The following is a 72089-nucleotide window of genomic DNA, read 5'->3' on the forward strand; positions in this document are numbered from 1 at the left end:
TTTGAGTGATTGCACATGTTCACTCTACTTCAGGTGTGCGCATGCCCAATGCATCAGAGTCAGAGATTTTTCTCTAAGCAGAGTGGCAAATGTGCCCCTCAGAGTGGTTCCTTAGATGTCTCACCATGAATGAAAAAGCACAACAGGAATGACCTCCTATCCCAAAGAACAAAGATGCAAAGAGACTAGACAGTTTTGGTAGGAAGATTTATTCCATAGCTGGGCTAAAATTTTGTATCTTTAACTAGCAAATCTTATTGGCTGGATAAAACTTCAATTCTCATTCTGGGCTCCCTGATGGATGCTTTCCTACTCTCTCTTGGAGAGACAAGCTTCTGAATGCCTACCCTTCTATTCTTATCCTACCCAAGATGTTATCCAAACTCAAGCAGGATCATGCTAGCACCAGTTTGGCCTCGCTACCATTGGTTATCCGGTCTGCTGAGCCTCTCTGCCTAGGGCTCCTATGACACTACTTCAAGATCACAAGAAGATCTCCCAGGGCCACAGATGTTACACCCCAACCCGTCTATTCCGTCTCATGGCCTGTCTGCTCCATCGTTAATTCCTCAAGAGACAGAGTGTTCTCCAAATGTGCAAAACATTTCTGAACAGCAGGTAGCCATGTACTAGGTATGCTTACCTGATGAAGTGAACACTATTCTTCATAAGGTGAAAGCAGAGAGGTGTTTCACCAGTCCTGGCCTCTATCCAACATGTTTTGGATGTGTTTAACCTGAAACAGCAGGGTCTATTGGTTAGTTCCATCAGAGTTCATCTGGCAGCGACCTCCACTTTCCAATCATCAGTTGTGAACCACTCAGTATTTTCCAACTCTATGTCTATCAGATTCTTAACAGGTCTAGACAGGTTATATCCCCATGTCAAGAATCCCATTCCTCCCTGGAACCTGAATCTGATGCTGGCAGAGTTAACAAGTCCACCCTTTAAACCCATGGCTCCTTACTGCATCTCTCTAGGAAAGTAGCATTTTTGGTACCAATTTTATCTGTAAGAAGGGTAATGGAGTTACGAGTGTTGGTAGATGACCCTCTTTACACTTTTTTTTTGCTTTAATAAGGATAAGGTATATTTATGTCTGCATTTGAAATTCCTGACTAAAGCAGTTTCACAATTCCACCTCAATCAAGCCATATACTTACTGACATTCTTTCCTAACCCTGCTCTCATAGGGTTGAAGAGAGGCTCCATGCCTTGGATGTTCAAAGGACTTTGCCAAATTTGGATCTATAGTCATTGTTCAGATAGATTCCAAAACACGTCTCCAGACTTAACTGCTCGGGGGTGACTTTAAGTGAAATGGATGTGCCATCACTTAAAGAAAAAATGGTTACTAACCTGTTCTGTAACTGTTGTTTGAGATGTGTTGCACATATCCATTCCATTCTTCTTCCCCTTTATGTTGGGATCTGTCCTGTAAGAAGGAACTGAGGGTGATCAAAGGTGGCTCTACCCTTCATAGCATTGTGTAGCAGCACAAGACTGCTGAGGATGTATGTGTTTCCCCTTATGGGCACCACTTAAGAAAAAATATCTCTGACTCTGGTGCACTGGGCATGTACACACCGGAACAAAAATGGACATGGGCAACACGTCTCGAAGGAGAAGTTTTTTATTCCTGCTGGTTTCAAGGCCTCGTAAGAATGTGAAATACTAAATCTGAAGTCAGTGGAAGCTGCTGAGAACTCAGCATTTTTGAAATATCAGGAAACAAACAGGTGTCTAAATATGGACTTAGGAGCTAACTTCGGGCATCCAGTTTTGACAATGCTTGCCTCAAATGCTTACGACCTTTCTAAATCATATTCTAATTTTCATTAGGTTTTATTAGATGCTTAACAAATGCTAGTCAAGTTTTCCTAATTTTTAAGAACCTTTTCCTGAAATGTCCCAAGAAGGGAGGTTGTAAAATAAAACAGATAGCTGCTGAAAAGCAAATATATTTATTATGCACTTTCATATACATAGGGTTTTTCGCTTAATATAATACAAGGAATAAAATAAAAATTTTACAATGTGAAATTCATTCAATGTACATTATAGGCTATATACAACCCAATCCAGGGAGGGGGAAAAAAAAAAAGAGTCTATCTGCAAACAAAGTTAACTGAACAGATCAGATGGAGGATATTAAGCATAACACACATTTGCATAGCTGATTAATGAGGGAAACAGCCTTTTATTTTTAAATCAATGGTAATACTTTCAATACTGATCACAAGGAGGACAAAAGGGCATCACTGTACCTCAATACCTTTTTAGTTCTGACAAATTTAAATACTTTTCTCTTTTGAAGACTTTCTCCACAAGTATATGGTATTGATGTTAATGTTCACAAGACAGTCTTTTCTCTAGCTTTCCCATCATGAATTTGTGATCACTTCTGGAGATGGTTGTTGGAGAGACTGCATGAAATGTGAGGAGGAGGAGACAGGACTAGTCGCATAGTGGCTTATGAAAACAAGATCTGAAACAGAGAAATATTTGACAGGCTAAATTCTGGTCTGAGTTACAAGTGTGCAACCCCACTGACTTTTGTGTGATTGTACAGACAGCAGGACATCACCCAACATTTTAAAAGTCCAAATTGAATTGCTAACATTTGGGGGATATTAGTTTTACTTTCTTAGCATGGTATAGACCACATAAGGTATAATATTAAAATCACACACAAAAGCAATGCGGAATGTCTCACACCCTCATCAAAGTATTTTAACAGTGTAATTCATGCTCTATTCCAAAGCAATACTGAAAAGCTGCAGGAACTGTTATTTTGATTCTGAAAGTAACTTTTCAACAGGTCTTTCAGTTGATTTATATGTGGAGTTTACCCACCAACTGTTTCAAATGTAAATATTATTCATACAAAAACCTGAAGCTGTCTGGAAACTGTAGCCCATTGTGAAATGGGCCCTCTGACCCAATGTGCACTTTGTAACAAAAATAAAACAAAACAATAAAATTAAATAAATATAATCCAAACGACAATCAAGTAGTAGAAAAGGTAAGCCTTCTGGGATATCTTTCTACAGAACAAAACATACACCCAACAGAAAAGAGAAAGTTGTGTTCTTGCACAGTATTGCAAATGCACTATACTTAAGGTTCATAATAAGTCTGCTGAAACTTTCTGGTACTCTCTCTTTACTGAACCATTAACATTCTTAAGGCTATTCTGCAAGAGTTCCATTGTGTTTATTTTATAAATATCCCACAGGGACAAAAAATTAAATACTCAAAACATTCACTTCAGAATTATCAATATTGCTATGGTGTCAACTTCTAACATTACATTTTACTACACATCATATGCCTATGAAAGATTTTCTTTTTACATTTGATAATATGAGTGAGTAAGAAGGCGGTTCATTAATTAAAAAAATCAAATTTAATTATGTTCTGATGACTGTTCACCACAGTAGTAACCTATCGAGATCTTCCGTGTCCCGGAATATACAATGTATATGCATCCAAGGGCCATTTATCTAAATTTATAAATAGATTATCATCATGACTTTGGATCACACTATTCAGGGAATGCACATAATCACAATATAAGAAAAGTTGAATTCAAGTCTTTAAAGGAAATACTTATGTAGAAAATGTTAACTTTTATTATCTAGAGTCAGACTATGTAATAGTGAATGGTGCAATATACTTTATATTTTCAGGTGTTAATCATTTTTATGACTCATGAACGATGGAGTTAGAGTTGTGCATGTTCATCCCTTGTAAATGGAGAAAATTTCATAGTGTACACTGTTACATACAATGGACCTGTTTTTGCTTGCTTGCACAAATATTACACAGGTGTAAATTCACTTACTTTAATGGAGTTATTCCTGAGTTCTTATGGAGGTGTAAGTGAAAGCAGAATCAGGCCTTAAATTTTAGCACATTACACTTAAGCACCTAATATTGAAATTAATCCAGGTTTTTTTTTTTTTTTTTTAACATACTAGACTATTTAGTATGGACTAAGTTTTGCCCTTGGATACACATGCATAGCTCTATCGTTTTCAGTGGTAGCCAGTCTGTACATCCAGATATCAAGCTGTAATTGTAGAAATTAGATTTTATTACAAAAAAATCCCAGAGGTGTGGTGTATGGTTATAATCTTGCAACTCTACCATTGAACAAAGTAATTTTACAGACAGAACATACAAGTACTGTAAGTTCATCAAATACTGTTATCAGATTTGTTTTTCTTGAGAGAACTTTTGAAATACACAGGAAAATGACCATACATTATAGCAATGCAAAAATGGTATAAACTGTATGTTTAGTTTCTTTTGCCACAAGAAAATAAAATAAATACAAAAAGCACTGTCCTCCCATATATAGTTCATTGTGGCACATGCACATTTATCAAGCCTTCTGGAATAGGATATCAAAAATCCTTGCTCTTACAATTTCTCAGGTGTTGTCAGGGAAACAGCATATATTATTCTGCAATTAAGAAAAAAGTGCTTATTCTGTGTATTACGTACAAAGTACACAAAATAAACTTCTGAAGCACAGAGAGTTACACTGAGAAGGCAGCCTTAAAATTTAGGCACATTACAGTAATTAAGGTAATTGTACTGTGGTAATCACATTCTTAGTTTTCTAGGTGGACTACCAAGCATTATATGCTTTCATCCCAGGCAGCTGATTAAACCATTCCAGGCAGAAACTCTTCTGTTCATAGCATCATGGAATTGGCCTAAAAGTGCAAAATTAAAAAGTTAAATTTGGGAATACTACATATACATACATTATATACAGAAAGACAACTATACACATAGTTTCTAACTAAAGATATTTAGAAATATGAGTCTTGACACTAAGATTTTCTTTAAAAACAAAAATACACAATTGCATTCACCATCCATCCTGGCACTCATATGGCTCGAATACCTATGGAAACTTTTGAAAATATTGCCAAAAAAAGGCAACAAGAGGTGACAGCTGGAGTTCCATTCCTGGAAATCCTTGGATATTAGATTGGCAATAAGATTCTACATGATGAAGTAATATTTTCTAACATGATGTTCCATAGGTAATTCACTCAAAATAATCAAGATTAATCTGTGAAATATTTTTTGGGGCAGGCACTGAGCTGAATTTCAAGAAGTATTCCATCTCTGTTTTGCTGGTTAGTGGAATTTTTTTTTTTAATTTGGATGTGGCAAAGAAATAGAGAAGACTTCGTAGTAAAAGACAGTTTTGAGGCTGCACCATGCAGCTGTCTCCACAACTGATATGCAAATTTACATTTAAAAAACATAGTTGTAAAAAAGGATTAAAAATGCAAAAGCTGCTCTTTAGTCATATTTCACTTTAACACTATGCAGGTGGGCAGGTGTTAAATGGAAAAAGAGCTAAATGAACAGAGTCAACATACAGTTATAATATTATACATGGGGTTATTTCACAAACTTTTTTTGTATTTTAAATCTATTTAAGTCACACAATTCTAAAGAGTTAGCAAATTGAATGATTGTATCTACACTCCTGCAGAGTTTTGTTCTGGTGGATTCAGTTTGGTGGAGTCCTTGACACAGCTTCCACAGTTCCATCATGTTGTTTGAATTTCATTTCACTTAGTTATTATTTAAAGACAGTGTTTGGGGTGCTCACATTATAGAAGAGTTATGAAATAAAGGAACTGATTATGCAGCATGTTAACTTTATAAAATATTATATGCATCAGGGGTAAAATTTTCAAACACACAAAAGTGCCTTAGGAACCTAAGTCCCATTTTCAAAAATGACTAGCATACTTTGGAGTCTAAGTCCTGTTGACTTCTAATGAGATTTAGGAACCTAAGTAACGTAGGTGCTTTTGAAAATTTTACCCCAAGACGTCTACTAGAAACAAGGTTGCAGCTATAGTTGCTATATAATTGAAGATAGATAGTAATACTAAAGTTTTATATAGAGGCAAGCTCTGAATGGCCTTTGTCTGAGCCATCAAGTTGTTTTAACTGGTTAGCATTAGAGTTGCATCAAACATTTCGGGAAGCAGCTTAGGATTTTGTATAATACTTTGGCTTTCTTCCCTATACAATAAACCTCAGGAACTAAACTTGTAGCCTAGGAATAGCAGGAAGGGACAGACATGTGGGTGAAAATGACTTCTACATTCCAAGGCAGCCTGGGATAAAAACCCTCTTCTTTCTTTTGCTAGAGCAAGATGTATGAATGTCTCACCATCAGGTAACTGACACAAAATTAATAAGCAACTGTTCACAAAAAAAATCCTTGTTGACTTGCTGCAAGATTAAGCCAGCTAACAAGAACATTTTTGTTTTAAGAAGGAACAAATCTGGTCTGTCAGCATTCTAATATTAATGTAAATGAACAAAAGAAATATTATGGGAAATAAGCAATGTATATGAAGCTTTTCCATTTCAAAAAGATGCTGCTCCTCTGAAACTCAAATGTTTATTGGGATCATTATTAATAAAGTCAAAATACCTTAAAAAACCCTCAAACTTCATCAGGATGTAGCAGGTATAAGGGTTGGAGGAGAGTGAATTAACTATTTAACTAACTCCTGGATAATTTCTGTAGGGAAAAAAAGCGATTGAAAGCTGCAGAATTTCTGGTTGAAAATGTATTACGTAGAGAGTGAGAAACCAAAATTAATTTAATTTGGAGTCTTAGATTATACTTAAGAACTTTTGTATGAATACACAATTCCCACACTCAGAAAACTAGTTCAATAATCTAGAATGAGATGCATGAAGGCCATTTAGAATCCCATCTCCTTTAAAGAGGCACTGTTCTGTATTTCTCTCACTGCAGGATATAGCCACGTTAAATATTTCAATTTAAAGTTGTAGAGAACTTATTCTAGTAACTTGAAAGAATATTTTACAGTTTCTTGAAGAGTGTATATGTAAACAAATGAATTTCAGCGTAGCACTGAAAATATAGCAAGGTATTTTAATGTTACCCTTTAAGTTGAAAATAATGCCGTGAATCAAGTCTGTATGAAACATGCTACTAATTCAGCTACTTATCAAAAGTACTGGAGCAACACCTTGCCTTTAGCTTTATATCAATTTACAAGAAAGTGTACTGATCATCCAATTGTTTTATGCTGATGTTCTGAAAAACATTTGATAATGCAGAAATCCAATGAGCACATGTGAAAAAAATCTGACACTTCACAATTTTTATTGAAAATTTGTGATTCTTTAAAAAATTTACACTAGTTATATTTTATTTATTTAAAATGCACATATTTTGTCTATGGGTTGTCTACATGGTGAATTATTGTGTACCGGCTAAGATGCAAGTTCTAGTGAATACCAGTGTGTCGCAAGCTATGCATGTGGACCCTGCTGGCGTGCATTAAAAGCTCCCCATTGTGCAGCGACATAATACTATTTGGGACTATGTCAACATGCACTAAGCAATTTTTAGTGTACGCCAGCAGGGTCTACGTGGACCGTGCAATACAATGGTGTCCACTAGCACTTACCCCCCAGCTGGTGCACACTAATGCACCATGCAGACAAGTCCTATGTGATAAGTGGTTTACCTATTACAGTGGTGTTTCTTTCTTGTAGTTGAAGCTTGGGTCAGTTCCCTCAAGCTGAAGTTTTAAGGCTTGCTTAAGGCTTAGTTCTGTCTCTGAAGGATAGCCTTCCAAAACTTCCTGAAGTCCTCTCTCCTGTCCTGTTCGTGGGACGGAAACCCTACCAAGAAAAACCTGATTGCTTTGAAGGTGGTAATTTGGGTTTGTCATTATTCCATTTCGCTTCTTCTGTTCCCCACTCTGTTGGTGAATTAGGAACTGTTGCTGAGGTCGACAAACTTCTTGCTGAGATGGAGGGACCAAAATTTTGCACTGTGACTCTGCTGGCGTTGATTTAAGTGGCACACTGGTCCCAGATTTAGCAACAGGTATTCGTTTATCAAACTGAGTCATTTCATATTCTAAAACTTTTGGCTGGGAGGAGCTGCTCTGCTTGATTTTTTTCCCAGCAGATCCAGATTTGCTGGAGTTTTCTGTTTTCCCCCCTTTGTTTGCTTTAGTTGATTTCAAACTGGGTTTTACTTGGCTCCATTCAAATTCACTACTTGGTGAATTATGATTCTGACTTAAGGAATGAGTTGTGGAAGAAGGAGAAACAATTGACTGCCTGCTTCTGCTACGAGGCAGTGAATGCTGCTGTATTTGTTCTGTAAATGACATACTATGGAAACTATCAATAGGCACTGTCTGAGCAGTTGCTGTAGATGATGTAGTACGCAGAGAAGAGTTTTTGGAACTTTTCAGGGAATTATTTGATAAAGACGACTTCTGGCGGTCCACTGTAGAATCTGGAGATTCTGAGGGAGAACTGAAAGCATGAGCAGGCCCATTAGACAAACCACGCACAGTAGGCTGCATATCTCCTCCACCAGTGCTCCCTGAACTATTTGATTTTATTGTTAATGACTGCATTTTTGAAGAGACTGATTGCAAGGGTTTTTGCTCCATTGTGTGGACTGGTGATGGAGTGCAGCCATTTAGACTAGATGCACCATATTTTTCCAGTAATTTAATAATCTGAGAATGTCCATTTTTTGCTGCAACACGCATAGCAGTACGTCCAAATTGATCTGCATGATTCGGATCAGCACCATGCTCCAGTAATATCTGCACAACATCAATGTGTCCTTCTTGTGCTGCAATGCAGAGCGCAGTAGCACCTTGATTACAGGTGTGGTCAACTAAGGCTCCATGCTCAATCAAAAGCCGAACTACTTTCACATGGCCTTGCCAAGCAGCAGATTGCAAAGCAGACCGCTTCTCATTGTCTGCAGCATTCACATCAGCATGGTATGTTATCAGTATCTGCACCATCTCCAAATGGCCCTGCCAGCAGGAAACATGGAGTGCTGTCCTCCCTTCTGCATCGCTTGCTTCTACATTTGCACCATTTTCTAAAAAATACTCAGCCATTGTAAGCTGGTTTTCTAATGCCAAGATGTAAAGTGTTGGCCGGCCATCAGCATCTTTGTAGTTTACATCTGCTCCATGGCTGAAAAGTAGTTCAACTATATCTCTATGACCTTCTAAAGCAGCAACTCGGAGAGAATTTCTCCCATCGTAGCCTCTCTGATCAATGTTAGATTTATTTTCCAGTAATATCTGTACACAATCATAGTGACCTTCTTGTGCAGCCAGTATGAAAGGTATACGTCCATCATTATCAATTTCATTTGTTCTAGCACCTTGTTCTATAAGTGCTTCACATATCAACCTGTGACCTTCAAAAGCTGCCATGTGCAAAGGTGTCCATCCTGCATCATCTCTATGATTTTCATCTAGTCCTCTGTCCAGCAGAGTCCGTACTACTTCAACATTACCTTGGGCAGAGGCTATACTAAGAACTGTTCGCCCTTCACTATCAATGCTATCCACAGCAGCACCCCAAAATAAAAGAGTATTTACAACTGAAGCATGGCCCATAGAAGCTGCTGCCAGAAGGGGTGTACGACCATTATTGTCAGTGTGATCCACATCAGCTCCTCCTTCTAGAAGTAAGTCAACAACATCTACATGTCCTTCGTAGGCAGCTACCAGCAGTGGAGTCATACCATCTTTGTCACAATGATCTACTTCAGCACCACGGTCAATTAAAAGGCTAACCACTGAAGCATGCCCCTTACTAGCAGGTACACAAAGTGCAGCGACAGACAGAGCAGTCCTTCCATCCACATCCTCATGATTTACCTCTGCACCATGGTCAAGGAGGTGCTCCACAATCTCTTTATGTCCCATGTATGCTGCTGCAATCAAAGCTGTTCTGCCTTCATTATCAGCTTTGTTGACTTCAGCTCCATGTTGTAGCAGATTCAGCACTATATCTTCATGTCCTCCCCATGCCGCTGCTCTCAAGGCTGTTCTACTGTCAGCATCTGCACAATCCACTTTGACTCCAGCGTAAAGGAGTGCAGAAACCACCTCGGTGTGTCCACCCCAAGCTGCAGATCGTAGTGCTGTCCAGCCATCATGATCAGTGTGATTTACATTAGCCCCACATCCAATCAAACAATTGACAACCTTGGTATGTCCTTGTCGAGCAGCTAAAGTAAGTGCTGTCTGCCCATGAGTATCTTCTATTTCTAAATCTGCTCCTCTAGAAACAAGTAAGTTAACAACATCAAGATTACCACTATATGCAGCATTAGCTAACAGCGTTCTCCCATTTGAATCACACTGATTTACTGATGCCCCATTATCTAACAGGGTACGAATGGAATCTTCTCTTTCCAGAGCTTGTCGTACAATGCAAGATGTACGGTCATCTTCACTGTTGACATGAGCACCAGCTCTTACTAGCAGCTGTAGTACTTCCTGCTCTTTCGGGATTAAAGTGGACAAAGAGTCTTTGACTGGTGTGCCATTCCATATCATCCACAAAGCCAACTCAGAAGTCTCTAACTGCAAATTTGAATTAATTAGATGCAATGCAAATTCTTGGGCCTCTAATGGTGTCAAATCCTTTGCTCGACAGGTGTAACTCATTGCTAACATTCTGTGTCCCTCTGCTGCATTACATAAATATTTCTGTGTACAGTGCTTTACATCCAGCAGCCATTCTGCAAAACTGTAATGAAACAAAATTTTAGTATTTCCTAGCCCATCAACAAGAACTTTTGACAGAACATCTAGTTTGCGTTGAAAGTCTTCCATAGTCAATGTCATGTTTTTGGTCCACACTGCATGATACAATTCTATTGTAGTCAATGGCCTACAAGCTGCAAGAATTACATTCAGAATTGGCTGGACCTTTGCAAACTGTTTTCTTACAAAAAGCCTCTGACAAAGCCAGAGATATAGGCCATTTAGTGTTCCAGGAATGTCACGGATCTCTCTTAGCATGATAAAATTTTCCACAACTCCATCTAGGACACGTTCTAGATATAAAAAGCAACCACTGCTTTTGATGTGAAGCTGGTTCAGCATTTCTGCAGTTTCTTTTGTGAGATGTTGTCTCAGTGCTTCTTCTTGATCTAAACGATGGAGAATATACTGCTGCACATCTTTCACAATATATGCCTTTCGGAGATCATCTAGACTTATTTTTCGAAAACCTATTAAAAAGAGACAAGAAAGATAAAGGTCAATGAACAATTCTATGGTTTCGTTTTCTACTGGTTTTGGTTGTTCAATATTACAAAAGAAAAAGAAGGCTTTTGGACAGGAAGTTTGGGAAACAGGAGAAATGATGTATGTATTTACACAGTATATCTGAAATTCAATGATAAATATCTAAACTAATAACAGTAGCTGAGAACTGTGCTATAATATATAAAGAAGCATATTTTTTCATATTCCACCAAAAAGAGAAATGTACATTAGTAAACAAAACTGAACTGGACCATGCGACAGGGATTGAGACACTGTCAAACAATGCCAAGCACACTGACAGCACATAAATAAATAATCGGAAATAGTAAAAAAACTGATCTGCACCCTTAACATAAAAACACATTCTATATTAGGAATATGAGAAATTTAGGAACATAGTTGTCTTTGTTTGTTTGTTTGACGGACCATCTAGCCCAACAGCTCAGCCTGTGGTTCATCTTGACTCCACTTCTCGCTTTTTAAGAATACTCTTTAATTCATTTGAAAGTTGAAATCTAATCTTGGCTTCACAATCATCTACTCAATAATTTTAATATACTTATTATCCTTTGTGTGAAAGAGTTCTGCCCAAATTTCCATTTACTCAAACTTTCTTAACTTTCAGATTATGACATTTAATTTTTCAACCTCTTAGAAGTCCATAATTAATCATGATTAATCTGTTGCATAATTTGGGGATTTTCCATTAGGTCACTTGACGCCGCTTTTTGAACAAGAAAGACTTTGTTTAGTTTAGATTCTTTAGATCTGTTCCCCTCACCTCCCACAAACCTACACTGAAACTCTTCAAGGCAAAAAACTGTGATATCACAATGACTTAAGCAAACGAGTAGCCCTACTAAAGTCAAGGGGTACTCGGAGCATACTGAAGTCAACAGATACAATGATGAATTCATATTATATGAGGATGATGAAGTAGTTTCCAGTTCATTAACTGAGGAGGATGTTACACTTCATTTACGAGGCATAATCATTTAAAAATCAGTAGGACTGGATAACTTGCACCCAAGAGTCCTAAGAAGAGTTGGCCGAGGAGATTTCTGGCCCACTAATATTTTTAATAAATCTTGGTGTAACGTGCCAATATTTAAAAAGGTAAGCATGATGACCCACATTATAATAAGCAAGTTAGCCTGACATCAATTCTGGGCAAAATAATGGAATATCTGATATGGGGTTCAATTGATAAAGAATTAAAGGTTAGAAATACAATTAATGCCCATCAACACTGCAAACAAACCTTATTTCATTCTTTGATGAGATTACAAATTTAGCTGATAAAGGTAACTGCGTAGATATAATATACATACATTTTTGATTTAGCACCACACAAAACATTCTGATTAAAAATAAATAAGTACTCTACAGTATTGACAGAGCACACGTGAAATAGATTAAAAACCAGCCATTTGACAGATCTCAAAAAATTGTCAATGAGGAATCATAATCAAATGAAATGTTTCTAGTGCGGTTCTACAGGGATCAATACTAGGCCCAATCCTATTCAACATTTTCATCAATGATCTGAAAGTAAACATAACATCACTGTTGATAAAATTTGCAGATGACAAAGACCGGTGGAGTGTTAAATAATGATGTCAGTCATACAGAGTGATGTGACTCACTTGGTAACTTGGGCACATTCAAAGAAAATACATGTGAAAAAGACACCCCTTGAGCAACACAAGCTACACTGTCCTAAGCACTGTTCACACCAGCACTATGTTGGTGGGAGAGCATCTCCCGCCGACATAGCTTCCGCCTCTCTCAGAGGTGGAGTAATTATGCATCTTCACCACACATACTATAGCTGTGCCGATGTAGCGTTGTAGTATAGACTTGCCCTGAGAAACTTAAATCTGTTTAATTTATCAAAAGAAGAATGAGAGGTGACTCAATTACAGTCCACACATATCAGGGAGAAAGTACCAAGTTCTGAAAGGCTCTTTAATCTAGTGGATGAAAGCACAACAAGAATCAATGGCAATCAACTGAAGCCAACCACATTTCAATTAGAAATCAGGCTTTTTTTTTATAAACAGTGACAGTGATAACCATTGAAACAAACTACTATGGGATTCCCCACCTTTTGATATCTTCAGATCAAGATGGTGTCTTTTTGGAAGACATGGCTTAGTGAAAAACAAATTATTGAGCTCATACAGGAGTAACTGGATGAAATTAAATAGTCTATGATATACAGCACGTCAGACTAGACGACGCCTTAAAAACTCTATGAACCTATGACTATTCCTGTGCTTAAATCTTTGCAGGCCCAGGATATCTGACATGATGACCTTGTGTAAGTGTAAAAGTACAAGTAGGATCTAAAAAAGTACCTAACAGAATAACAGTATTACTACTTATTTATCTTCCTCATTAAAACATAGTAAGCTATTAGCCTTTTTAAAAGTTGCTAAACACTGGGGTGAGGATTTCAGTACTTCCCCACTATTCTGTATTACCTAAATAACCGTGTTCTTTAAAGTGCTGACTGATTTCTGTATCTAGCAAAAATAAATTTCAACATAAGTACTAAAAACCTCTTTAAAATGGACTAATCTGAATCTTAAAAAATGATCCAGGCAGGTAAGAACAATTATAATTACTAGTATTGCCCTCTGAAAATTAAAATTTTAATATACTCTAATGCTGAGAGTTGAATACACTGTACATTTCAGAAAGAATTAAGCATACCATTTTAATATTTTACTCAATTCTTGTTTGAAATTTATGCAGCTATTTTGATTTGGAACAATATTATAGTTATATACTGTAGAAAAGGATAATTCACTCACATTAGAGGAAATTATGGTTAACAACAAATGCATAATGATGGAGAATTTCCAAGTTAAAAATAAACACAATTTACTGCTGATAGCGTGATCAACTTAATCTCCCTTAACAGCCTTCAAAATATTGAAAGCAGACACTATCAGAGAGCTATTTAAATATCCTTTTAATCCTGTAAATTGCACAGTATATGATTCTGCAAATGAAGGTTGTAACGTAGATCAATTTCCAACTTCTTCAGCAGTACAACGAACCAGGTTTCCTCAATGTCACGTGATCCCTTTGTCTTCCTCTCTGTTCTTAAGAGGAAGAAGGGAAATTATTATACATACAAGAATGCTATACTTGGAAATATGTCAAAACTGGACTCTTGGAAGTTTTAGTAGCCTGCCTATTCCCAGAATGTAGCAGATGGATAGAATGTAGTGTATAAAAAAAATCAGTTACATGTAGCACACAATCGATCTCTGTCATTTGAAACATCAGCCTTGAGAGTGCCAAGTTTTGTATTTGCCACAGATCCAGTTTTTTTTCTTAACAATAAAACATAACAATGCTTGCATACCATTTTTCTGGAAGCTACAGAACTCTAAGAAACACTAGAAGTCACAAAAACAGCAATTTAAGTTGCTGAGTAAAAAAAAAAAAAATAATTCTAGGCCACAATTGTACCTCACCATCCCAGAGAGAGACAGTAACCTCATCCATCCACAGTAACAACTTGCAACCATTTTCTTAGAGTCAGCTAATCTGCCTTAAAAACTTTATTTTTGAAACCAAAAGTGGTCCTCAAACCGCAATTTATCTTGGGGGAGAAGCAATCATGTGGTAACCAGTTCAATCCAGTTTTGACCATTATTCCACAGAGCTAATAGTTTGAAGTGATACTATGAAAAACGGCATTGTTTGGATCTATGTTTGTGTTTAACATGACTTCCAGATCTAAATACTCCGTTTACAAATTTTGTTCTAGCTGCAAATTCAACCTGGAATCTAAGACTTAAGACTTTTCAAGCATCCTCACTAAAGGTTCCGAATCCCATATTAGGCCCTCCGTGGTACCTGTGCAACCCCAATTACCTTCATTGGGGTTGCGTAAGTAATACTGACTAGAGTTTAGTGAACAATTCTGTTAATATTGCTGAAGAAAGAATGTAGTATAGCTTAGGGATGCAGTTTCATACCTTTTGGAACTTAGGACTGGATGTAACTACACATACCGACATGAAATGCAGCTATTTCTAGAGTGGAGGGTGGCAGCAAGCCAGCACACAGCCTGCATCATCACAGTTCTATAATGAGGGAGGGATATTTCTGGCCAAAATAATCAGACTAAAACCCTTATTCTCGATAAAGGAACAGGAATATCTTTCACCTCCAAACAAAGCAGAAAGGATCCTCCCGATTCCACCCCCCCCTTTTTTTTTTAGAAGTGTCATCAGGAAGCAGACTGCAAAATACTTAAATTGATGGCCTTGGAAGAATGATGGACTGAGCTGTCTCTGTCAGGATCTTAACCCCATACTTCCATAGAGATTTAGGTATTTTAAATTGAAGCTCAGACTATATCATCCTCTTTATCATATATAAATGCCTTTCTGAAAAATAACTGAAAAAAGTCAGAGTTTAAAGCCAGGAGGAACCATCAAATCATCTAACGTCACAGGACACCAACACCACCCACACACTAAAACCGACAACCAAAATTAGACCAAAGAATTACAGCCAACAGGAAACTAGACTATTATATGTCACAGGCAGAGAACAGGAAGGACAGGGGTGCAATCAGTGCCAGAGTCTCCTGCAATGGCAGCGAAATGATTAAATTAAATATGCCCAGATAATCTCAGCAAGTGACCAGCACTCCATGATGCAGGGGAAGGTGAAAAAACCCTAAGGGTCACAGCCAGTCTGACTTGTGGGAAAATTCCTTCCCAACTCTACATAAAGAAATCAGTTAGACCTCGGTATGTAAGCAAGAACCATCCAGCTGAGAGAACACGCTTGGACCCACCTCAAAGCACTGACCCACCCCATCCAGTGTCCCATCTCCAGCCATGGGCATCTCTGATGCTTCACAGGAAAAAGAAAAACACCCACCAGAATACATCAGGGGCCAGGGGAAATCCCTTCTTGATCCTTACAGGCGACCAACTGAAGCCCTGAAGTATGAGCTTTTTGGAACATAAGATATAAAGCAGAAGGGACCACCAGGGCTGCTGAGCCCTGCCCACATCATCATGAGCCACCCCATCGTACAATCCCATTCATAAATTTGTTCAGCTCTCTCAAAACTAATTATGTTACTTGCCCCACAACTTCTATTGGGAGGCTGTTTCAGAACCTGACCCCTCCTGATGGTCAGACAATTTCTTGTCATTTCCATCATGAATTTGCTCCCAGCCAATTTATATCCATTCATTTCTTGTGCCAACAGTATCCTTCAATTTACGTAGCTCTTTACCCTCCCTGCCCTGGTGTTTACCATTCCCCGTCAAATGCCTTTATAAAGCACAGTCATATCCACTCTCAGCTTTCTTTTTGCTGAGCTCTTCTAGTCTTGTCTCAAACTACATGCTCTCCATTTCCCTTTGTAATAAGCTTTATACACAAAAAGTTAGAATTACAAGAATTGAGGTTCTAAAATTTCCATCGCTAGCTCAGACTGAAGGACTAAATTAGACAAAGCTGTGATATTTTCTAAACATTTATCTAAAAGGAAGGCATTTTACGTGTCTAAACAAAAATCCTGCAAACTTGCTTTCCAACCACATCAGACAAAATAAGCCACTTCCATTAGGCTATCATGGATGAGAAGCATCAAAACATTATGAAAAAGTTAATTTTGTTTCAGATACATTCCCATTACCTTCTTGAGCTCAGCAAAACAGGAGAGCAGCAGACACAACTCACAGTCCCATGACCCCGCTTTTGCATTGTTCAGATTTTTCTTACAACACATCATTTTCTGTCCAATATGGATTTCCCTGATTTATTAAGTTCCCTGGCAGCTCTATAAACAGTTCAGTTACAAATGTAATTCTTGGCATCTCACTGAGGTCTTGGGTCATTCAAAACAAAACAAGAGTATCTTCGCTATACAGATACTTTAAGAGTAAAAGGACCCCTTTCAAAACTCAGTACAACAAATATACATTCTGAACAAACAAATTGTGTTAAATACCATATTTTTTCCTCTCAAATATTTATCTTAATCATTTTATTAAAGAAAAATTTAAACCAAATATTGTGTGTATATATATTACATACACATATCCTTCCTTCACTTAACTCAAAGCATCTTAAATATTTATGATGGAAGAGAACTACAATATTTTAGCTGTGAATAATTTACACTGCTGATCTCAGAAGGATTCAATTAGGTATTTATCTGAACTTTTATGCATAACCTCCTCATAAGGAGCTGTGTGATTCACAGAATATCATCCTCTTGAAAACTGAAACACTGCATTTAACGTTTCTGCCTAAGCATGTGCAGGAGACTCTACATTCCACATTCCATCACACTCACCAGACACACCTGCAATATCAAAATATAACAGAATGAGTCAGAGAAGCCTCAACTTTGAATTTTGTTGCTTTCATCACCCTCTGTCACTGCATAAATATTTATTTATTCCTTAAAACTTTATAAAGAGAACACAGGCTCTTTAGAACATCTTACTCCTCCCAACCTGTAAGAACTATTGATTACTAATTCCTTACGTAAAACAATATTAGGGAGTTTTTACAAATGCATACAGAACTTCATGTTAGTTAATATATTATATTCCATGATATCAACCTGTGCAAAAGTGCAAGAAGAGGAGGCAAACATCAAATAGCTAACTAAAAATCATACCCACTGGCGAACACCTACCCCAATTTTAGCATCCAAGCTTTTAAGTAAAAGTTTAAAAATTTTAGTATAAGAGTACAAAAAGTTCACATCTACATAGATATATGAGACAAAAGATGTTTTATAAACAAACTGTACAATTTCACACAGTGAAATCCACTATTTGTTACCATCCAATTTTTAAGTTCTCACCCATTTTGACTTTATAAATTACACCAGTGAGACAGCAAGGAGATAGCAAGCACCTATGCCCATGACAAGTCCTAGACCATCATGATGTCAGAGATAACTCAACCATTTACCACACTTATTCCACAGCTAATTTTGCATGCAACAGTTTTATTGGTTGTATGAGGAAGACTGCACAGACGGTGAATTACTTGGCTCAACTGCCACAGTTCTTCAAAACAATGCACACAACACAACCAGCATACACAATAACTCAAACACACAGAGCACCTCACCTCACCCCCATCATTTGCTCACCTGCAGAAATTCACACAACTCTCCTACCACAACACAACCCAAGCACCAATCAACACAACCACCCACAGAACACAATCAGCACACGTAATAACTCCAAACATCACTCAGAAGCCTAGAACGGCCATTGAGTCAGTGGCAAGCAATGAAAACCGCTACAAGCATGTCTGAGAGCTCTTTCTGTTCAGAACAGCACCAGGTTCAATCACCACTGAGATTCATGGCCTGTTACCATCTAATTTTTTACTTTTCAGCTTTTTTTTTTTAAAAAACACAGGGATTTAGGAGTTACATCCATGCAATAGCATGGGCTTTCTGCTGCTTTTATCAATTTTCTTTGGATGACTGAAAGAGGAAACCTCAGCTCCACAAGGGACAATCGATTTTATTAGTGGAATTTAGGAGTAGGACAGACGAAGTAGTTAGAGTCAGACAAACAAGCTGAACTTTTGAACTTCAGTAAAACTTGATTATAATTTTTACATAATTCTCCTCAATTGCTAAGCACCTTTTCATCTCCTAATTTTAGCCAGGATCACAACTGGAAGGAATAAAATACTGGAAGTCAGGCTATTCTCAACATCCTACCGAACCAGAATCAGGAAGTAGCAGAAAATGTATTACAAAGCTTATGCTCCCTAGATTTTTAGGCCAGAAGACGTTCAGATAATCTTCAGAACTTTTTAATGATGACCCAAACATCTGAACCAAAATGCTGGATAAATTGAAGAGCGAACAATCTTGCAGTATTCCAGGGGAGGCAGAAACTTTGCATGAACCACAGCGGTGCAGAGGAAGGGATGGATTCAGATATATTTTAGAAAGAGAAGCCTGCAGAGATGTTTTGGCCACTAACTGCACCTTAGATACCAGGGATCTTAGCTCCTCCCTCTGATCTTGTGGAAGGTTCTCAATGCATGGCAACACCTTGCCCCAGTTCATATATCTGTAGTTTAAGAACCTGGTAATTGTAAATATGCATCTGGAGACCAGCTGAGGAATAGATCTTCCTGCCAAACAAATCAAGCTTTTTAGGGTCTTTTTTTCCCTAGGAGTCATCTTGGGAAGCCTCTGTTGCTTCGATCTTTCATGTTACTAACATTACTTGCAAAATTAATTCCATGCAAACGCCATGAAATTTAATACTTTGCCATTTACACTGTTGTGAATTTTCTAAAAAATAAAAATCATGATTCCCAAAGGGCCCTAGCTATAAAACATGCTTTTCAATCTTCTACTCTTTCTTGTATCTCTTCTCTGAAACCTCTCCAATTTATCAGCAACCTTCTTCAATTGTGGACACCAGAACTGGACACATTATTCCAGAAGCAGTTACATCAATGCCACATACAGATGTAAAAAACCCTCTCTAGTCCTACTTGACATTTCCCTGTTTATGCATCCAAGGACTGCATTGGCCTTTTTGGCCACAGTGTTGCACTAAGTGCTCATGTTCAGCTAATTAACCACCATAACCCCCAAATCTTTTTCAGGATCACTGCTTCCCAAGAGAGTCTCTCCCTATTCTATAAATCTGTCTTACATTATTTTTTTCTAGATGTATAACTTTATATTTAGCCGTATTAAAATATATTATTGATTGCTTGTGCTCAGCTTACCAAACGATCCAGATCACTATGTATCAGTGAGACATCCTCATTATTTACCACTCCACCAATTTTTTTCTCATCTGCAAACTTTATCAGTAATGATTTTATGTTCTCTTTTAGGTCATTAATAAAAATGTTAAACAGTATAGGGCCAAGAACCAATCTAAGCAGGACCCAACTAGAAACACCTGCTCAGTGATGATTCCCCATTTACAATTATATTCAGAACTGTCAGCCAATGTTTAATTAATTTACTGTGTGTCATGTCAATGTTGTTTCATTTTCATTCTTTAAGCAAACTATTAAGTGGTACCAAGTCAAATACCATACAGAAATCTATTACATCAACACCATTATCATTATCAACCAAACTTGTAATCTCATCAAAGAAATATCGAGTTAGACACAATCTATTTTCCAAAAGCCCATGTTAATGGGCATTAATTATACTACACTCCTTTAATTCTTTATTAATTGAGTCTCGTACCAGCCATTCCATTATCTCACCCTGGCTCGATGTCAGACTAACAGGCCTATCACTACCTGGGTCACCCCATTTACCTTTTAAAATACTAGCACAACATTAGCTTTCTTCGAGTCTTTTGGAACCTCCTCAGTGTTCCATAAGTTACTGAAAAGCAACATTAATGGTCTAGAGAGCTTCCTGGCTAACTCTTTTGAAACTTCTGAATTCAAGTTATTCGAACCAGCTGATTTAAAAATGTCTAACGTTAGTAGCTGCTGTTTAACATCCTGGGTTGGAAAGTGTTTCATCATCATCAGATCATATGAACACATAATCGGTTCCTTCACCCTCAAATACAGAACAGACACATTTATTAAACACTTCCGCCTCTTATGCATTATTATTAATAATTCTACCATTTCCATCTAGTTATGGGCCAATATCAGGGTTAGGATTCTTTTTGTTCCTAATATATTTAAAATACTCCTTCTTATTGTTCTTAACTCTGCTACCCATAGATTTCTCCTTGTGTCAGTTTTCTAAAATTCCAAGCTTTCTAATAATTTCTAAATGATTTTATGTATTCTAATTTATAAAACACAGAACCTAAATGGGGACGGAGGTTGGGTGTGATGAAGGAGTGGAAATGGAGGACTGTCATTATTTGAGCCATCTCAACATTTTTTATTCAAATATAGCTAGAAATAGGGTCCAAATTGCTTTGAATTCATATAATTGCTCTCTGTGACAATAAGCTATTCTTTCTTTGGCTGCTAACTCAGAAAGGTCTGAAAATCATTACACTACTCTGAATATAATACATGTTTGTTATCTAACAAATAATGTTAACAAAAAGCCAATTTGTATTTGAAAAAACTGTTGATCTCAATACTGGAAAAAATATGTTTCATTTAGTAAAACTTGTTGAATAATTATAGTTATCTTGCGTCTCTTAGTTCTTTTGTCACAACTGTGATCTAAATGTAGGGACAGTTGTTTTCTACCTAAAGTCTAAAAAACAAAAATTAAGTAAATACATACCTAGAAATCTGGCCCTTTGAAACAGTTAGCAACTTATCTGTGAGCAGAAATATTAAATAATTAAATGGCAAAGTAAAAGGTTTTGAAAAGTAACAGTAAGTATTGGCTTCTCAATGCCAAGTATCTTTAAATAAAACTGCCTTGTTTTAAAGTACCTATAGTTATTAAGTCTATTAAGTAACTGAAAGCCTATGCTATTGCATAGGTGTAATTAATAAAGTCACACATGTAAAAAAAGGCCAAAAATGGCTAAGAACTTAAAAATTGGATGGTAACAGACCACAAATCCCAGTGATGATTGAAGCTGGTGATATTCTCAACAAAAAAAGCTTTCAACCATGCGTATACCTGTTTCCATTGCTTCACACTGACTCAGACATTTTAGACGTCAGAGTGACATACAGTGATAGTCCTGGAATCTTATATAGATATCATGGATTAATTACCTGCCAAATGCCACGTTTAACAAAGCAGTTTATTTTTAGAAGGCCAGCCACCATATTTTTACCAGTTAACTTCATTTTAAAGCGAAAAAAAATCCTCTATCACTTATCAGATGAAGTCCTTTTTTTGCTTTGGAAAGTAAATACACAAAAACATTTTTAGCCTATTATGGTCTATGCAAATTTCAGCACCAAGCACATTAGAAAGACCTAAAAACATACTACAGAATCTGTAAAAGAAATGCTAAAAAATCCTAACAACCCCAGTAAGTATAGTGAAAAAACTATGTTTAGTACTGCCATTCACTTGCCCAGTAGTTAGATATTCATAATTAGACTATAGGGGAGGTGCACCTGAGAGCATTGTGAAGAGCAGGGAGAATGCATGGGGACAAGTGGAACGTTGACTACATGAGAAGGGTGAGCAGCCATGTGGGGAAAGCTACTGGTGGCATGCACAAGAGAAGTAGGCAGGGGAACACTGCCTCTTCCCTGACTTTTCCACTCAGTGAACTGACATTGACTCCCCATGGAAGGGAGTCACTGTTCCAAGTGAGGGCAAATCAGTTATGAGGAACTGCTGGTGTTCCCTCTCTTCGAAGGACCCATATTCTTTTTCACTTCTCAAGCCTCTACTTCAGTCCATTTTCCCTCAATTCCCCTTGCCTCATTAGACTCAGCATAGCTATTGCCACACCTTTATGCCCCTCAAAGTTCCACTCATGTCATGTCCACCATCTGTATCCTTATAGCCTCTTGCCCACAAATCTGCTCACTCCTCACTTCCCCAGGCCCACGATCACTTCCTGCGTCCCCAACCCAAACGTATCTTCTCCAGAAATTTTTTGCACCAGCACCCCCCGTATACCAATCTACTGCCTCCCCTTTACTCACCAAACTTTGGTGTCCCCAACCTCCTTGAATTCACCATGTCCACTTATTGATGATGTCCCCACCTACAGCCTCCCCAGCCCATTGCCAATACCACTTAATCTTCTATCACTACTGTGAAGTTCAAGATAGATACCTTTGTTCAAAATTCTGAATTCCATCAATTCTCATTGGTGCTGCTTCCAATTACTCAAGAGGAAACTGAAACCCACCACTCTACCTTGGTAGATCTGAAGGTAGATAAAATGCCCTAAGGCCTAACTCTCCATCACTTGGGGCTACCTCTGAGGTACAGTAGAGCAGAACATGTACATGGGTGGGAGAATTGTGAAACAAAATAAGAACAGACAAATACTAGTAGTTGGAGACTAAGGGCAAAAACTTCAAATGTGCTTGCTCAAGAAACTCTGTATTCCCAATTTAAAATGTAAATACTGCTATGACCATGCACAAGTTGGGGTTTGAGCACACAACCCTGACATATATTCAGCATAAGGGTTTGTATGCACAATGTAGGCACTTTGTGGATAGCCAACTGTGTAAGAGTGTCAGGGGACATTAGACTTCTCCCTACATCACTTCGCTAAAAATTAAAGTGAATGTACTTGTACCACGTTGCAACAAAATTAAAAATGGGCTGATTCCATTGTTTTTTGTTTCACCTTTCTCTGTCCGAATATGCACAAACACACACTCCCAATACACAGACCATGTGGTAGAAGAATGTCCAAGAGAATACTCAGCTTCAAAACTGATTTTTTAATTAACTGAATGACCTACAGGTTGACAACTTCCCTTGAATGTTGAGAAGGCTGCAAGAGGCTAAAGCACACTAAGTAAGACTAAGAAAGATAAACAGTGTCTTCCGCAAAGTTCTAAATCATCATACCATTGGGAAAGAATTAGCATTAGGTAACTGTTTATTTCAAACAACATACTAAGCTGGGCACTGAACAAATTACCAAACAAAATTTAACAGACAAAAGACAGATAGAAGCAAGTGTGGCAACACTGGTTAGGTTATTTCTTTTAGAGACAAAAGATAAATTCAGGCTACAAAGGTAGGCAGGGGGTTCAATCTGTGCTACAACAATTAGAAAAACCACCTCAGAAAATGTTTACCAAGACAGAAAGCCTGTAAGAAAGTGAAAACATCATGTGACATTTCAGTTTCCTAGATACTCAGTGAGAGTGTGCTTAAATAATCTAAGGAGCCAGAGAGACAAGGTGGGTGTGGTAATATATTTTATTGGACCAACTTCGGCTGGTGAGTGAGACAAGCTTTTGAGCCACACAGAGCTCTTTTTCAGATCTGGAAACAAGGTACTCCCAGCTAAACAATCTGTTCCAGCTGGCATTTTGCTGTGATGCTCGGAGTACCCTTCTGAACACCTGAAGAAGAGCCCACTATTAAAATATTTATTCCCCATGTAAGATCTTGAACTTCCTGTTCATGAAGTACAAGTTGGTGGTTGTGCTGGAGAAAAAGTTTCTTGGATTGGATAGGCAAGTAAAGATGTTACTGAGAATGAGAGAAGCTGAGGACTTCCTAAACAGCTAGGGTTGAGAAATATCAGTATACCAGGTTCAAGGAAAAAAGGAACTGGCGAGACAGACACACACACAGAGGAGTCCTGGCAGTTTGTAATCACCAGAGGCAAAAGGTCACGGCAGCATTCTACGTGGCTGGAGATGGACAAAAAAGGGAAGGCAGTGGCCACCAAAGGAGGACCAGGAGGAATTCTACACAGCTAGAAGTTTCCAATCAATAGCATGTTCTCAACATGACAACTGTGGAAGAGACAACCTCTCAAGAGCCAGATGGTCCAAGGGAATGGAGAGATGTACAGGACACAACTGTGGATGGCAGCTTGGCTACACCTGTATGAAAATCAAGCTTGAACACAGATCTCCAACATCCAAGAAAGACAGACTATACTTGTTAGGGATTCAATATTCAGAAGAATTGAAAGAACTTTCTGAAAGGGACAGGTGGACCACAGGAAGGTGTGCTGCCTTCCTGAAACCAAGACACAAGACGTCACTCTAAGACTGACAGTGCTTCTGGAGTTGACGGGCATGGATCCATCGCTGATGTTTCATATCATGTTGCAGGATATCTTAATTTTACTACTCAGAAAGTACTACTCGTGTCGCAGGATATCTTAGTTTTACTACATGTGTTTACTACTTAGTTTTACTACTCATGTCACAGGATATCCTAGTTTTACTACTCAGAATTGCTATATATCTGGGGTTTCAGGGAGCTTCAACCACCCCCTTCTGCCCACACCAGACCCTACATGAACACTGAGTGCTGCAGCAAGTATAATAAATACTCTAGCTAGTGACAAACTGGACAATTTATTAAGAGTTATAATATTCTTCTCTGGTGGAGATACAATCTTCTCCAAATGTACTCACATTCATTTCAAGTTTTGCCATTATGTTGGGTTTCATTCTCTCTGGCTATACGTAATAGCCAGAGATGCCAGAGAAGAAAAGATTTTAATGGTTCCACAGAGTTGCAACATTTCAAGCTAACTTCCTTATTATGTTATTCATCAAACCACCCTCTGAGGAAATGAGAAGCTAATTCATTCAAATGACATTTATTTCAAAGCTTATACATTAGTTCTGCTGATTTTTCTTGTTAGAAACTCCATCTGGAAATATACTTTGAAGACAACAGAACAGCAATTTTTCAGGACTAATCTGCAACACAGTGTGATTCAAAAGAATGGAAATAAAATTGCTCTGAAGGTAGTTTTTCTCTGCTTTTTTGGACAATGGCTAAATATCTAAGCAGCCAAGGTTTGAAAAACTATTCCCACACATACACCCAAAGAAACTCTAAGAAGCCACCCAAAGCTTCTCTTAATTTTAGTTCTCATAGTCTCCCAAATACCATTTTCATATTTGCCACTGATTAATATAGTACCTGATTTCAAAATGCAGTTATCACATTATCCTTTGGCCACTGTGAAAACTAATAAGCTTATCAGAGATTTGGGGCTATATTCCATAATCACATTTTCGTTCCAATTGTTGCCTTAAAACACACAGGCTTTATACACAGGCCTGGAATGCAGTCTTGGTGCTTCCCTTTATTAAACTTCAAGAAACTCCCAGTAACAATAGCATCACACTGATAAAATGATCTTATGACACAGCAAGGACTGGATGAACAAGTTGTAGGAGATTCTTTACTGTATAACCTTTGCCAAGAAATATACTCCCAAGACCTAACTTTGCACTCAGTTACACCCATGCACTTAGCTTGCAAAGTTTAGCCCCTGCTTTCTCAAATAAGATGACATCTTGATGTTAGATGAAAAAAATCTCAGAGACTCTTGCAGTCTGTGTGTATAGGGGAAGGTATATGAGGGGGGAACATATATTCTATACATACCACCGCTACACTTACAAAATCATGACATAGCTTTTTAAGACCAGAAAAAGAAGAAAGACAGCTTTGTGCCAACCTTACCTGGCAGATCTAATTTACCAATGAAGTACTTTGATACTATATATTACCTGCTGACCAGCACTAGAGAAAACCCCCAACATAGGAATATATGTTTAGGATTGTCAAGGTTTTTAACTCTTTGGCAACAAATTTAGAGCAATAAAATGTATATTTTGCACTTTCAACCATCAGTAAGGTTCCTGTAAAATTATGTTTGTTACAGTGCATAGGTAAGCTAACAATTCACAATTGCTTGTACTCACCTGTAAACATTTTTGTCACAGTTTTACTCTGCTTGCGAGCAGAGCAGAGGAGGAGCAACCAAGGAGGGAAGAACTCGTAGTGATCAGCTAAAAGCTCTGCAATAGTTCCAGATATGCCTGTAGAAGTCTGTTCACCTTCTGCAACATTACAACCCTCATCAATCGAATCTACAAGCAGAAAGAGGCTCTGCTGGGGGGGCTTCATCCCCAAAAGTGGAAGCAGAATGCACCTGTAAGAATTATTAAACAAAACAAAATAAAAAATCAATATTCTAAATATATTGCGCAACACACAAGTTACTGTAATAACAACCTTTTAAAAGTACACTACCATTTTTAAAACTATCCGAGGAAAGGATTTTAGACGGTTACTTTTAATTGAGAATATACTGACGTAGACTAAGGTTTTTATTAAATAAAGGTATTCTGAATAAAGGCAATCTGATCAATTAGTGATGTTCATCTTGACTAAGCAGTGCTAGTGTTCTGACAACATCAGTAAATTACAATTTTATGAAAAGCATATACATTCTTCAAGGGCCCTTAGAAGAATTTTAGCTTACAAACTACGTTTCTCTGTTCAAAGTTTAGAAAGTTCACTAACATTGCGTACCAACTAATATTAAGTACTTTTTATCACAAACTACGCGTGAGTGATGATGGTGAAAAGTCTCAAATAAGAAAAAAAGCATACTTGAGCCTTCAAAGTTGTCAGTGTTATATACTTTACAAAAAGTTTAGTTTTATAAAGAACCATGATCCTATATTTGTATTTCATGATGTCAAGACCAAAAATAATTTAACCCAGGTGTGCTATAGTCATTTTGGTGGTGCATTTCCTTGGGATAATGAAATTGTAGTTTTTTCATTCCTACTCAAGAGGCAAAGATCCCAAGGTTGTGGAACTGAATTCGCAACAATGATTCCTGAGCGTGCAAGGGTCCACATTAGTGGATCCAATTGTAGGATTCAGGCCTAAATATATTGTAAATAATAAATACTCTAAAAACATCTACAGCACCCAGATTTAAATGTATTTAACATTGTTCTCATACTGAATGGCATTATTAAAAAACCATGTATACTCCACTTTAAAATACAGTCTACCTTTGCATTTATGTGTATTTGTTTACAATCAATAGTACACAAACTATACTTCATAATTGCTAGAATGTAACTATTTATTCAGCACTTCCATTCTACATCACAAAGACATAGGTTAAAAATTTCCAAGCACCTGAATGATGTAGGAGCTTAAGAGCACTGATTACCAACGGAACTGAAGCACTTAAGTGCCTAAACTGCTTTTGACAATTTTACCCAGGCTTTTTTTAAAAAACAGGCTTTTTTTAAAAACAATTTATTCTGTTTTTCAAGAGGAATGAACTGTGATTCTTCATCCCTTCTTGTTTCAGGTCAATGCAGACACAGTAATATGTCTGGAAGAAAGAGAATGTGTAATTGTACTAAAGTGACCTAAGAAGAATTTTGGCAGGGGAAAAATATGATCCCTAGACATTACACACACTTTCAAAACAGAGATGCAGTAAGATGGTGGCTGAATTTTCAGAGAACATTCATTAATGCAATACTCAGATTTCAGAAACTATTCATTTTTACTTCTATATAACTTATGCACTTGAAAAAAATTAAGTGCATATTAAAAATTCATTAATTCAATGCAGAATTAACACAACTTCTCAAAACCTAGTGTGCAAATATATATAATTACTAGGGCTGTCGATTAATCGCAGTTAACTCACATGATTAACTAAAAAAAATTAATCGCGGTTTTAATCGCACTGTTAAACAATAGAATACCAATTGTAATTTATTAAATATTTTGGATGTTCTTCTACATTTTCATATATATTGTATTCTGTGTTGTAACTGAAATCCAAGTGTATACTATTTTTTATTACAAATATTTGCATTGTAAAAATGATAAACAAAATAGTATTTTTTCAATTCACCTCATACAAGTACTGTAGTGTAATCTCTTTATCCTGAAAGTGCAACTTACAAATGTAGATTTTTTTTTGTTATGTAACTGCACTCAAAAGAAAACAATGTAAAACTTCAAAGCCTACAAGTCCACTCAGTCCTACTCCTTGTTCAGCCAATTGCTAAGACAAAAAAGTTTGTTTACATTTACAGGAGATAATGCTGCCCTTTTCCTATTTACCATGTCACCTGAAAGTGAGAACAGGCATTTGCACGGCTCTTCTGTAGCTAGCATTGCAAGTGCCAAATATGCTAAACATCCGTATGCCCCTTCATGCTTCGGCCTCCATTCCAGAGGACATGCTTCCATGCGGATGATGCTCGTTAAAAAAAAAATGTTAATTAAACTTGTGACTGAACTCCTTGGGGGAGAACTGTATGTCCCCTACTCTGTTTTACCCACATTCTCTCATATATTTCATGTTATAACAGTCCCGGATGATGACCCAGCATGTGTTGTTTATTTTAAGAACACTTTCACTGCAGATTTAACAAAACGCAAAGAAGGTACCAATGTGAGATTTCTATAGATAGCTACAGCACTTGACCCAAGGTTTCGAACCACCAAAAAACTTTTATCCTAGCGGTTAGAGACCTCACCGAGGATGGGAGGTTCGAATCCATTTTTGTCTGTCTTCTACCTCTCAGGAAAGTCCCTAAAGAACTGGGTTATAGGTAAGCTTGGCAGAGTTTCATTTTTTATTTTTTAAAATATTTGATCATATCTGCTTTTAAGTTCCACCCCCCCAATTTTTATTTAACTATTTAAATTTTCTTAGCGGCATAAAATTACAGAGAGTCAGACAATATTATTTAATGACAGTAGATGTTGAGATTCAAAAAGTTAAAACTGTAAAATCGTTTAAACAAATTTTCAACATCCCATGTCAAAATATACAAAGTAAGTAGCCTTAATTCAAACTTTAATAAGTTCTCAAGTAGCATTTTTCTTTCTTTGGTATTTGTAAATTTTGATCATCTCTGGAAATATTTTTCCATCAGTTTGAATGTGTACAATGATATCAACATTTAGATAAAAATCTAATCAACAAATTTAGTTATAGGGTATTCTGTGGTGGGTCTTTCTCAATCCCCCCTGTTGAAACTGTTGCACTTTGTACAAAAAATTAATATTCACTGGAACAGGGACTCGAACTTGGGTCTCCCACATTCTAGGTGAATGACTCTATAGCCAGCAGTTAGGGTATTCTCACTCTCTCTAGCCAATGAGTATTTAATTATTTATATAACATGGAACAGTGAATTTGGGTTAGGTGCCTAAACACAGGAGAGGGTTCACAGCTGGGAATCCTGAGAAGAGTTAGGCACTCAGCAACTTTTGGCTCTCCTCACCATTTCCTACTGGCTCACTTAGATGGCTCCCTGCTCAGCTTGCTGGCTTTTGTGAATCCCACTCTTAGGTGTCTAAAACATTCCATACCTGAAGAAGCTAATTTAGGACTAAGGATTCCACTAGGCAGTAAGGTGCCTAAACTTGGCTACTGTAATGCTAAGCTAAATTCCCTCAGTGGATCTAGCCCCCAAAATCACTAAGCACATACCAGCTAAAGTTACAGAGTAAAACTTTTTCTGTTTGGCCGCTGGTATACAATTCCCTCAACATGCATGCAATATAGCTATAAAACAAAGCCAGGTTTGTAATTTCTTGTGGACTGTAGGCCATTGGGAGGAAATCTCTCTGTGTGCATTTATTTTGGCTATGGTTATAGTTGTGGCTTTAAGGTTTCTCTCAGCAATTATTTTGTTTTTGCACTGGTAAAATCCCATTGCTACATCTGCTGTAGGCAAACACTACAACTAAGTTAAATGATAATATTTTACTTACTTAGAGATATGCCAAATTTCCAGTTAGCCCAAAGGAAAGCACAATACATAAGAACACAAGAATGGTCATACTGGGTCAAATCAATGGGTCATCTAGCCCAGTATCCTGTCTTCCAACAGTGGACAGTGACAGATGCTTCAGAGGGAATGAACAGAACAGGGCAATTTATTAAGTGATCCAACCTGTCATCCAATCCCAGCTTCTGGCAGTCAGAGGTTTAGGGACACTCAAAGCATGATGTTGCATCCCTGACCTTCTTGCCTAATAGCCATTGATGGACCTGTCCTCCGTGAATTTATCTAATTCTTTTTTGAACCCAGTTATACTTTTGGCCTTCACAACATCCCCTGGAAATGAGGTCCACAGTTTCACTGTGTGTGTGTTTGAAGTAATTCCTCATGTTTGTTTTAAACTGCTGCCTATTGCGTTCGGTGACCCCTTGTTGTGTTATGTGAAGGGATAAAAACCACTTCCTAGTTCACTTTCTCCACACCCTTCATGATTTTATAGACCTCAGTTTTATCTCCCCTTTACTCATCTTTTTCTAAGATGAACTGTCCTAATTCTTTTAATTTCTCTTCATAGGGAAGTTGTTCCATACCCCTAATCAATTTTGTTATCCATTTCCCAATATATCTTTTTTGAGATGGGGCAACCAGTACTGCACATAGTATTCAAGGTATGGGCACGCCATGGATTCATAGAGCAGCATTATGATATTTTTGGTCTTATTATCTATCCCTTTCCTAATGGTTCATAACATTTTATTAGCTTTTTTGACTGATGCTGCACATCGAGGAGATGTTTTCAGAGAACTATCCATGATGACTCCAAGATCTCTTTCTTGAGAGGTAACAGCGAATCTAGAATCCACCATTTTGTGTGTATAGTTGGCACATTTTCCAATATGCATTACTTTTCACGTATCAACACTGAATTTCATCTGCCATTTACCTGCCCAGTCACCCAATCTGTGAGATTCCTCTGTAACTCTTCCCAGTCATCTTTGGACTTATCTTGAGTAATTTTGTATCATCTGCAAATTTTGCTACCTCACTGTTTACCCGCTTTTCCAGATCATTTATGAATATGTTGAAGAGCACTGGTCCCATTACAGATCCTTGTAGAACCCCACTGACCACTTATTTCTACCATTTGTTTCCTATCTAGTTACTGATCCATGAAGACCTTCCGTCTTAGCTGACTGCTTACAAGCCTTTGGTGTCAGACACGGTTAAAGGTTTTCTGAAAGTCCAGGTACACTATTTCCACTGGATTATTCTTCCCATGTGCTTGTTAACCCTCTCAAGGAATTCTAATGGATTGGTGAAGCATGATTTTCCTTTTCAAAGCTGTGTTGACTCTTCCCCAACATGCTGTGTTCATCTATCTGTCTGACAATTCTGTTCTTCCTGATGGTTTCACCTAATCTGCCTGATACTGAAGATAGATTTACGGGCCTGTCATTGCCAAGATCGCCTCTGGAGCCTTTCTAAAAAATTGGCATTAAATTAGTATCCTCCACTCATCTAGCACAGAGGCTGATTTACAAACCAGAGTGTGTAGTTCTGCATCATCATATCCGAGTTCCTTCAGAACGCTTGATTGAATACCATTTTGTCCTGGTGGCTTATTACTGTTTAGTTTATCAATTTGTTTCAAACCCTCCTTTACCAACACCTCAATCTGGGACAGTTCCTCAGATCTGTCACCTAAAAGGATGGCTCAGGTGTAGATCTCTGCCCCACATCCTCTGCAGTGAAGACTGATGCAAATAATTCATTTAGCCCCATTCTCAGTTGTCCTAAACACCATTAATGACTGAGAACTTCCAGTGATGATTTCTAGAAGCACAGCATAAAATTTAGTGGAGCTCACAGGAAGTAGAATCTAGGGAAATATATGCTTTCTTGTAGTGGTAGGTCCATAGGGAGTATTTTGCAAGTAACCAGATTACATATTATAAGTAGGAAAAGGAAGAGAAAACAACTAAAATATGACTATAGTAACCACATCGTAGCTGAAAATTCTTTCCTCATGCCCGTTAGAGGTTGGAGTAGGTTGCTTATCTTCTTATATTTACAAGCTTTATGGTGGATGTGTAATATGATCACTTTACATAACCTGTCACTTTGATTTCCAGCCCCTTCTTTCCTGGATCTTCCACATTGGCACTGATTTTGTTGCACAAATTAAGATCTATACCTCAGATGACTAAAATAATTTACACTAAATTATCATTACTTTTTCTTTCATGGTTGTTTTCAACTAGCTTCTAAATATCCCCTTGAATCTCTCATGCTGGCTCAGGGTAATCAGGATTAACTAGATTTTTGAAAAACCTCACAGTTAAAAAATATTTTAATGTTTATTCGAAAGCAATCAAGTAAACATAAATAATAGATTAAGTCCATGGAACAAAAATGCCCTATCAGTTTATTTTTAGAAGATCATATGATTGGAAACCAACCCATAAACTAGTTACAGTCACTGTTCTCGGTGTTCCCCCCAGCTTCCCAATCTGTAAAACTGAAAAAACAACAACCTCCTTTGGAAAAACTTTGAAATTACTGATAAAAGGCACTATAAAAAGAATGAGATTATTAAAAAGAAGTTGTTGACCAATCAGTGCTCTCATTTTGACATACAACAGAATGTATAAAACTGCAGTTAGTTTTACAGCAACTTTGTAACCAAATGCATTCCAAAATTAAACAATTTGGTCTTTTTATTCTCCTCCAGTAAACAGCCAGCTCCCTTAGCCATACAGAATCAATCTTCACTCCCAGTCAATAGAGCTGCTTCAATAACCAATGTTATCTAAACAAATACTTTGCCTCAGTCTTTAATAAGACTAAAGAGGATCTTAGGAATAATGGTAGCATGACAAATGGGAATGAGGGTATGGAGGTAGACATTACCATATTTGAGGTAGAAGCGAAACTCAAACAGCTTAATGGGACTAAATCGGGGGGCCCAGATAATCTTCATCCAAGAATATTAAAGGAATTGGCACAGGAAATTGCAAGCCCATTAGCAAGAATTTTTAATGAATCTGTAAACTCAGGGGTTGTACCGTATGATTGGAGAATTGCTAACATAGTTCCTATTTTTAAGAAAGGGAAAAAAGGTGATCCGGGTAATTATAGGCCTGTTAGTTTGACATCAGTAGTATGCAAGGTCTTGGAAAAAAATTTTGAAGGAGAAGGTAGTTAAGGACATTGAAGTCAATGGTAAATGGGACAAAATACAACACGGTTTTACAAAAGGTAGATCATGCCAAACCAACCTGATCTTTTTTGAGAAAGTAACAGATTTTTTTAGACAAAGGAAACGCAGTGGATCTAATTTATCTAGATTTTAGTAAGGCATTTGATACCGTGCCACATGGGGAATTATTAAATTGGATAAGATGGGGATCAATAGGAAAACTGAAAGGTGGATAAGGAACTGGTTAAAGGGGAGACTACAATGGGTCCTACTGAAAGGTGAACTGTCAGGCTGGAGGCAGGTTACCAGTGGAGTTCCTCAAGGATCGTTTTTGGGACCAATCTTATTTAATCTTTTTATTACTGACCTTGGCACAAAAAGTGGGAGTGTGCTAATAAAGTTTGCGGATGATACAAAGCTGGGAGGTATTGCCAATTTAGAGAGAGACTGGGAAATCACACAGAAAGATTTGGATGACCTTGTAAACTGGAGTAATAGTAATAGGATGAAATTTAATAGTGAGAAGTGTAAGGTCATGCATTTAGGGATTAATAATAAGAATTTTAGTTATAAGCTAGGGATGCATCAATTAGAAGTAACGGAGGAGGAAAAGGACCTTGGAGTATTGGTTGATCATAGGACGACTATGAGCCGCCAATGTGATATGGCTGTGAAAAAAGCTAATGCGGTCTTGGGATGCATCAGGAGAGGTATTTCCAGTAGGGATAAGGAGGTTTTAGTACCGTTATACAAGCACTGATGAGACCTCACCTGGAATACTGTGTGCAGTTCTGGTCTCCCATGTTTAAGAAGGATGAATTCAAACTGGAACAGGTACAGAGAAGGGCTACTAGGATGATCCGAGGAATGGAAAACTTGTCTTATGAAAGGAGACTCAGGGAGCTTGGCTTGTTTAGCCTAACTAAAAGAAGGTTGAGGGGAGATAGGATTGCTCTCTATAAATATATCAGAGGGATAAATACCGGAGAGGGAGAGGAATTATTTAAGCTCAGTACCAATGTGGACACAAGAACAAATGGATATAAACTGGCCACTAGGAAATTAGACTAGAAATTAGACAAAGGTTTTTAACCGTCAGAGGAGTGAAGCTTTGGAATAGCCTTCTGAGGGAAGCAGTGGGGGCAAAAAATCTATCTGGCTTCAAGATTAAACTCGATAAGTTTATGGAGGAGATGGTATGATGGGATAACACGGTTTTGGTAATTAAATATTCATGGTAAATAGGCCCAATGGCCTGGGATGGGCTATTAGATGGGGTGAGATCCGAGTTACCCAGGAAAGAATTTTCTGTAGTATCTGGCTGATTAATCTTGCCCATATGCTCAGGGTTTAGCTGATCGCCAGATTTGGGGTCGGGAAGGAATTTTCCTCCAGGCAGATCGGAAGAGGCCCTGGAGGTTTTTCGCCTTCCTCTGTAGCATGGGGCATGGGTCACTTGCTGGAGGATTCTCTGCTCTTCAAAGTCTTTAAACTACGATTTGAGGACTTCAATAGCACAGATATAGGTGCGAGGTTTTTTTTGTAGGAGTGGTGGGTGAAATTCTGTGTGCAGGAGGTCAGACTAGATGATCATAATGGTCCTTTCTGACCTAAATATCTATGAATCTAGTTGAACATACTAACATTAAACTGAATCCAAGTTCCCACAGCTTTATGCATTCTAGATTGGTCACTTTACAAAACTGTGAAACATAACTAACAAATGACAAATCTGACTAGTCTGGATTTATATATTGCCCAGACAGACACTAAGCAGAGACTGACTTCTATATAGAAGACCATAAATATTGACTTTCAAAGCAAATATTAACCACAGAAAAGGTGGGGAGAGGGGAGGCTGAGGAGCTGGGGCACTGAACTCTATTAGAGGAGAATACACTCTACACTCTGACTCTTGACAGATGTATTTTGAGTTTATATTCTAGGTAATTACACTTCTGATTGTTCTGCAATCACGTAATAAAAGGCACTACCACAAGGCATATGCACGAAGTGACTCAGTAATGGTACAGCAGGTTAACAATCTGGGTTTAATGTTAGATTAGTCTTTTCAATATATTTGATCTCAGGAGGTAGGGAGCTATGGAGACTATTTCTGTGTGACATGGGATTCTTCAGCCACCTTGGTACAGCAGCCTGGATCTAGACCACCATATGCCTAATTACATATCTTCTGGGGTTTTCAGTGTACAGCTGGACAGTAAAATGAAGCTTTTGACATGTCCAATTCCAGAAATACTGGTTAACATGAAAGAGTTCTGCTGGAATTCATCTCGTACCTGGTTGTATACTTGGGGTAGAATATTCCCTTTTTTGTTGCTTTACCATATATATCTTTTCCCCTCATTTACTGAGTCAAAATGATTGCTTTCAATCTTTAATTTCAGTAGCCCTTAGCGGCAGAGAAGTCTTTATATTCCATTCTTTCTTTGCTCTAATACAGTCTATGTGGTTATTTTGTTTATCTTTCTCTCCCTTCTATTTCTAGCAGCTAGTTCCTTACATGAAGGTTTTATTAACTTTCCATACATCCTTGTATAGTATCTACTGTCCACTCTGCACACTTAACTTTGGTATGTATTCTATAGTTTATTTAGTAAGATCCATTTTTAGCATTATCTATAATAGAACAGGGCAATTGATAGCTGTTATTGTACTACCACTTCCCCCCCCCCCCTTTACCATATACAGGAACAAATAGGTTATAAATGGGGTGTCTTATGTCACCAAAGACAGCAGTGTTTTTCCTTTTAAAAAAAAAAAGGAAGAGGAAGTAAACAAATAAGGAAAAATGTCAGCATAAAATATTTGGGAATCAAATTAATGCAGGTGTTAGAATTTTCCTTAATTTGTGTTTTCTGGAAAATAATCACAGTTCCATTTTTGTGGGATGAAGGGTGAGAGCGAAGGCTCAAACAGGAAGCAGCAGCATAGTAGGATACTATAATGGAGTTGATTTTGAAATTGCGGCATACTGCTGGGTATGCAATAGGTTAATGAAATGGCTTGGATAGTCTACCTGATACTAACTATCCCAAGGACAAAGCTAGTATGAAATATACCTGTACCACCATTGCCACTCCTCATGCCCAAGATAACGTCCCCTAAATTTTAAGGCAATTCACTGGAAAAAGTTTCTTGCTTCCCCAGGGTTTAAAATGCCAGTCATTTTAAGTTTATCATTAAAAATTATATAGCAGAGGAGGTGAAAGGAATAGCTAGTATATTCTTGAGTTTGGTGAGAATACAAACTTTCACCAACTGCATCCAACATCTGATATACCCATGAATAGACCCTCTCCTGCTGTCTCCTAGGACACTTCTTTGTGAAGCTACACAGCAGAATGATGTGGTATCTAGGTATTTATACCATGCTCATCATTGATAAAATACCAAAAATGTACATCCCTTCCTCATTGTTTTTATAAAGAACATATCAATAGAACAATCTTTGGACTGTAACCCTTCTTCTGTGGTCCCACTATTTCCTCTCTTGCTCTCCCTCTAGTACATCTACAATGCAACTATCAAAATCTTCTTGCTTGACCCATACATGGACCACAGTTACCCTCCTCCTTTCTGAAAATCCCTAGTAGCCCCCACTGGACCCATCAAATACCTATTAAAGCAAACAGATTCCTGTCCTTGCTTTCAAGGTGTGGCACACCTACATGCCAGCAAGTCTCTCTGATCTTTTGATCACATCCTACCTGCCACACCTTGAAAGCAAAGATAGTATCGTAAGGCTTTCTTCCATTCCACCCACACCATGAATCTTAGTGTAGCGACAGGATCCCATCCTCTTAAAAACCCACTTCCTTTACACCACCTTCAAAGGCCACCTCCCATGCAAACATCCCCACCACTACTCCAACTTTTTATTTAAAAAGACACAAATAATCACCATCCTCTGGGTCTCCTAATCTAAAAGACAAATGGAAAAGAGAATAAATTCTTCAAGCAGGAAATATATCTTTGTGGATGTTACGAAGCATCGTTAATTTAAAATGAATTAATAGCTATTACTACCTCACAGGCAGATTTCTCAGTCTTCCTGATATATGGCCATTCCACACATTAACATCCATTCCAGGACAAGAGCTAGGTCCCCTTCAGAGTATTGCTCCACTTCTGCTTTCAGCAATAAATCAGTGGTTCTCAAACTTGTATTGGTGACCCCTTTTACATAGCAAGGCTCAAAGTGCAACCCCCCCTTATAAATTAAGAACACTTAACACTATTATAAATGCTGGAGGTGAAGCAGGGTTGGGGAGAGGCTGACAGCTTGTGACCCCTCACATAATAACCTCATGACCCCTTGAGGGGTCACAAACCCCAGTTTGAGAACCCTGTTCTAAATGCTAGTTTCTCCCAGAGTTCTAGGAGCTTGTGTTTACATACTCAATTCCTGCTAGCTCACAGAAGCCTGTTCTAAATCTTTCGTGTGGTTTAAAAAAAAAAAAAAAGAAGAAGAAGAATTTGAACACTGAGTCACCTGTCTGACAACTAATTAAAAAAGTAACTCTCAAAACACTGGCACAAGTCCTGGCTGTTGGGAAAAAATAAATCAGGACTAGTTAAGTAGCACCATTTTAAAGCAAGTGGACAGAAATTCATTATAAGAGTACTAGTCTTGTTTTTTATGATTACATGAAAGAGGTTTCAAAACACTAAAATATATACTAGTCTGTTCTAGTCTAGTCTAGTCTGCAGGAGCTATTAGACTTGTGAAATACTTCACAGGAAAAGATGGAAGATTTAAGATTGCACTAGGTGGATGAAAGACGAAACATTAGTGTCTATTAAAATACAAGATGAGAAAGGTCTATAACTTGTCATAATTAAAATTCCCTAAGGGAAACTATCTTAGAGCAAATTCAAACTGAATAGGTTAAAGTCTTAAATGGTATTATGTTCAATGTGTTCACAATGATTCCATACATAAAGAGAAGAATCCAACTTACTCTTATAAACACTATTACATCACCAGAGGTTCTAAAATAGAAAAGCTTCTAGAGAAATGTCACCAAGTACTTAAACTTAATACTTAACTTTCTAATACTCTAGAGCATCAAGCTGGAGAGTGAGAACATGGAAGTACAGTATTCTTTACACAAGACACTGTTTTATTAATTGTGATAAGTAAAAACTTAACAGGCAACCCAGAATAGTCGCGTTTTAGTTTGTACCCTTTCAAAATGGAGTATACCACCTATTGCAAAGTAGGCAGGGTTTCATTACAGTTAAGTGGAGAAATGATGTATACTAAAACAATAAGAATTTTCTTTACGAAACATGCAATTTTACAACAGAAAGTTAAAAAAGGTTCAGTCAGAACTACCACTTGAGTAGTCAATTTCCCTTTAATCTTGTGGGCTGGTTCCTTGCAGTGAAAATTATTTCTTCACCTCTGCGTTGGAGTTATCTTCAGTCTGTGTCCTGATCCTTGCATTATTTTGGGCTTTCAATAACATCTACTTTAGAATAAAGTTACTGCATAATTAAAGCTAGGGGTCAAATGCTATGTTCTTTAGTGCAAAACCCAGGAAGTGAATTACTAGATCATGTAACTACATATTTCTAATTTAGTCCAGTTGGTTAAGCACAGAGAAGAACGGTATTCAGGATAGTCTATGTGAACTGTTGCAGAGAGTAATAAGTTAACAAATTTAAGACAGCTAGTGATTTATAACAACATTTAGCATTTATATACTGTAGCCTTCAAAGTATATATCCACAGAGGATACAATTACAGTTTAGTTTTATGGGCTTATTTTATTTTGCTTTGTTCCTTATTTCTCTCACCGAGGCAGTCTTGGTCAGTTTTGGGTTTTTAGCTAGATCTCAAAAGATCTTTTGATCTTGTAGGTAATAGCACAGTTTACTATAAACAGAGAAGAAGGTCCTGTGTTGTAACAGTAGACAGAGCCTTCAAAAACTATTTAATACGTAGGAAGAGATGAAATATTTGCTATGTTTAAACTTTTTCAAAACAATGCAGATTTTTTTTATCTGAAGGTCTTATTGTAGATAATTTATTTTTAAAATTCAAGTTTATCATATCCACTTGATGAAGGTGGATGTTCTTGGCATAGCATTTCGGAGCCAGGGATCAAGAGTTCATAATTTTTTTTTTTTTTTTTTTTTTTTTTTTTTTTACACGGTTGACTCTTTGGTACTGGAGTTATAGAAAAGAGAATATCTGTTTTAAGTATTGTTACATACAAAACATGCATGCATATGTGGACTTTTATACTTTCTTTTTAAAGAGTGGCCTTTTATATTTGCCTGTTATGTGTTCAGAGCTTTCTTAAACAGCAGCAGAACGAAATTAGTCAGGTCAGTTTCATTGCTGCTATTTAGAACCCAAAGGACTCAGCAAGGCTGAGAAGAACCATGACTATTTCACTCTGCCGCTGCTTGGGAAAGCTATGATCACAGCAGACATTGCCTGGAGCTATTCACAGGGAAAGAGGATAACCCCCCCTCCCGCCCCCAAAAACCCACCCACACAGAAGCCGGGGATGATTGTGGTAGTGTCTTCCAGCAGCCAGGACCTGGAAGGAGGGGGAAGGATGTAGTGGACCTTCACTGCAGCAGCCAGGAGACTCAAGTAAGAGAAGACAGGGTATGAAGAGTCAGGTTACCTGACTTTTCCAGAGGAAAATACAAAAGATGACAGAGCACAGTGCAGACAGCACACTGTTAGAAAAATCAACATCCTCCTACTTCACGGCAGCCTAACTTTAGGCTACTGCAACTATCCACAGACTAGATCTAGCTGGTTACCACAGTCCAGCTGGTTCCATATCGGCCTCTGGCTAATACACATCTAGTAATTTTTTCCAGCCTTGATGGTAGTATGGTCTTTCACTAAACTTAGCTCTACTAAAAAGGAAAAGCTTGAACACCAATATGCCATGCCCTCACCTTTTACTCTCAAAGTTAAGACCTTTCTCACAGCTATCATTTTGAACTTATGAACATCAGTGAAACTCTCAAAGATAGCATCCACTTCATACTGCTGACAGCTGTGAACAGCAGAGCAGGCAAACAGCATGAAGTAGACAGCACTGTAGTTATGCATTAAGGAGGTGGACCCAAAACACTGGGGAGGGGTAAAATAACTAAGGTCCATCCTACTCCCCTTCAAAGCAGCCAGGATCATCTTTAGACAAAACTCTTGCCTCAGCAGCTAGTGATGTGGAGCTTCATAGTTTCAGACACCCACTGGTCAAAGTTCAAGCAGCAAGAACCCGAAATGGCAGCAGTCATTCAAAAGGGAACTGGCTGTTGCCTCAATGGTGAAAATCTACACAATCAGTATTTTAAAAATTGAACAGTAAGCACCATCAATCTAAAGCACAATCTAGTTCATATATTTCCACCATGCTAGCAAGGTGCCTCAAATAAATAAATTTAAGACACTACAGTCCAAACAATGAAACATACTAATTCAAATTCAAAATTACTATTATAAAAAGAACAGCTTCTTCATAGTTCTCATTTGACTAGTTATACTAAAATACTAATACACTTGAGCAATAAAATAAATAAAAAGAATAAAACCAAAGATTTTTCCTCATTTGCTTTTAAATGGGACTATGCTCAGAAAAGCAACAGTAAAAAAAGGGACTGTGGTGGTGGTGTATATTTAGGGTCTCTCAGTGGACTTCTGCTCCACTTTTGCTCAGTAAATAAGTAGATTTTTTTTCCAAACTGCAAGACCTGTAAAACTCAATCTGAAAGCAAAGCATGTTCTCATCACTTAAAAGGGATGTAAAAGCCATCCTGAAATTGGAACTTTGTTGACAATACAGCAGCCAGAAAAAAACCCAGCTCATTCCCTGATAGCACTGCAGAGTCAATATTGCTAACAGGAGGAAAATATATAGTAAACTTTTGTCTCTAAAGAAAGCTGACTGAATACACAGATTGAGTAAGATTTTAAATCAAATTTCTGACCATGAAACACAAAAGCCCTAGTCCTTTACACATTTTTCAAACACATGTCATTCCAGTGAACAACACAGCTACTAATGTAGGTGAAGTTACTTATGTGCATGTAAATGTACAGGATGACAGTTTTTATATGGCAACTTCTGGACGTATGATTTACTGCTGCCCACAGCGATGTACTCCAGTACTACATAAGCTTTCATTTCCAACTCCGACACCCAAAAACAATATATACCCCAACTTCAAACTTGCACCTAACGAAAAATGTTCAGTGACCTCCTATGCTTTTGTATAAAACAGATCAGCATACGTGGTCACACATTTCATGCACTTGAAGTTCTATTGCTTTAACACTGCTGACACTGTTAAGGTTTTGCATTAGAATGCATGTCTGACAAAACAGAAATATATATAGTCTTTATATATCTGTTGGAAATGGAAGTGAAAGCCTTATGGAACCCTAGAATATGGGAAGATGACAAAGAATGTAGATGTCTCTCCCTTTAACATTATTTTCATGCCTATGAATTTTTTGGGTGGATGGTGTATATCTTGCTGCAACCTTAACTGTCACTAAATGTAGTTCTGTTTATTAATTTCCTTGTTTTGCCTTTTAAAAAAAACAACACTTTTTTGCTATACCTCAGTGGATAACTCCCCAGAATCAAGAAGAGCTGCACCTCCATAGGAATCAGAGGGAGAACCTGTGATGCTGAAATTGCTCCTGTGACAACCCTCCTGAAGAGCTGTGACATGCCACACTAGGTTATGCTTCCATGAAATTTTAATCCCTATTTAAAAAGCAAGCATATGAAGAACCACCCTCTATGTTTAGCACAGATGACAACCTATCAGCTACAGGAACTTCCATGAAGAATTCCATGCAACACAGACTTGGAGCAGCTCTTCCCTTACCTTCTCATATCTTGGTATTCATGGCCTTAGTCAATAACAAAGGTAGTTAACTGCCTGGGAATTTAAAAAGTTAGAAGACTTGAATTCTTGTTGTCCTCTTTCCCAGCTCCCGGAAATTTCTGCTGGGCTATAACTGTAGTCGACGAATTTCTCTCCCCCTGCTCACTTTCAATTCCATCCTAAATGAAAATTCAGCAGGCTTGCTTTGATGCAGCTATTTTCCATTATGGCAAAAATATTATAGAATATACTACAGACAAACACTACTTCTGTATAATGGATATTCTAGAAATCAGCATATGAGGAGCAATATGGCCAAAGGACAGATCCCAGAGTATTTGAAATTTCTTTAAAAAGGGGTACAAAGGAAAGTAAGGGGCCAGGAGAATTGCCAAAGGTGGTGATATATGAACTCTCTGTATCAATTACTTTCAAACTACCACGCACAATTCAAATAGCACTCCAAGTTTATATTTTGTTTTGATGTTTGCCATTTCAATGTTTTGTTTTGAAAGAGATAAGCTCCCATTAAACACAACTTTAACTTGTGTTGCAGCTAACCATTGCACTGTAACATTCAATAAATAACCACTCAATTTATGGAAATTAGAAGTGAAAGTATTATTTACTATCCACATAGCATCGTGATAGGTGCATTTTAAATACCTACACAGTAGTGCTTGAGAAAAGTATTATATTAACAGCAGTGGAGTCTGGTCGTATACTGGTGACTGTTGTACCTGCATTACAAGAAGTACAAACTTGCCTACTACCCCACCTTGCCAATGTACGTCACTGCCTGACCTAGAATGACAATATTGAATGGTTAGGGAAACAACTATTCTTCCAACACTGGCTGAGATGGTCAAGTAAATAAGCTAATTTATGCCAGTTAAAGAAGAAGGCTGTATAATGTGGACATGTGAGCACTGAGACCACTGAATCTTTCCCTCTCACAGCCACTGACCATCCAAACAGCCATCATATAGTAAGTAGTAAAAGTATTCTAAACCTCTTTGAATTTTAACATGAGGGGAAACATTTCATTAAGATACACTAGAAGATTCAAGTTCCCACTGACTTTAATTTTTACCCATTGGGCCTTTTTCAATTCCCTATATTATGCACTCTTAATTTTAGTTCCCTCCTTCCCTCCTCCCTTTCATTTTATTAGTTTCTGGTCTCTTTTACTTCAACCTTTATTCTATTTTCTTTTCATTTAACCTGTGCTCTGCACCTTTAAATCCACAAAGAATAAGGGTTTTACCTTGTTTCAGGAGCAAGGGAATCCCACAGAAGATTACATCTGTACCTGAGTTGCTCCTTTGTATAAAACACTTAGTGGTATCAGCAGAGCAGAATCTTGTCACTGTCATAATGCTCCTGCTGGCACCAGTGGAAAAGATGTGTGTGCAGAAAGAGCATAGGCATGTTACTCTGCTGAGATTGGAGGTGTTCTGTGAGGGATAAGGAAATAGGATAAAAAGGAGAGGCAGACTCTTGCTTCTTCCTTCCTGCTTTCCTCCCTCCATTATTGGGTCTATACCCTGAGCCCTCAGCAGCAGAAAGGGGCTACTGCATTTGCTTCACTGTTAGTGCTACAGCAAGCTCACTAGTGAAGCACCATGTACAGAAGTGTGATCTGAGAGGACAGGGAGGCAAAAAGCACAGACCTGGGAGGGAGATAGTAAAAAGACAAAGAGGACTGGGAGAATCCAATACAAGAACTGAAAGTATAACAGCAGGGAATACTGATTTAGGACCATGTTTAGTCTTCATTCCCTTGGCCAACAGGGAATGTTTTCAATCATTTCACATTTAAACTTTGAAAACACAAATGAACGGTCTATATAGTTTTGAAAGTTTATATAGTTTCAAAGTTTAAAAACTCGGGATCAACCTAATATGAAAAACCGCTATTCCAAATTAGGACTTTACAAGTCATTTAAATAACCAATATATTTTTCAAGAAAATGAATAACGTACCAGTAATGTAGTGCTTGAACCATAAGGGTAATTTTTTATTAATACTGCCCATGTTTTTCAACACTGGATGATTAAAGTTAGGCTCAAATCCATACTGAGGCCAGGTCTACAATATAAGCTTCTGCTGGCATATTTAGCTCAGTCAGGGATGTGAAGAGGTGTCATCCCTGACTGACACATCTGTGCCAGCATGTCTCTCCCCTGGGGGTAGGTTTACTATACCAATACAAAGCATAGGTCTGCCAGTATAGCTGCATCAATATTAGAAGCACTTTATAAGTATAACACACTAACTAAACCAGCAGAGTGATCCAAGGTAGACAAACTAAGTTACATAAAGTGGTCCAATTTTGAAGCTTCTATGATTTAGTCATAATGGAGTGTCTAAAAATAACATATGAACCTAACTTCGGGTACTCATTCCAAAAAACTCTTTGCCACTGTTGTAGTCTCTTATTTTAACTTTAGACTTCTAACAAGTACAGATAGCATCACAAATTTGTTTTTTTTAAGTAAAAGCATAGCTTCATCTGACATTTTCTGCAATTAAATTAAATTTAAAGCTTTGATCCTTGCAGAGTCTTTTGAATCTAGAACATCTAAAGGAAACAGCAACAAGGAGTGAAGGTAAGACAGACAATAACCTAAAGCAAAGAACTTCAGCTGCAACTGTGTTCATTCCCGAACTATTTTGTGATAGAAAATGTGCTTATCAAGAGGAGTGCCCAAAAGCAGTACTACCAGCAGCAATTCCTTCTTTTAGTTTTACATCCAGTGACTGACATTTATCAGGAGGCCTGCTCAAGTTTTCCTACACTCTTGATCTCATTTCTCTTTCAATTGTGCATCCACTTTTAGGAACAGTTTCAAAAGATTATAAATGGGTGGGAGAAAGAAGGTAAATATATTAAACTGAATGAATTAGTTTACTTGATTTTACCTTTTTGAAGAAAAGGAATTAAAAAATAATACATTTGAAAAGCCTCATTTTTCTGGGTTACAATTATATTGTTCACTATGCATAAATAGTTTTAAGCATCTGCAGCTCCTAATCTCTCTCGCCTTTTTAACTTTGTTTTTCAGTACCTTTACAATCTCAAATTCTCACATCCACACTTCAGCTTAGTACTCCCAGTGCTAGTAGTATAATTCCATTTCTCTGTTTACAGCTACCAGAAGTGAAAGTGACCAATACCTATCTTTAAAACAGGCACCAGCACTAGCCCCTGATGGGCAGTCAGTGGGTTCCATGCAGACCCTGTTGCAAGTTCATAGCCTAGAATGGAAAATATTTTGTTTATAAATCTAAACAAGCTTATAATAGTAACTATTTTAAACTTTAACTGGGGGGGGGGGGTGAGGAAGGAAAAGAAGGTATGATCAACTTAATGCTTGTGAAAAATGTTGGTTTGAAAGCACTGGAGACTTAAAATCCTATTTATCCACAGGGCAAAAACAGAACAGGTACTGTAATGCAAGCTTCCCTCATTCCACTTTGCCAGTGTGATCAGGTACTGTTCTTCAGTCTCAGTGGCTGTTTAGCTAACTCTTCGGCTGAGACTGAAAGGAAAAATTCTTTTAGTGACTTTCGTAATGTGGACATTAATCCACTTAGACTTCAGAGACCACTAAAACGTTCACACAGGCCACTTGAAAGCCATGACGTAGCTACTGTTAACTTGGGAAAGTTTCATACTAATGACCTAGTGGTAAAAATGCCAGCATTCCAATACAAATACTGTATTGAGTCACTGTCTTTACTGTTTTTTCCCCTTCATTTTAATTGTTTACATTAAATTAACCTCTTATGCAGCTATACCAAAAAAAAAAAAAAGGAGGATCTAATGCTGTGATCAATTATACACTCCTGAAGATCTTTCTGTAAGTTGCTTTACAAACAATGATCATCAATGTTCCTTCTGCGGATAAAAAGCTTTCAAGCAGTATGCTAAACACATTTTTGTATTGCAAGGGGCACTGATGGCAAAAATGAATACTGCAATGCTGAGCTAGTGATTTCGCTCAGTTATTCAGTTTCTATGATTTTGCTAAAAAAAATTAATGCCCACATCTTAAAAGTTATTTCTACACAGAGTATGGATTCCCTAGTTTTTTTAAATATCAACTGAAAGAATCGTTATGATTCTGTAACACCTTATAGTGTGAAAAAGTGGTAATTCTGTAAGTAGTTATATGAATTTAGTGCAATCTATGCATATTTAAGTGAGATTGTTAAGTTAAAATTAATCTTTTTCCTACCTGATCTTGTGGGATACAGGCCGGGGTTTGATGCAGGATGGCAATTCTTAAGGTCTACCTTGTCCACTATCCTGTCTGACAGTGGCAAGTACCAAATACTGCAGAATTCTTACAATTCCTCTGAACTATGGAGATGTGGGATAATTTGCCTTCCCCTTCCCCCATGGGCTTTAGTAGCTATTCTCTAAAGTCCTATCCCTCCAAAAATATTAATTATAGCTCTGGATTTTTTTTATATCCATAATTATATTTTGAAAAGAAGATTTATGTGAGCTATGGGAACAGGAAGTTAGATTTTTCCCCCCCCATGACAATTTTGGAAGCTATGAGAGCAATCCATGAACATCAACAAGCATATTTTTCCTGTCTGTAAGTGCTCTAGGCTCTTTGAATGAAAGGCACTATATAAACACAACATGGTTTTATTTTTACCTTTTAAATGCTTCAGCAGGATTCCTCTCACATTCCCCAGGTTGCAAGAGACTTTGAACTGCAGGATCTCTTAGTTTGTCTTCATATCCCTGGATGAGTCCACTGCGGCAGATTTGGGTAACTAAACCTCTAATAAACCCTCCCACACACAGTGTGTCAGAATCTTGGGCCCTGCAGAAGTGGAAAGCTAGAGCTTGGCGATGCAAGCCTCTTTGTAGGCTTGCAGGTGAGCTTGGCCACAATAATTCAGTACTGAGGGCTGTCTTCCCACTACCAGGCCCTCCTACCAACAACACCCCCCAGGCAGTTCCTTTCCCTGAGACAACACCAGCATTATTCCCAGAATTTGCTACAAGAGATGGTTTGTTGGCAGCAGTGTTGCTGCAGTTAGCTTTCTCCTGAAGGCAGTGCTGAAGCTTGTGGAAAACCCACTCCCTACAGTAAAACTGCTTCCCTTGTAGCAAACTTGTTTGAGCCATTTTGTAGACCTTTGTCCCTGGGATTGGTCATAAGCAGCAATACACCTTCAACATCTTAAAGTCTGGATATAAGGATCCATCTTCTGCATGGAACCAGCCAAAGGGTGACAATGAGTTAACCCTTCTTGTAAAAGAACAGCCTCTTTATAAGACAATCAGAGTCATTCCATTCAAATGCTTTATCATGATTAGAGTGTAGCTGTTCAACTGCTTACGTGGCGAAGCGATGCCTGGTACCAAAGGCTCAATAATACTTCTCATATGGCTCAAAAGGTAACAATTCCATGACTACACCTGTAGTTATACAGTTGTGCATGTTCCCAGAGTACAGGAGACAATGCATCTGAAGAAACTGAAAGACTTTTTTTTAGTATGTATTAGATGCCTCTCAATTCCAAACATTAATCTTTCTGGATTCACATTGAGAAAAAGCTGTCCACAGTAAAATATAGCTTCTGAGGAGTCTATACAGAAGATTTTTTTCTTCAAAAAGTAAAATTTATATTGCAAACACGTAGATCTGTACCACTTCTTGTGAATTGGTCAGTATAAATACCAAACCTTGCAGACTTCATACATCTGGGCAAGTACCAGGGAAGTGCTTCAAATTGTGGTCTCTTATGTAGCAGAGCTGAAAATGTTAACACCTCCTTAATGTAGGACAAGTGCTTCCTTCCAGATCTTGAATTCTTCCTCAACTCTTTCTCAGAGATCTCAATTGCAAGATGTCAAAACAAAGTTCTTCTCTGGACCTATGAAATAAAGAACAAGACAATGATTTTAACTCCAGATGCAAGAGATCACATCATGATTTTACTATACATCTGCTAAAACCAAGAACTCATATTCCCCATTTGTACCAATTTCTGAAAGTCTTAAAGTTAATCTCAAACTTACTGAGGAGAAATAAGTTTAGTCAAGGTTCTCGTACTTCTGCTGTGGGTATGAGCTGCCATTAGTCACATTCACATCCTTTGATTGGCTTTAAAATGACCTCAAAACCACACCGAGGAAAGTAAGCCTCCCACTGATCCTAAGGAGACACATGCACCCTATTATCCTGAACGTCCTTCCCTACCAACATTTGTTCATTTGATTATCCTTTTACTTGCTTTCTGTACTGCCAGGTGTATTTTTACATACCAGTGCTGTCCACAGCTCTCTTTACACGCTTCTTTGTTCGTGATTTGTATCCATTAGGGCACACAACAGCCTCTTGGAGTCCCATTTTAATACATCCACCGCTAACAACCTATGGTTTATTCTTGTGCAGCACATTTCTGTTATCGGTACTATTCCCTCTGGCTGGGTTCAGTATTCTTTCTTTTTTGGTTCTTTGCTTTAGGTCCCCAGTGCTGGGCTTTACATTTCAGCTGATACAGAGGCAGGGCTAAAGAGTCACTTCACCAGGTCCTGGCTGGCCGAGCTACATTTTTACACCAGGACTGTCGAAATGAGCAGCTGTGAGCTCTCCCCCCCGTCTGCGTCTCATACACACCACACTGGAGACACACGCCCTGTCCCTCCCCCCGGCCCCACGCAGCAGAAACAGCCTGTGAGCACACAGCGCCCGGCACAAAGATCCCAGCCAGCAGCAGCCCCGCGCCCCTCCTCCTTCCCGGGTGCGCTCGGCTTGTCCAAGCCCCTGGGCCCTCTGAACCTCCCCAGCTCCCCGCCCGGCCCCGGGCTCACACCCCGCGGCCACACGCCAGGTTTCGCCCTACCCGGCTCGAGCGGCAGCCCCAGCTACAGACACAGGCTCAGCCCCCGCTCGCTCTGCCGCAGGGTCGGACGGAAGCAACGGCGGCGGCTCCCGCAGCGGCGGCGACTGCACCAGGAGCCGCCGCCGCCGCCCGGCTCCCCCAGCCCGGCTCCTCGGGAAGGGGCCTCCGCGGCTGCTCGGTTACCTTCCCCGGCCACCTCCGCTCCCCGCCGGCCGCTGCTCCCGCACGGCGCGTCTCTGCCCCGTCCCCTCCCTTGTTCTCGCTGCCGAGCCCTGACGTCCGTGACTGTCTCAGCCCGTCTGGTCCGCTCGGCTCCTCCCTGACCCGCCCCAGCCCCTGCGCTCGGGCCGCGCCCCTTCCCCTCTCAGCCCCGCCTCTTCCCCCTCCTCTCGGCAGCGGCCCCGCCCCCTGCTCCTCGCGCGTGCGACGGCGGTTGGGGGGGGGGGCGTGGTGGGACAGATGCTGCGTGACATCTGGGGAAAGAAATAGTTCGGGGCGGAGGGAGATGAGTTGAGTAGCTCGTATCCTTCTACCGCCTCATCACCCACCCTGCCCCCCCGCCTGGGGCTTTGTCCTGCAGCGTGCGTCGTCTCCCCCCCAACTATCGGCAATAGCCGGGGATCTCAGCCCCGCCACCTATAGCGCGGTCACAGGGGTAGCAGCAACCGCCCCATGCACTCAGCAGCCGTTCCCAGGGGGCAGCCCCTTCCCCTCAACAGTACTTCCCGCCCCATAGCTATTGCGTGGCTGGCACCTGCTGCTGGGGGCTCCTGCAATAGTTGGGGGGGGGGGGTGATCATAGGAGCCCCCTCCTGAGTCCCGCCTGCCCATTGTTTGTGGGGAGGGTCAAATCCTCATTTTACAGCCTTAGTAAATACCAAATTTGTGGGCTCCCCGGCACTGCTAGTGCTGAATTGTTACAAGCGGTCACTGCATGAAGAAAGCCCGCAGCCGCAGCACTTGAATGGGTCCTGCATTTTTAAATCACAAGGTGCACCCCACATTTGGGCTTGCTGACCTTGCCAGCACCACGACCACCAGGATTTTGTGTAGAGGCACACCGTTTAATAAAGGCCCCACCAGCCACCACCACCCCCAGCTCACCTACTCGCCTGCACAGCCTCCCACAGGCATAGGAGCTGGAGGTGTTGCTGTACCCCCTGGCTTGAAGTGGTTTCCATTACATACATGGTTTACAGTTTGGTTCAATGGCTCTCAGCACCCCCGCTGTACAAATTTTTCCAGCATCCCTACCCACAGGGGAGGTGTGGCAGGCTAGAAAGCTTTCCTACCGCTAGTTTTCCTTAGAGCAGCTTCTCTTGTTCAGCTGGGGAAGCCCTGCAGGTGGCAGCAGCCCAGGGTTGGAGGCTCTGCTCCACGTGCCTGTTCTCAGTCTGTTTACATGGGTCTACAAACCACCACCCAAAACTGTTAGTTGCCAGAAACACATAGTTCACAGCAAAGTGCAAAAGATTAAGATTAAACAGAAAGCTCACAAAACAGCAATTCTAGCTGTACAGATGCAGAAATAAATGCATTTAGATTTGCTATATCCCTTGAATTCTTTTTTGTTTAACTAAACCCAAACCTGATAAGCTCTCTCTCCTGGCACTTCATTGCCTTTTCTCATTTTACACTGAGTTGTCCCATTTCAGACACCAAATTTCATTTCGCTGACAGCGCAGCCTTGCCAAGCCAACTCTCACAAATTACTTGCAGTAATGTGATTTTGGACAGTTTTCCCTTGCTGCTCATGATTCATTTAAGCTAAAATCATAGCTTTTCCAAGTCTGCTGCTGCTAGGAGGGATGATATGCTGTTGTTCAGCAGAGCCAAAGAGCTCACACTTTATGGGGAGTGAAAGAGTACCACTTGCTCACGACAGTCTCTGTCCCATTCATAGAGCACAGGAAGGAGTGTCAGAGAAAGGGAAAAGCACTACTGACAGTCTCCTATGGGGCAGAAGATGACTTGCCATCTGGAGTCACTCTGGGGAGTGAGGGTAAGGCAGTGCAACACACTTGCAAGGACATTGCTTCCCTGCTTCAAGCAGAACAGTGGCAAAAAAGAGGAAAAATGAGGGAATAGGGTGACAAGGAATAAATCAACCATGGAGAGAACAGGCGATAGTGATTCAGGGGGCAGAGGAAGTAAAGAAGAAGGTGGTAGAGTGACAAAAGGGAGAAGGAGAGAAAGAGCTCTTTCCTCCCTGTTGAGGACAGGTGGGATGCAGGAAAGAAAGGAAGTGCCTCTCACAAAAGCAGAAAGGACAGGAGTGTGGAACTCAGCCTCCCATTTTTGCGTATGATTTCAGATTGAATTTTCAACATGATGCACACACAATTTGGATAGAGAGAGAAGGGGGCTGCATTTCACCACCAAGTTCAAAAATAGACAAGCATGTTATGTTTGCTCCATCATGATTTTCTGACCTCTTATAGTTGGTTGAATTGTTTATGGGAGGTTTTCCATCGATTTCAGTGGATTGTGGCTCAAGTCCTATACAATCACCACATAGTACTAGTACGCACCTGTGACTTTTCACATGTCAGGATAGTGTGGTATATGCAGACATCCAAATCCTCTTAGGCATTGCAATGCTCAGCACCTCACCATCTAACTTGTAGGCACTTAGAAAAATCATTGGAATAACACTGGTATCCACAAAGCCTGAGTTAGACAGATGGGCTCCCTATTCAATGCATGGGGAGAGGCACCTAAGAATGGGATTCACAAAAGCCAGCACAGCAAGTGAGGAGCCGTCTAAACTAGCCACTGAGAAATGCTGATAAGGAGCATTGTAAGCCCACCCCCTCAGGGAATTTGGTGCCTAAGTCTAGGCTATAGGGAGGCTCCTATTTCTGCTTGTGATCCACAGTTTGGAACCCTTCTCCTAAGCTGTTTCTTGAAAGAATGAGTTAGGCACACAAAATGGCAATGAGGAGGAAGACCTCCCTTATAAACTTTAGCCCAGTGATTTGGGTACTCACCCATCATGTGAGACCCTAGTTGAATATCCCCTCTTCTTAATATGGAGAAGAGATTTGAACAGGGGTTTGTTTCCCACCTATCCGGTGAATGCCCTAACCACTGGACAGTGATTTTTACTCATTCTGGCCCAATTAATATTTAATTAAATTAAAGTCAGATGGCTTCAACAAGAGAGAAAGACCAACATTAGAATATCCTGTAGTCCAGTGATTAGAGCATTCACCTGAAAAGTGGGCCACGCCCACTCAAATCCCTTCTTTACACCAAGCAGAGAATTGAACTAGGGTCTCTGTGGGTGAGTACCCTAACCATTGGGCTAAAGATTATAAGGGAGGCCCTCCAGCCCACCGCTGGCCATTTTGTGTGGAGTTAGACATGCATGGAGCACAGCATACCAAATGGCTCAGGCCCTGTAGGGAAAGACAGGTGTTGCAATCCTATCTACCCCCCAGTTTGTGGATTGTGCTGGGATTTAGGTATGAGACAGGCCTCTGGAGAGAGCAGTGTGCTTGTTTAAAGGCAGACATTTAAGCACCCAGGGAACTTTTACAGCAGAAATTTAAGTGCTGAGTGAATTTAGGGTTCAGCTGCAGCTGAGCAGGGTATTTTGTGGACCACATGTGGTGGCCTAAATCTGGGATTTAGGTGCCTAGCATTGGGGTTTAGGTACTGAAGTCCCTTGGTGTATCTGGTCCAAAAAGATGTTTTGCATTCCGTAAGTGAGGAGCTTACAAAAAACAAATATTTGTCAATAGCAGTTGAGAATTCTCAATTATCAGTGAGTGATAGTTACTTGATTGTAAAAATGACAGCTGCAGTTAAGAGAAGTAGGTTGAGTGTGGTGGACAAACAAATGTTGTTGATTTCTATAATGACAATAAGTGCAACACATTACCAAAGATGCCATGGGATCAATATCACAAGTTGTCAGATCCAGTCTATGCACTGTTGTTGTAGCCATGTTGGTCCCACTAGAGAGACAAGGTGGTTGAGATGGTCCAATAAAAAATACTAACTTCTGTTGGTGAGAGAAACAAGCTTTTGAGCTACACAGAGCTCTTCTTCAGGTCTGGGAAAGGTACTAAGGGCTTGTCTACACTGGCACTTTACAGCGCTGCAACTTTCTCGCTCAGGAGTGTGAAAAAACACCCCCCTGAGCACAGCAAGTTTCAGCGCTGTAAAGCGCTAGTGTAAACAGTGCACCAGCGCTGGGAGCCACCCCTCTCATGGAGGTGGGTTTTTTTTAGAGCTCTGGGGGAGCTCTCTCCCAGCACTCCGCTGCGACTACACCGGCCACATTAAAGCGCTGCTCTAGCAACGCTTTAGCATTGCCAGTGTAGACTAGCCTTAAGAGTGTCACAGCTAAATACAAGATAGAACAGATAGTTTAGCATAAGTTGTTAGCTCATATGCTAAGGGATCATTCAACGAGAGGTGGCCCATTAACACGCCTGTAGTCATAGGACAAAAAGGGAGGGAAATTAGTGGGTTACAGATTGTTGTAGTAAGCCATTAATCCAGTATCTTTATTAAGACCATGATTTTTTAATGTCTAACAAAGTAATGAATTTAAGCTCCCATGCTCATATTTTGAAAGTGTTGTAAATGTTTCCTTTTGAGGGTGAGGACTGATAGGTCAGATATATACTGATTGCTTTACGAACAGTGTTCACCCACAGGTGATGTGGTGGTTTTGTCTTTTATCATTTTCCTGTATGAGTTCATTCAAGAGGATGTAGTGAATGTCTGGTTTCACCCACATAAGAGCTATGTATGATCTTGTTTTTAGCTGATTTCCGTTCCCAGACCTGAAGAAGAGGTCTGTGTAGCTTGAAAGCTTGTCTCCCTCACCAGCAGAAGTCGGTCCATTACCTCACCCACCTTTTCTCTCTAAAATCCAGTTCAGTCATTTTCACATATTTAAACTTTCTTTATGGAAAGACTGGAGTACATGGTAGTAGTTTATCCTTTTTATTTCCTTCATACTGTGTTGTGCACACTGTATGACTCACACTCTAAAATATGTATTCCCAATGCTTGATTATGCAACCTTTATGCGCACACATTCCATTTAATTCAATGCAGGTTTTACATATTAAGGTCTACAGATTCAAACCCTTCATATTCTTATAAAGAGTCTCACAGGTTTCTACTATGTACTGTAAAACTTTCAGTGTGTGGTGATTAATATACAAAATTACATGCTTAATGAAAAATACTAAGGTGGGCCTGAGTCATCTATTTAAGCATATAGTTACATTTTCAATTTAGCCCTTTTTATTACTTTTCCAAGTATAATTGATTTTGCATGGTAATTGTAGCTTAGTTAAAAAATGCTGACATGCTTTGTTTTGTTTCTCAGACATAAAATTTTTGAGGAAGAAGATGAATGGTCTGGTGCAAAAACAAGGGGATATATAACTAAAAATATTAGGATGAAATCAGGGAAAAGCAAACGTAATCTGAGTATCAGGAGACTATTAACAAAAAACATCTTTTAAACTGTGTGATGGTTTCCTCAAAGGAAGTGATAGAAACTACATCATTTCAAATATTTACTGTGGCAAACAATGTCCCAGCAAAGGAATGGACTTCATAGTGCTTTTCAATATCTATTTTCTATGATTCCTTTATACTAGGCCCCAGTTCAGCAAGTCAACATTTTCAATATCTATTTTCTATGATTCCTTTATACTAGGCCCCTAATTTCAAAGGGACTATGCATGTCCTTAATTTTAAGCACATGCTTAAATACTTTACTGAATCAGGGGTATTAGTGAACAAGGGGGAAGCAGCGGCCTGAACTAAGTGCTTAATTTGTGCCAGGGCTTGCCACGGCTGAGCCTCAGCACCTCTAGGCTTAGCAGTTCATAACCCTGGCACCTCTAGGCTTGCTGCGTCAGTTATGAAAGTGAAAAAAAAATGCTGGAGTCACAGCACCTCTTTCATTACAAATTAAGCACTGCCTGAACTGAATTATTTCTTCTAGGTCAGAAATTATTTTGTTCATGCTGTCAAGAGGCTTTTAAAGACTCTTCACTCAATTGTATGTTCAGTTAGGCAGGTAATTGTGTAAGGAAAAAAATTCCTTTCATACAATATATGTATGTGCTTAAAATTATTTTTTTTCAGAATTATTCTGTAAGACTCTGAGCTAAGTTTTCATCAACTGGTGAGGTAAAGGTGTTCATGAGGAGGGAAAAATAACAATCAGACAAGATAAGTGTTTTACAGAAGTAGTTTCATTGCCAGGTAATCTAAAGGGTGTCTAAAGAGTGCTGTCTCTTTAAGGGCCGAACACAAGAGGAAGCTTTCTCAATTTTTCACAGCCCATGCTTCCAGACAAAATGTGATTTACCCTAGCCAAGCCCCAAAAGAAAATAATTCTTAATAATGCTACTTCTCAGTTGCAGGCCTGATGTTGACTTACAGAAATAAATAGCCCAGTTTTCCACTAGAAAATAAAAACAGGTGCCTCAAGGCTGCTTCTTATTTTCAGTTCTGTTAAGAGTTTACTTACTTCCCCTTCCCCTTCCTAATGTAACCCTTATGTAGGGTGCTAGGAGGAGGGCCTTTTCTTTTCCACTGTTGTCTCCACCCTCTCCTGAGTATCTATGCAGTAAAGACAAACATGGGAAGGTGATTAACTGCTTTCTTGCCAGTCAAGGGAGAAGATCTCTACACTGCATTGCATATGGCATCTGACTTACAACTGCAAAAAACCAAACCAGACAAACAAAAAACCTGTATGTATGCAATTTTATTTGCTTGTGCAAATACATATCTGCATTGACAATTATTTTAGACATGTCAGATTATGACGTTCTATTCCTTACTGAGTCAAGGTGTTGATTCAAATGTCATGCTTTTACAATATTCCCATTATCCATAACTAGGGGTGCTGCAAGCCCTTGGCTTCAAGGGGTTTCCAACATATACATGGTTTACAGTTTGGTTCAATGGCTCTCAGCACCCCCACTGTACAAATTGTTCCAGGACCCCTGCCATTGTGTTATTGAATATTGAAAAATCCATTGACGTTGAGGATTTGCTGCAAAATCCATCTACTTGCTCTGACTTTGTGAAGATCGAAGGGTATATGTGTTGAGTGTCTTTGGGAAGGGATATATTTTATTTTTAATAATTGACCAGCTGGTACTTTTTATTTTTTGCATGTGGGTTTAGCAGTGTGGCTGTAATTTGATTTTTGTATGAATTGTTATTTTAAGCTGTATATCATTTTGTAATTTGTCACTACCAAAAAGAATAAAATAAAATATCACTGAAACAAAAGATTAAAAAAAAGCATAGCTATGAAAGTTTCAGCAATTCATATGAACACAGAGTTCCCATGATATCCATTATCTGTCCAATCCAGCCTATGTCCTTAAACATTGATGTGTACCCAGAAGCTTGTGTATTTCATCTTCCCTTCCAGCCCCAGAGTAACATATCTAATATATGGCTTCAGAGTAGCAGCCGTGTTAGTCTGTATTCGCAAAAAGAAAAGGAGTACTTGCGGCACCTTAGAGACTAACCAATTTATTTGAGCATAAGCTTTTGTGAGCTACAGCTCACTTCAATATATGTGTGATATAAATTATAATATAATATTACTTGTTCCATTTAATAACAGTTGGCAATACACAAAGCAGGTCAAAATTAACAATAAAGTGTAATATTCTGGAAACCAGGTGTTGCTGTTGATAACTAGTTCTGTTAAATGAAATGTACGAGGAACTGCAAAGAATTTAAATGCCATTAAATGATGGTATGAAAATACACAAGGAGTGGAAAAGAAGGTCAGTCAGCAGTAAGCCATAAGAGAAAACTAAATCAAGAAAGTGACCTTTCATGTAAATTGGACCACAAATATATTCAATATAATTCACAGATGGCATATGACAAGGATAATCAGATGCTTAAGCATAAGGAATAATACTTATGTGAATAATGAAAATGACTACAATAAGAGAGGAAATTGTTAATGTAAAATCTTATGTAAGTTTAGGGAAATCTAACACAAAAGATTGTTTAAACTGTGTGCATCCAGATATTTTTTGTGCCTCTGTGTACCATATATTGGCCTATGTGTACTATGAACAGCTGACAATCTCATTGGTTTCACTGTAATGTGTGTATTCTGGGGTTTATAAAGCAACGCTCAGAGACCTGAGTGCTATTCCCAATTCTGCCACTAACTTGTTGTTTGACCTTGGGCAAGTCCTGCAACTTTTCTGTGCCTCAGTTTACCTATATGTAAAATGGGGATAATTCTCTTTCTTTTTTCCCACCTCCTGCCTACATGTTTGTTTACTTGTTAATTAAAAACTAGAGTGAGATTTATCAGTATGCTCTAGCTGCTTTGCGCAACTCCAGTAGCACAAAGCAGCTATACATTTGGACTAACTGGATAGTTAAGCAGGGTTTATGGCTGCTGAGTATCACTGCAGGGCGGGAGACAGTGCAAAGAAGCCAGAGTATACCAGTGAATCTGGCCCTCAGTTTTTAATTTATTCTGTTGTGCCAAAAATGCATAAGGGTCTCCAGACACAGTATTTGAACTTACAAATGTGGCTCTACTTCTATAGATACTCATGTACATTCATGTGAGAAGTCCCATTGACATACAATACTGAATCAATGTAATTCATTCTATCTCATGTGCATTTTGTGGTATTTGTGAATTCATACATTCCAAATCCAAATCCTGCAATCCTTACTCAGACAAATCTATCAAATCCTGAGAGATACTGATCATCCACTGTGCGCTGAAGTTCTTGAGAATTGTGGGTGTTCTGCAGGTCATGCAAAATGACTGCAAGATTTGATATTCAATTTGACTGTGCTTTATATGTGGAATTTACTTACATGGGAATCAATCTACTCCTTTTGACATTAACAGGACATTTACTATTAATTTTACTGGGTGCAAGATATTAGATCTATAAAATTAAAATTTAATTTATCTTTAATCTAATCTTCCAAGGTCATTAATAATATTGTGTGAGATCCTGTACTACACCTAATCACCTTTACACGACTCTGGTGTTGTAAAGGGGACATAAAGGTAACTTAAATTAGCAACTGGTTATCCTCCTTATTTAGGGAAATCCCCACATGGCATAAAGACAATATAGCCAGCTCTGCACAAACCATTCCTGAGCCCAAACCACTGGGTAAACATGGCATGTCAGAAGCAGAAGGGAGTATGGCCAGAGTGCTCTATACTCCTGTGATTATTGCTTGTGTAACATCCTTTAGGGGGCCATTACAAGGTTACTTTGGACCTTGACTTCCCCCAGGATTGGGTATGCAAAAAGACAGCATACAACTACCTATGTATCCATCATGTACGTTGAGCTGCACCTGAGAATCAAGCCCATTGTTGGTACAGTTATATTTATGGTAGAGGCAAAAACAAAACAAACCCCTTCTCCACACACAACTGAGACAATTCCAAGAAATTACAATATTAGCCAGTTATTTTATATAATCCAGACTGAATATTGTGCTACTATTAAAAAACTGAATTACTATTATCAAAGTATTGATAATTGACAGTTCACTTAACCTTGATAGAATTTAGATATACCATAGTTTGTTGAAATTATTAATAGCAAAACATAAAAAACATTAATCATCTCCATCACTCCTCTCTAATACATGTCTACATACACAGAGAAAATATATAGGAAGAGGATGAGATATCTGGACATCAGTTAATTAATGTGCTTTAAAATTAATTTCTAATCTTCTGGATTGGTAATGGACAGCAGAGACAGATTCATGAAGTCGGTGACCCACTTAGAAGTGTTATACTAGCCAGTACAAGTAAATTAATAAAGACATAAATTAACAATGCATTGAAGAAAAAAGTGGGTATATTTTAAAATGTACAGTCTACAAAAACATGGTTACCTACTTATACCAGTAGTAGAGTCCCAACCAAATTTGCAAATTGGTTTATTTAAAATAACTAAATGCTTTCTCTCTTCCCATATGGAGAATTCAAGTTTAATTCCCAAATAGCATGTGGATTTATGCCCCAATTCAACAAGGTACATAAACTTATGCCTAATGTTAAGTATGTTAGTAGACCTATAAAAATCAGTAAGACTAGTCACATGCTTAAGTTATGCGCATAAACACTTTATGAATGGGTCTTTTTCTTATTTAAAGATGTTTCACAGTTCTTCCTCTGAATAGCAGAATTCCAAAATCCCAAAGTAAAAAACGGATTTTAAACAATAACCATCTTTCTTCGTTCTCTGTCTTTCAGAGTCCCCATTCTGCATCCTATTTGATTCTGAATAATTAGAGAAATATATTTTTAAAAGGTTTAAAAGAACAGGGCCAAATTCTGCTTTTCAGTGCATACTTGCAGCACTCAGTGAAATCAATCAGATCTTCATTCACATGTCTGAGGATGGAATTTGTACTAAGCAACTAACATTTCCAAGAGCTCCTTTCAACTGACAGCCAATTTAAAAAAACTATTCCACCTGTAATAATAGAAGCAGCAGTTTCTCTGTGCTTGTCTACCCATGAAAGTTCAATGGTTTAACTGAACATGTGATTTTAAAACGATTTAGTTGAACCGGTGCTAGTGCTGGCTGTTGACAAGATCTCTGCTTACAGTAAACAGGTTTTGAATTTCATAAGTATGTATTATATGAAGATTGGTAGGATGTTAAATATGTATTTTAATGGAAGTCCAAGGGAAAGATTGATTTACAAAGGGAAATATCTGCAGAAGTATAAATAATAACAATAATAAGCAATAGTAATAATAACTAGAAGGATAGTAATGCTTCCTGAAAATGTTAGCATAAAATTATCATGTATCCTAATGGAGTAACAGTGAACAAATAATTTCATAGGGTTTAAAAATATGAAAATACATTGAAAAAAAACATTTTAAAACAGGTTTATGGCAATGAAGTTGATAAATTATTAGCATTTATTTTATACATGGTTGTAACCAGGGTGCGGTGGCAGGTTAGACAAACACCTGTCAGGGATGGTCTAGATAATACTTAGTCCTGCCATGGACTAGATGATCTCTTGAGGTCCCTTCCAGTCCTACATAGATTCATAGATTCATAGATATTTAGGTCAGAAGGGACCATTATGATCATCTAGTCTGACCTCCTGCACAACGCAGGCCACAGAATTTCACCCACCACTCCTACAAAAAAACCTCACACCTATATCTGTGCTATTGAAGTCCTCAAATTGTAGTTTAAAGACCTCAAGGAGCAGAGAATCCTCCAGCAAGTGACCCGTGCCCCATGCTACAGAGGAAGGCGAAAATTCTACAATTCTGTGATTCTATATAAAACTGCAAATGAACACAGCACTGCTCAAGATAGAGAAAGACCAGTGCTCTGCTCTGAAAAGCAATTCAGGCGGACAGTGACAATATCTTCCTCTGTGTTTGTAAAGTGTTAACCCAATATTGGTTAATATCACAATTAAAATAAATAATAATAAATAATAAAAAAATAACAACAGCTTCCACAGATGCCTCCTTCTACCTACAGAGAGCCAAGAAGCTATTGTCCTGTATTGAGGGACGTACTTGGCCAACGTGATCCAGCCGTTTATGACCCCAGTTTTGATCAGTGCAATGGGAACAAACGTACTGGCTTTGAAGAAGCTTTAGAGGGTTTCAAGTGTGGCACCACACCTGCTAAACAATATATCATTCTATTGCTTCTCACATTTCATTTGTTCCAAATAGAAGTCCAGATTAAATTCAAAATCCTGGTCCTGATCTTTAAAGCCCAAAGGATTTGGGCCCAAAATAGCTCTGTAATTACTCCCTCTCTTGATCAGGAAATACCCTGACAAATTCTATCATTAGGAACAATGGAAATGTCAACGAGATTGAAAATCAAGAGAAGAGATGAAGATTTTCTGGCAGATGGCTCACGGCTGTTGAACACCCTGCTACAAGAGATTAGAATGAAAACAATATGACCATCTTCAGGATAGAAGGCAAAACTCACCTCTTCATTCTAGCTTCCTCACAACAGTCTCCCCAAGCAAGGAACGACAAGGCGAAAAGAATAGAGGAAAATAAAATATATAAAAATAAGGGGTGAGTGTAGGAGAAGAAAAAATATTAACTTGATAGAGCAGTACCTCTGAAGCAACTCACACTTGTCGCTGTCAGAGACAGGATACTGATCTAGATGGACTACTGGTCTGACCCAGTTGGTTTGATCCAGTAGGTCAGTTCCTGTGTTCTTGAACCAAGACAAGACAATATCAGAGTAAAGGAGATGAAAAAAATCCTCTTACTACACACTCAGGGATGGGAGATAAAGAACAAAAGACAAGTTGTTTTTAGACTTTGCTGGCTTTATTCAATGTTTGGAAGATAGTGTAGTACCACAGTGACAAGTGAAGGATGGATAGGTTAGATAAAGATTGGGGTGATATTATGTAGGGCCCTGACAGTGAGGAGTTGGTAGCTTTAATATCATGGAACAGAGAAAAAAGGAGTGCAGGGGTCCAAATGGGGTTAGTGGGTGATGGGATTGGAACAGCAGGGGAGGAATATAATTTTAGCTATGGTGTTTTGGATAAAATAGAATGGGGAGAGCTGAGATGTGTGGAGGCTGAAGAGAATATGGTTTCAATCATCAAGGCAAGAGATACTGAAGGATTCTACAAGGGTTTTGAGGTTTGGGACAGTGAGAAGCAAAATATGTGGCATCTAGAAAGAGACAGTAAAAGGTAAGCTAGAGAAATATGGGAAATGAGAGAAGAGCAGCAGAAAGATCAAGACAGACTGCTTCTCTGATTTAGCTAGCAAGGTGGTCATTAGTGACATTGGTGAGAGCAGTTTCATTGCAATGGAGAGGATAGAAGCAATGGAGAGGATAGAGGACTGGAGAGGGTTGAAAAGGCCATCTAGGGAGCAGAAGGAGCAAATTTTGCTGTAAATCAGTTATTTTATTTATATATTTTACATATATATAAAATCAGCGCCATAACTAGGCATTTTAGCACCCAGGGAGAACAAGCATATTTGTGCCCCCCAGATTTCTGCCTTCCATTTAGCACAGAGGTTTTCAAACTAGCAAGGCATCTGACCACCACATGGCCCCCCCATGTGTCGCCCCATTTTTCTGCCCAGCTGGCTTTGTGCCCTGGGTGGCTGCCTCACTCACCCCACCCTGGTTACAGACCTGTGTAAAATAAATCCTAATAATTTATCAATTGCCATAAACCTGGTTTTAAAATGTATTTGCAATGTCTTTTCAAATTATTTTAAACCCTATGAAATTATTTGTGGACTGTAACTTCATTAGGATACACTACAGTTTTATGCTAAAGTTTTTAGGAAGCATTACTTTTCTTCCCAGTTGACCTACCAGTCAAGAAACTGTCACCCTTAAGCTTTACATGAACATTTGGCTGCTTAAAGGCATGTTTATGGGAAGTGTTGTCAGCTTTTTGACAGGAAAAGAGTAAGCAAAGGGGACTCAAAGTCTTTCTGATTTAAAATGAAGAATTATCCCTCTACCTTAAAGCTATTGTTCCATCCTTTATGTAAAGTAGGGATTTATTTTTCTATCATTGAACAAGTGCCTCAAACTCCAGAAATAATACTGAAGGAAAGGTGAAAATGAAGCTTTATCACTGTAGGTTTAATTAAATAATAACTTAAAGGTATTTGGGGTTTTATGAATTAATAACTATATTCTGAGCACTATAAATTCAAGGAATATGGGTCTAGTCTTACTACCATTTAAACCCATTGGAGTTTTGGCTTTACCTTCACTGGAAGCGGGATTAGGCCTTTTATTAGTATAGGGTCTAGTTATTACTGAGTTAGCATGAAACATCTTTAAATTAATAGTACACTGAAGTTTTTCTGCCTAAGCTTTAAACCCTTCACTGTAACTACTATTATTCATCTGTACTTATTGGTTACTGTCTTCAGCCATATGCCCACAACTAGGGTTGCCAACTTTCTAATCACACAAAACCGAACACCCCTGGCCCGCTCCCTGTCCCGTCCCTTCACCAAGCCCTGCCCTCCCCGCCTGCTCCGTTGCCCCTCTCTCCATTGCTTGCTCTCCCCTACCTCACTCACTTTCACTGGGCTGGGGCAGGGGTTGGTGTGCAGAATGGGGTTGAGGGCTCCAGCTGGGCGTGCGGGCTCTGGGGTGGGGCCAGGTATGAGGGGTTTGGGGTGCAAGAGGGATCTCCGGGCTGGGGCCGAGGGTTAGGGTGCAAGGGGGAGCTTTGGGGTGGGGCTGGGGATGACGGGTTTGGGGTGCAGGAGGGGGATGCGGGGGGTGGGTTCCACGAGGGAGTTTGAGTGCGGGAGGGGATTCCAGGCTGGAGAAGGGGGTTGAGGTGTGGGAGGAGGTTCAGGGTCCCAGTGGCGCTTACCGTGGCTCCCGGGAAGCAGCCGCCAGGTCTCTGCAGCCCCTAGATGCATGGGCAACTAGGGAGGCTCCACACGCTGCCCTCACGCCTGCAGGTGCTGCCCCTGGAGCTCCAATTGGGGTGGGGGCAGCGTGCGGAGCCTCCTTGGCTGCCCATACTTCTGGGGGCTGCAGAGACCTGGCGACTGCTTCCAGGAGCCATGCAGAGCTAGGGCAGGCAGGGAGCTTGCCTTAGCCCTGAGTCCCTGCTGCACTGCCAACCAGACTTTTAATGGCCCGGTCGGTGGTGCCACCCAGAGCCGCCACGGTCCCTTTTCGACTGGGTGGTCCAGTCGAAAACCAGATGCCTGGCAACCCTACCCACAACAGAGAGGGTTACCTAAACTCACTATGTGCTGATCCAATTTAAAACACAGTTTTCTCATTATCTGCTCTTCACTCCTGGAGGTAATTCCTTTTTAACTAAATTAAATTTAATTTAATTTAATCATAGCATGGTGATAGGGACTTTATGAAGACCATAGATTAGACAGGTTAATAAGGTTATTAGGAGTCAGGTGGCCTGAAGCTGAGGTAGCCAATTTTGATGGTGATATATGAATGGAGAATTCTGAAAGCAGTCGCCAAATGAAAGCAAAGGCATTTAGATGTCTACATTTAATGAGAAATAGCTTTGTAAATACTATGCAAATAAAATAAAATAAAATTTAAGTCAACCAATGTACTGGGAAGAACATAAAAGAAAAGTAAGTGCATACTTTTGGGATAATAAATACATCATCTCTGTGCACTGACTGGCAGATACAATCCCATTTCAGTAATGCATTAAATTAATTATTATTACATTAATTGGAAAATGGAGCTCACTGAGGAATTAATCCAGGAAATCAGATTCCTAAGAACAGTCAAGCTAATGCCGGCTTTTATGTACAGCAATTGGTATGACAAAGAGGAGATCAATCAAAATGGACCCAAGTAAAGATGGTCAAACATTTTCAATATTTAGGGCCAGTTTACAACCACTGTGAGATGAATATGACAGCTTACATTGCTTAGTGCTATGGTTCCAGGAAGGCTTTTCGTAGACTGCCGATTATTATTTATCTTACAGTAGCACCTAAAGGCACTAGTTGAGATCAGAGCCTCATTGTGTTAGAGATTGTACAAACACATAGTATGATACAGTCCTGCCCCAAAGAAATTACAATATAAGTAGCCAAGACAGACAAAGAAATAGTATCATGCCCATATTGGAGATGGCAGCAGAGGCTACATAGAGATTAAGTGGTTTTGCCAAGGTCACACAAGCATCATGTGGCAGAGCCAGTAACTGACCACACAGACCCTGAAGCTCAGTCCAGTATGTAAGTCACAAGACCATCCTTTCTATCAAATAGGACAGCTCTTCACCTGTTTATATTCAGTTCTCATTTGGAAGTTTTTTCCCCCATAACTGTCAAAGGCTAGAAGCCCCATTGTTTTAAAAGGAGAAAGCGTAGATTCTCTTGCACATTTCTGTGACAGAAGGTGAATCCTGCAGCAGATTCCATGACTGCAAAATCATGGAATGCTTGGAACCTTTTGTATATTATCTACTGTTACTCATATCAGAGTTCTAAGCACACATCAAAATGCATTGAACACATACTGCTACTCCAAGGAACGTAAGAAAAATTGGACTATACTAGACACCATGTACATAGTACATAATGTCTGTCATTATGCTAGTCAGCAAGCAGGGCACATGGTCACCTTTATGAAAATCTACCTGATTAAAATGAACACCAACATGATATTTTCATTTCATACTAATGAGTACATAATTATTAATTACAGTAGCTCCAGAAACAAAATCCCTGTGAAGCTGGAATCTCAGGCCATAACATTCTTCACAGTTGCCTGGTACCCTCAAATTAATCTGTGCAGAAAATATCATATTAGCCATTATCATTGAGAAATAGTCACAATACATTCTGACATATAGCCAATGATGACCCATTTTTTTCTTCTACAGCAGACATATAAATTGAAATGTAAGGATAAAGAGCACTGGTCTTTAAATATAGTGCTGTGATGTCATGATTCAATTTATCAACATTCTGTAATATAAAAATGATGGTTTGCAGTGTTGTTGTAGCCATCTTGGTTCCAGGATCTGACAGACAAGATAGGTGAGATAATATCTTTTATTGGACCAATTTCTATTGGGTGAAGAGACAAGCTTTTGAGCTCTGCAGACGTTTTCTTCAGGTCTGGGAAGAGTAATCCAAGGGTCACAGCTAAATACAAAATGGACATGTTATTTAGCGTGTATTTAGCTGTGACACTCTGATTACTTTTCCCTGACCTGAAGAAGAGCCCTGTGGAGCTCAAAAGCTAGTCTCTTTCTCCAGCAGAAGTTGGTATGATAAAAGATATTACCTGACCCACCTTGTCTCTTATATAAATATGATAACAGTTTAACAGTGGACAAAAACTTGACGGGTGTATTGATGGGCATAATCCCATTGATTTCAGTGCAAAGATAAAAATACTATAGTTTAAAAAGTCACTATTGTGTTACTAATAGCACCTTATAGTAGTGAAGTTGAAAGACTTTTAAAAATCAAATATACTTTCCAAAATGCTCTTTAGGTACTTTTAACATTTTATTCAAATGGGACAATGAATAAATTAATTAGTTTCAAGTCTTTTTATTGGGATGCATTAGGACTCCCTTTTGACATTGTAACAGGGTACTGGTCCTATAAATGTAGGCGTAGCCCCAGCTATGTAATCCTTTAAGGCCCAGATTTGGCAGTGTAGTCTCCAAATGGAGCACAGGATGGAAAAGCGCTATGTGACTAAGAATCATGAGAGGTGCTCTTTGATGATATGGAGAGGCTAAGAAACTTCAGGGATAATAATATTCCAAAATAGCTGAAATGGGGGCAGAGCATAGAGAGAGTTTGCTATCTGCAGCATATAAGTATATTTTTTCCATTTCTAGGAGTAATGTTTTAGCGTGAAAGGTTTAATGAACTGCAACAAGATTCACTGGCCCTTGCAGAATGTGCTAGATCATAAGCAGTCCATGACCTGTAGTCCAAACTATGAGGTGAAATGATTCTGGTTTGGGATGCAGAGTGAGATCATTTTTTTTTATTGGCAGTTTTGGTGACAGTGGTAGGCTTTTGTGATTGATTCAGGGTATGCATGTACTGATGTTGCATGTTTCATGCTGGAGGAACCAAAGGACCTTAGCGTTGTCTGTTCTGAGCATCAACGGAAGAACAACATTGATGGAAGAGTGTATAAAAGAGAGCACATCTGTCATTATGTTTCACTCTGGCCCTGCTCTGGAGCAAAAATGAACACACTTTATATTGCTAGTTGTGACAAAGATACCTATCAAAGGAAAGCGTCACCTTGTGAACAGCAGGTCTACCACTAACTGCTCCAGACACTATTCAGGCTAATTATTGCAGTTTAAACTTGTCTGGCAATACATTTTCCTTGCCAGCAATGACGAACCATATGAGTATCTCATGAACTAGACACCAAGCCAGAAGGCCATTGGTTCCTGACAAAGTTACTGTGGGTGAGCACCCCTATGCTTGCTGAGGTAGAATATGGCTGTTGTATTGTCCATCAATTCTTTAGTACAGGCCAAAAGAATGTATGGACTGCAGCTTTAGAATGTTTGTCAAATTTGGCCTCTTCAACATTCCAATGACCGTAAATATTTTACCTTATGAAAAAAAAGTTGTAAATGTATAAGACCATGATTAGGCCAGCCACAATATAAAGGTCAGAATGCTGCCCAATGAGGAAAAGAGAAGAACAACTACTTTACACTGCTGAAATGAGAATGCTGATAGGCTAAACAATGAAACAGTACAAGCCATGATGCAGATAGCCTCATTACAGAAAAACTGAAGCAGTATCCCTGAAAGAGTGGGATCATATGAGATGATGAGACACAGGATATGTTGTCCAGAGAATGCAATATCTAGTAGTCACGGGACAAAGAGTATGAGGAAGAACCAGAAAAAATATGCTTTGAGATGGTGAAGAAAAGTTGAAGATGCGCTCGGCAGGAACACCTGGAGATGAAGAATAACAGCTGCCTAATGAGACAAGGTGAAGATGAAGAAGATTTTTAAAAGTTTTGTACATACTAATAAAAGGATAGAGGCTATAGAAGCTCAAAACAAGAAAGGAATAAGTAGTACAGGAGATACTACACATTAATAAAAAAGGAGTAATTTAACATTGAATTGAAAGAACAGCTTACAGCAATACACTTTGTAAAACTAGACACTAAAGATGACTTCCATGTTTATTCACAGCATTATGGACTTACATTAAATGGAGAAGTGGAACCAGTGAGTCTGCACAGCCTTCTGCATTTTCTTATGCTTCTAAGTTAGCTTTGAAATGGTTGAAAGTGAAATGGTTCACTCTGAATGAGCTATAATGACCTATTCAAAGCTAGTAACATTGTAGTGATACTATAAATGTATTTAAAAATTCGCAAGCACTTTTGTGCATGGATATGAAGAAGTATTTTTGAGCTTGGACAAGTTCTGTAAAGTCCAGAAATACCTAGTGGAGATGGGGCTTCTATTTCTCACTAACTGATATAACTCTTGCCTCATTCATACATGAAAATAATTGTGTTCAGGACAAAATCATCACCTCTCTATCAATCTTAAGATTTTATATTGCACCTATCACCAGGGTAACTAAGTACCATTAGTGCTATTGTTACCTTTTCTCCCAGTAGCTTGTACCTTCAAATGGTTCACTGCTGTAAATTTCAGTTGTTTATTAATTTATGTTTGCACTTCATTTCAATTCTGATGTACATGCTTAATACTCTTAATGACTTAAATGATTTGTCTAGTTTTTTATATTGTCACACAACTTTCTTAATTATTTACATTTTTTCCAGTTCTTTGTTTAGAGTAATCTCTTCTAATTTCTAGTAGCTCTAGATTTCCTGAACCCTACACAGCTGCTATCTGTTACTAATCCCTCCAGAAAACCCATATCCTTACCCTTTTTGACAAATGTCCTCATTTACATTGGAAACCACTGTATGGGGAAGAGAGGGAATTTAAACTGATACCCTGCTTACAGACCGCAGAAGTAGTCCACTATGCATTAGATTATTTCAAAGTGGCCAAAAATCACAGGCATTAACAAAAGTACAAAAGCATTCTTTAAACAAGATGCTGGTTGCAAATGTATGAAGCTGAAGCTCTCTGATGGGCCAGTTTCCTACCAATTCACAGAACTGAGAAAGGGGGCCCTAGACTGCTTTGTGACATGTCATCAGTAAGAAGGGGAGGAAAAAAATCTATTTATAGATTTTTGCATTTGTGGGATGGATAGATGACAAAAAGCATGTGGTAGCAAAACCTTAAAAACTAGGCTTGATTTTTCATTTATTTCTCCAAATGATTTCTTTAAGTGACTTACAAATTCTGTTAAGTTTTGTTTACCCAATTTTTAAAATTAATTAAAAAAAACCCACTATATTACTGGACGCCTCTTCTAATATGTCATCTTATAATTAAATCAGAAAAATTGATCACATTGAATGATGGGATCTTCTTGTATAAACTCTGACCTTAGGCTGGAATCTTTGTTATGCATTTTAGTAATTATTTAATTAGAATTCAGGGGAATATGTCCTTGCTACATTTTTACATGGGTACTGAAAGAGGATCGAAATAAATTCATGAAATGCTTTCTCAGGGCCTTCCCAGGATACTTCTAAAATATAATTTCATTATACCAATCTTGATTTTTGCAGGAGATTAAATAGTAGAACTGATTGAATACTTTAAAAAACTGATTTTAAACTATTTTCACAAACAAGAGGGCCAAATTCAATTTACTGGGATTCATAAGTCCCATTTATTATTTGCCAGGTTTCAATCAGATGCTGGATATTTGTTTAAAAAAATGTTCACCTTTTTGAAATTTCTGAAAGTTTCCATTAGTGCAAATTATTTTTCTTCTGACATTTCATACTGGAAGTGAGGTATTTGGTATTCTTCTGTTTAAAAGTGTTTAAAGACTTCCAGTTATAAGGAATAAAAACAATACCATCTTAATTACCATAAGATGCCCATTGGAGCTGATTGGAATATTTTTTTCCTGCAGAAGGTTTTGATGACCCATAATGACTCTCCATGCAACATAAACAACAAATGCTCAAAGTAAGCAGTTGTCTGAAAATGATTTGTTCAGGCTCTGAGTAAATCTTTACAAATAATGAATACATTTGAACAAAATCAAGATGGGTTCATAAACAATTCACTAACAAAAAAAGGTGTTAAATTAATAGTACTCCTATTGTACCAGATCAATCAGTTCTGTTAGGGGCTGATTGATAGCCCATAGCAGTCATGCAGGGTCTTTCCATTTGCTCTCGACGAAGTTCTCTATTCTACATGCATCTATGCCAAGATTTTAGCATCATTTGAGCCAGAAAATTGAATAAAATGGCTTACTCGCTTAAGCCTATACAAGATATTCTGTTCTTAGTGTTTGTATGCATCACAAGACTCTTTCTAGAAGATCCCTGAAACTCAGTGGTGTCGGTACTTTCCAAGGAAGGATAAGTATAGACCTCCTTGAAGAAGAAATTGAGTTTATCACATGATTATTAGCACCACATATGTATTGTGCATAGTATATATAAACAAAATCAGTATGTTTCAAATTAAATGGTAAAGATTTTAATTGCATTTGTAGAACTGATTACATTTAATATGAGACTTCTATTGTAGTACAATTTATTTAAATCTCCCTTCTACTGTCTAAATTCTTCTAATATATCGAAAGTAATAGTTGTAATAATTTTCAGTCAAATCCTACCAACTTGTTTAGACAAAACTCCACTGAAATCATGAAGCCTGAGTAGAGTTTGCAAGATTTAGGAATCTGTTATATCACTATTAAACTTCCTAGTGGGCAGAAGATCACATCACAAGAACATTATGACAACTGACATTCTTTTTGGCAGTCTTCAGGAAAGACTTACGGGCCAATCCTGCAGAGAAAGCTCTGTGGATGAAACCCTCAGACTGTATGGAGCCCCAATGAAGTGAACGAAGCATGATGTAGACATAGGATTCTGCTCATGTGGTTCTCCTTGCATGATCAGAGCCTAAAGTTACATTAGAACTTTAATGTGTCTAGAAATGAACTACTATCCCATATAGCAGTATTTCCCAAACTTGGGATGCCGCTTGTTCAGGGAAAGCCCCTGGTGGGCCAGGCCGGTTTGTTTACCTGCCATGTCCTCAGGTTCGAACTGCAGCCAGTGGGAGCCGCGATCGGCCGAACCTGTGGACGCGGCAGCTAAACAAACCGGCCCGGCCCGCCAGGGGCTTTCCCTGAACAAGCGGCGTCCCAAGTTTGGGAAACCCTGCCATATAGAGATGCCACTCCCTTAGTCAGAATTGAGGCAAATTAGTAGGGCGGTGTCTGGGAAATGTGCAACATTAAGTGCAATACACACGTATTCTTTGTTTAATACTGCATATATATAAATCTACTTCAACAAAAATGTGCTGTGAATTTAAGTGTAAAATGAAAAGGATACAAATAGTTATTTTTTCGGTTATATACATTAGTGCCCAACATATGGGTGTACAAGAACTACAAGGACCCAGCCTCTAAATTGTATTTTGATTTGTGTATCCAGAAGATGATATATACTTTTTCCATTTCCTTTTGTCCCTTTGTTTCTCTATCTGTTTCATAAGCTTGCGGGCCTTATTTTTGGTTCATTTGCCCTAAGAATGTATTACTGTTTATGAAAAAAGAGATTAGCCATATTTAAAATGTTATAGTTCCACTTTTCAAGGCAAGAAAAAAGATGAACATAATATACATAGTAGCCTGCATATACTCCAATGTAAATAAAATACCTAAAGTTCTGATTACAAAAATACGTAATCATATAATTTCAAAAGGTCAGCCTGTCAAAGCTCTCTAACATATAGCTATAGTCAGATTTTTTATCAGACAGCAGAAACATTCAAAAGAACATACTATTTCAAAATACTAAAGTCTTTCAGTTTTTTCTACTTCAGTAAAATTAAATAGTAAGAGAATACATTTTCTTTAAAATCAGTTTTTAATGTACTTAATTAGCAAGTCAAGACTTCTTAAAATAAATATTCTTGGATCTTTAGATTTGGTAGATTTGAGGATCAAATTTAATCTTTTAATTACTTTTTCCCTGAAGCACTGAGTCCATTTGCAATTACATAGCATGTGAATTGTCTATTACAATTATGACAATTCTAAACACTTATCATCATTAGACATGCCAGCTCTTTTTAATGTACTGTCCAAAATGTAATTCA

At 38.6% G+C, this 72089-nt stretch overlaps 1 protein-coding gene across 10 annotated transcripts; it reads right to left on the reverse strand.

Annotated features, from left to right (window-relative positions):
* Positions 1-1945: 1945 nt before the first annotated feature.
* ANKRD50 (ankyrin repeat domain 50) lies at positions 1946-49676 on the reverse strand. 10 transcript variants are annotated; one of them, XR_006290430.1, is made up of 7 exons: positions 49499-49633; positions 48735-49036; positions 47113-48343; positions 26481-26710; positions 7557-11104; positions 6485-6574; positions 1946-4727 (listed from the first exon to the last, which is right to left on the reverse strand). XR_006290430.1 is itself a non-coding variant. In XM_043545505.1 (7 exons), exons 4-6 carry the CDS (start codon positions 47589-47591, stop codon positions 7560-7562), a joined length of 4254 nt encoding a protein of 1417 aa, XP_043401440.1. In that variant the 5' UTR covers positions 47592-48343; positions 48489-48624; positions 48735-49036; positions 49499-49633; the 3' UTR covers positions 1946-4727; positions 7557-7559. The 10 variants fall into 10 exon arrangements, 8 of the variants coding, with proteins under 8 accessions (XP_043401440.1, XP_043401438.1, XP_037753093.1 ...); XM_043545505.1 differs by lacking the exon at positions 6485-6574 and adding an exon at positions 48489-48624; XR_005225121.2 differs by lacking the exons at positions 6485-6574; positions 48735-49036 and having other exon boundaries at positions 1946-2488; positions 4619-4727; positions 49499-49676.
* Positions 49677-72089: the final 22413 nt, after the last annotated feature.

Source organism: Chelonia mydas, chromosome 4 (genome assembly GCF_015237465.2).
Source record: "Chelonia mydas isolate rCheMyd1 chromosome 4, rCheMyd1.pri.v2, whole genome shotgun sequence".
Lineage (NCBI taxonomy): Eukaryota > Metazoa > Chordata > Testudines > Cheloniidae > Chelonia > Chelonia mydas.

Coding starts and splice junctions, on each gene's coding strand:
- ANKRD50 (XM_037897165.2), bottom strand. CDS start 47,591: ATGGCTCAAACAAGTTTGCTACAAGGGAAGCAGTTTTACTGTAGGGAG. Junction 26,711..47,112: donor CCTGCTGAAGCATTTAAAAG/GTAAAAATAAAA, acceptor TAATTCTTACAG/GTGCATTCTGCTTCCACTTT. Junction 11,105..26,480: donor TGTGACAAAAATGTTTACAG/GTGAGTACAAGC, acceptor TCTTTTTAATAG/GTTTTCGAAAAATAAGTCTA.